The 60,948-nt window shown below is 43.4% G+C and overlaps 4 protein-coding genes across 4 annotated transcripts; all 4 read right to left on the reverse strand.

The window, feature by feature from the left end:
* Window positions 1–6,595: 6,595 nt before the first annotated feature.
* On the reverse strand, window positions 6,596–10,811 carry LOC136664101 (histamine N-methyltransferase-like). Its single transcript, XM_066641153.1, has 7 exons — window positions 10,738–10,811; window positions 10,078–10,229; window positions 9,513–9,565; window positions 8,163–8,270; window positions 7,846–7,970; window positions 7,408–7,501; window positions 6,596–7,172 (listed from the first exon to the last, which is right to left on the reverse strand). Exons 2-7 carry the CDS (start codon window positions 10,191–10,193, stop codon window positions 6,820–6,822), a joined length of 849 nt encoding a protein of 282 aa, XP_066497250.1. The 5' UTR covers window positions 10,194–10,229; window positions 10,738–10,811; the 3' UTR covers window positions 6,596–6,819.
* Window positions 10,812–16,595: 5,784 nt separating this feature from the next.
* On the reverse strand, window positions 16,596–21,738 carry LOC136710924 (histamine N-methyltransferase-like). The gene is made up of 7 exons (XM_066686833.1): window positions 21,628–21,738; window positions 21,012–21,151; window positions 19,882–19,934; window positions 19,353–19,460; window positions 19,069–19,199; window positions 18,522–18,615; window positions 16,596–17,956 (listed from the first exon to the last, which is right to left on the reverse strand). Exons 2-7 carry the CDS (start codon window positions 21,146–21,148, stop codon window positions 17,601–17,603), a joined length of 879 nt encoding a protein of 292 aa, XP_066542930.1. The 5' UTR covers window positions 21,149–21,151; window positions 21,628–21,738; the 3' UTR covers window positions 16,596–17,600.
* Window positions 21,739–29,624: 7,886 nt separating this feature from the next.
* On the reverse strand, window positions 29,625–42,052 carry LOC136710908 (histamine N-methyltransferase-like). Its single transcript, XM_066686798.1, has 7 exons — window positions 42,008–42,052; window positions 39,932–40,071; window positions 36,069–36,121; window positions 34,468–34,575; window positions 33,837–33,967; window positions 31,752–31,845; window positions 29,625–31,217 (listed from the first exon to the last, which is right to left on the reverse strand). The coding sequence occupies exons 2-7, from the start codon at window positions 40,066–40,068 to the stop codon at window positions 30,862–30,864; spliced, it is 879 nt and encodes a 292-aa protein (XP_066542895.1). The 5' UTR covers window positions 40,069–40,071; window positions 42,008–42,052; the 3' UTR covers window positions 29,625–30,861.
* Window positions 42,053–50,779: 8,727 nt separating this feature from the next.
* On the reverse strand, window positions 50,780–60,596 carry LOC136711043 (histamine N-methyltransferase-like). The gene is made up of 7 exons (XM_066687015.1): window positions 60,578–60,596; window positions 59,144–59,308; window positions 57,620–57,672; window positions 57,242–57,349; window positions 54,114–54,244; window positions 53,595–53,688; window positions 50,780–52,384 (listed from the first exon to the last, which is right to left on the reverse strand). Exons 2-7 carry the CDS (start codon window positions 59,281–59,283, stop codon window positions 52,032–52,034), a joined length of 879 nt encoding a protein of 292 aa, XP_066543112.1. The 5' UTR covers window positions 59,284–59,308; window positions 60,578–60,596; the 3' UTR covers window positions 50,780–52,031.
* Window positions 60,597–60,948: the final 352 nt, after the last annotated feature.

The raw sequence follows: 60,948 nt of genomic DNA on the forward strand, positions 1-60,948 counted from the left end.
TCAGCGCTGCAGTGACACTGACGTGGTGGTGGTGTGTTAGTGTGTGTTGTGCTGGTGTAGAGTGGATCAGACACAGCAGTGCTGCTGGAGTTTTTAAACCCCTCAGTGTCTGGACTGAGAACAGTCCACCGACCAAAAACATCCAGCCGACAGCGTCCTGTGTCACTGATGAAGGACTAGAGGACGAGCGACACACACTGTGCAGCGACAGATGAGCTACTGTCTCTGACTCTACATCTACAAGGTGGACCAACGAGGGAGGAGTGTCTAACAGAGTGGACAGAGAGTGGACAGAGGAGCTAAAGGAGTGAGGTGGTTGTAATGTTATGGGTCAAAGGTATTAAATAGAAATTGGAGGAAACAAATCCAAACTTGGAATCACAGCTAGAAGTGAAGTCACACACGGCATCAATCAAAGACCAGGAGCGGTGCACGGCTCTGGAGCAGAGGGGACATTTATTCCCCATCAGACACTCACTCACCACAATCAGACACAGCAGCGTCCACAGCAGACAAGGCCACGTCTCTGCAGCCCACCATCAAACACTCCAGAGTGATAGGGGAGTGATGGAGGGAGAGAGAGAGAGACTCACTCCCCCAGTCACTTACACACTCACCCACACATTCACCCAGTCACTCACCCAGTCACTCACACAATCAGCCAAACACTCACCCAGTCACTCATACACTCACCCAGTCACTTACACACTCACCCACACACTCACCCAGTCACTCACACAATCAGCCAAACACTCACCCAGTCACTCATACACTCACCCAGTCACTTACACACTCACCCACACATTCACCCAGTCACTCACACACTCACCCACACATTCACCCAGTCACTCACACACTAGCCCAGTCACTCATACACTCACCCAGTAACTTACACACTCACCCACACATTCACCCAGTCACTCACACACTCACCCACACATTCACCCAGTCACTCATACACTCACCCAGTCACTTACACACTCACCCACACATTCACCCAGTCACTCACACACTCACCCACACATTCACCCAGTCACTCACACATTCACCCAGTCACTCACACACTCATCCAGTCACCCACACATTCACCTAGTCACTCATACACTCATCCAGTCACTCACCCAGTCACTCACACAATCAGCCAAACATTCACCCAGTCACTCATACACTCACCCAGTCACTTACACACTCACCCACACATTCACCCAGTCACTCACACAATCAGCCAAACACTCACCCAGTCACTCATACACTCACCCAGTCACTTACACACTCACCCACACATTCACCCAGTCACTCACACACTCACCCACACATTCACCCAGTCACTCACACACTAGCCCAGTCACTCATACACTCACCCAGTAACTTACACACTCACCCACACATTCACCCAGTCACTCACACACTCACCCACACATTCACCCAGTCACTCATACACTCACCCAGTCACTTACACACTCACCCACACATTCACCCAGTCACTCACACACTCACCCACACATTCACCCAGTCACTCACACATTCACCCAGTCACTCACACACTCATCCAGTCACCCACACACTCACCCACACATTCACCCAGTCACTCATACACTCATCCAGTCACCCACACACTCACCCACACATTCACCCAGTCACTCATACACTCACCCAGTCACTCACACACTCACCCACACATTCACCCAGTCACTCACACACTCACCCACACATTCACCCAGTCACTCACACACTCACCCACACATTCACCCAGTCACTCATACACTAACCCACACATTCACCCAGTCACTCATACACTCACTCACACATTCACCCAGTCACTCACACACTCACCCACACATTCACCCAGTCACTCACACACTCACCCACACATTCACCCAGTCACTCATACACTCACCCAGTCATTCACACACTCACCCACACATTCACCCAGTCACTCACACATTCACCCAGTCACTCACACATTCACCCAGTCACTCACACACTCATCCAGTCACCCACACACTAACCCAGTCACTCATACACTTACCCAGTCACTCACACACCCACCCACACATTCACCCAGTCACTCACACACTCATTCAGTCACCCACACATTAACCCAGTCACTCATACACTCACTCAGTCACTTACACACTCACCCACACACTCACTCAGTCACACACACACTCACCCATTCACTCACACAATCAGCCAAGCATTCACCCAGTCACTCACACACCCAGTGACTCATATGCTCACTCAGTCACTCAGACACTCACCCATTCACTCACACAATCAGCCAAACATTCACCCAGTCACTCGCACATTCACTCAACTAATCATTACAGCATCTACTAGCATGGAAACACACACACACACACACACACACACACACACACACACACTTTCTTATTCTCTCTCTGAGAAAAGAACCCTGTCTTCCCGTCCTTCCCCACGTCTGTCTGTTTTCTGCAGTTCATTCCTGCCCACACACACACACACACACACACCCCACCACACTGAAACAGTGCCTGTTTCCAAGGGCAACTCCACCAAAATCTACAATTTCTGCCTAAACCCGTGTTTGTAAAGTGACTGAGAGAGTTCCACACTCCGACTCCAGAGGGAACTACAGTAACAGTCTGTATCCCACAAAAGAGAGCCAGCGACGTCACAAACCCCGTCTCTAACGGGAACCGCGGGCCTTGAAAACCACAACACAGCGGCAGTAAAGTCAGGCGCCGTTTACTCGCTGTGTGGAGATTTTCCTCAGCCACCGACCCAAGGAGCGTCTGCCCCTCTTCAGAAACCCCTCGGGGGAACGTCACGAGCTGCTGCTGAGAGTCGGATAAAAACTAATGTGAACGCTGCTGTAACTTCAGAGATTTTACGAGTGGTGAGTTTGTGCTGGAGCTCTGTGTTTCCTGGTGATTGACAGGTCTCTGGCCAATCAGAGCTCTGCAGGGTTTACACCATTTAGGACCTTTTTATCACAATTTTATCTCTCCATAATCCATCACTCCCCCTACTTATCTCTCTCTCTCTCTCTCTCTCTCTCTCTCTCTCTCTCTCTCTTTATAGCACAGTCATCTCTGATTGTTCGTATTAAAGAAGTGAAATTATTTTGTACGTAGTGTACATCCCTTTATCTGTGGTTTAAACTATGGTCCGACACCAGCCCTGTGTCCCCCACCGTCCACTGTCCTCACTTTCTGTGAGAGACTTTTAGAGGAGGACGTCTGGTTCCATTCACCTCCACTGTCCACTGTCCTCACTTTCTGTGAGGGGCTTTTAGAGGAGGACGTCTGCTTCTGTTCACCTCCACTCTCCACTGCTCTGTCTCCAGACGTTTCTGTAGAACACTTCACCCACTCTCAGTGCTCATCTTCACGCTGTAATCGCTGCAGAAATTCTGTAATTTCAGTGGACTTCTCCTCAGACTGCAGCCTGTTATTAGCAGAGGCAGCTTGTGGAAGTGAGAAAACGAAGCCATTGCAGCGTCTCGGTCCAATTTAGAAGGGTCTCAGGGTGCCTGTTGGTCTTGTTCATCTTCAGAGCCGTGGACTGGGGTCCGAACGGGCCGCTGACAGCTGCTGCTCTTATTGGAAATGACTGTGTAATTAGTGCGTAATTCCGTCTGATCTGCTCACTTTTCCAGCCCAGCAGTGAGAACCACATCAGACTGGAGTTTCAAACCCACGCAGCGGCGTAATTAAATCAGGACGGGGGCTGGGAACCACGTCTCTGCTCGTCTGTGGGACATTGTCTCTTATTGGACGCAGATTAAACACTTGAAACACAAGAATATAATTTATTTTAATCACTTGTATTTCTCCAGTGTGGAATTTGATCCAATGCAAGTTTCTCTCTGCATCCTGTTGGGATCAGCGTTCTCTATTCTGAGGACTACAGCGCCATCTGCTGGCCGTCTTCATATCTAACATTTCCTCTGAAACGGATAGAATTAATCAGGATTGTGTCTCTGAACTATAGAAAAGACATGTGGTTGTTTTTACTCACTGGCCACTTTATCAGAAACACCCCCCTCTACTGACACTCACTGGCCACTTTATCAGAAACACCCCCCCCCCTCTACTGACACTCACTGGCCACTTTATCAGAAACACCCCCCTCTACTGACACTCACTGGCCACTTTATCAGAAACACCCCCCTCTACTGACACTCACTGGCCACTTTATCAGAAACACCCCCCCTCTACTGACACTCACTGGCCACTTTATCAGAAACACCCCCCTCTACTGACACTCACTGGCCACTTTATTAGAAACACCCCCCTCTACTGACACTCACTGGCCACTTTATCAGAAACACCCCCCTCTACTGACACTCACTGGCCACTTTATTAGAAACACCCCCCTCTACTGACACTCACTGGCCACTTTATCAGAAACACCCCCCTCTACTGACACTCACTGGCCACTTTATCAGAAACACCCCCCCTCTACTGACACTCACTGGCCACTTTATCAGAAACACCCCCCCTCTACTGACACTCACTGGCCACTTTATCAGAAACACCCCCCTCTACTGACACTCACTGGCCACTTTATCAGAAACACCCCCCTCTACTGACACTCACTGGCCACTTTATTAGAAACACCCCCCTCTACTGACACTCACTGGCCACTTTATCAGAAACACCCCCCTCTACTGACACTCACTGGCCACTTTATTAGAAACACCCCCCTCTACTGACACTCACTGGCCACTTTATTAGAAACACCCCCCTCTACTGACACTCACTGGCCACTTTATCAGAAACACCCCCCTCTACTGACACTCACTGGCCACTTTATTAGAAACACCCCCCTCTACTGACACTCACTGGCCACTTTATCAGAAACACCCCCCTCTACTGACACTCACTGGCCACTTTATTAGAAACACCCCCCTCTACTGACACTCACTGGCCACTTTATTAGAAACACCCCCCTTCTACTGACACTCACTGGCCACTTTATCAGAAACGCTCCCCCTCTACTGACACACACTGGACACTTTATCAGAAACACCCCCCTCTCTACTGACACACACTGGACACTTTATTAGAAACACCCCCCTTCTACTGACACACACTGGACACTTTATTAGAAACACCCCCCTTCTACTGACACTCACTGGCCACTTTATTAGAAACACCCCCCTTCTACTGACACTCACTGGCCACTTTATCAGAAACGCTCCCCCTCTACTGACACACACTGGACACTTTATCAGAAACACCCCCCTCTACTGACACTCACTGGCCACTTTATTAGAAACACCCCCCTCTACTGACACTCACTGGCCACTTTATTAGAAACACCCCCCTTCTACTGACACTCACTGGCCACTTTATCAGAAACGCTCCCCCTCTACTGACACTCACTGGCCACTTTATCAGAAACACCCCCCTTCTACTGACACTCACTGGCCACTTTATCAGAAACACCCCCCCCCCCTCTACTGACACTCACTGGCCACTTTATCAGAAACACCCCCCCCCCCCCCCCTCATTCTTCTACCATTGTTAAGCAGTTGTACAGTATCAGTGTAAAGACACATTGGGAGGTGTTTCCAGTAAAGTGGCTGGGTGTGTGTCTGTTGTAGAGAGTGAGACAGTTCTGTAGACAGTAGAAACCTTCCTCCTGAAGTTTCTTTTCGTGAACCCAGTGTGTCTCTGAGTGTCCTCCGCTGTGTGAAGGCTCTTACGCCTGGTTTCATCATGGCTCTGTTGTTCATTTGTTTTTTTTTTTATAACACACTGATTCACAAAACGAACGGCTGGGGAAAGTGCAGCGGTGGTCATTTGGAGACGGCCGTTCATGATGAAATAAAAGGGAAACGAGGAAGGGGAGATGACCGCCGTGTCCCTGTAAACACCTCATCAGTGGAGTAATGGAGGAATGGATAAAGAAGAAGAAGAAGAAGAAGAAAATCATCTGAGGCACTGCAGCTGAAACTCACTCATTCTGATACTTTCACTTCCAGAATCCAGTGGAATTCTTACAGAACAGTTTTGACTGAACCCTGTGGACAGATGAAAGGAGACCTGTAATGAAACGTCTCCCACTGGAGAGAGACCAGACACAGACGACTAGAACCAGACCCTGAGGTAGACCCTGGACCCACTGAAGGGATTACGGTGGTCTGAAACAGACGTGAGCCCCAGGACATAGGTTAGTAATCTTCACTACTGCAGATCACCACACGAGGGCGTCAGAAACACAGCAACTGTCCTTCACTCTGTGTGAGAATCTCATGATGAATGGACTTTTAGAGGAGGATGACTGGCTCCATTTACTTCCACTTTCCACTGTCCCCCACCATCTACTGCCCTCACTTTCTGTGAGGGGCCTTAAAGGAGGACGTCTGCTTCTGTTCACGTCCACACGAGGGCGCCAGACTGGTTTTATAATCACATTTCATATATTCATCTTCACAGTTCCATACACTTACTCAGTCACACACACACTCACACGCTCCTCACAGACAGTGACCTGAGGTGGGATTCGAACCCTAAACTGTGGTCGCAATGTTTTTTGGAGAGAGTGTATTTCTCTCAGTGAACTCTGTGATGAGAAGAAAACGACAGTAAATCTCACTCTGACTTTGACTTTTTATTGATCTTTGTAGTTTTTACAGAAGCCACAGTCGGGACAAAGCTGATCACATGACCTCTGAACTGGAGACTTCAGAGGAGCAGGGACTAACCTTCAAACAAAACCAGAACTCATTACCACTCCCTTTATCAGCAAGTTTTAAAACATGGAGAGCCATGACCTCCATCCTGTAGAACACTGAGTCAGAATGGAGCTACAAGGTTTTTCTTAACGTTAAGCGTGAACAAGGAGGGCGCTGAGGCTGCAGTTAAACTTCACTCGTCCACCCTCGATGATGCTGCACTCGTTCTTCAGCAGCTGCAGGATTCCGGCTTGAACCTCGGGGGAGAAAGAGGAGTGGAAGCTCTCTCTGTCCGTCATGAAGTCCAGCAGCATCGCTCCGTCCCTGCTGCCCTCCACGAAGCACTCGCTGATGTCCAGGTAGTTTCTGAGCTCCAGCTCCTCGAACCTCAGCCCCAGAGCCTCCAGCAGCTTCTTAATGTCTCCGGCGGAGAGGTAGTCAGAGAGAGTGTTAGTGCACAGCTCTGTCTTAAAGGTCTTCCACATCTTCTCCCAGCCACTGTTAGCTGTGGGAGAGGGGTATGGGTTAAATACAGAGAGAGAGAGAGAGGGGGCAGAGAGAGGGAGAGTGGGGGAAGAGGGGGGGACAGAGGTGGGGGGGAGAGGGGAGAGAGAGAGACAGAGAGAGGGGGGGGATGGTGATTAAACACTCAGCTGCTGTTCTCGTTAATGTTTTTTTGTTATGATGTAAAAGTGATGAAGACATGACGCTCAGTAAAATCCCACTCTTATAATTCCCACCTGCTTCGTGGATGATGAGCATTTTCCCATTTTTCTTCAGCCGACTGTGGAAGAAGCTGAGAGTCGCTGAAGGATCGTCCACATAATACAACATCTACACACAGAAAAGTAGATTTATACACCTGTGCAATTCAGCGACTGATGAGTTACACTGTTATAACTATTTTATTACAGCCCTATAACTGATTATTACATCTGTATAACTGGGTAATACATGTGTTTGTATAAGGTGATCATATTACACTTGTACATCTGATTATCCCACCTCTGTTAAACACAAGTATTACTGAGTTATACAGGTGTAATGCAGTTTATTACATCTATGTAACTTATTAATATATGTGCTTAACAGTTGTGATTGTTATTACACCTGTGTTACAGATTATTACATATAGACAATGTGAGAGTGGGTGGTCAGAGGGAGGCTGAGACTGGGACCTGGATCATGTGAATGAGGTCGAACTTGTCGTCTTTAGTCTGGACCTGTTTCTCGTATTCAGCAGAAGTCACAGTGTTCCACTTAAAGGACACACCCTGGAGACTGGGGGATTTAGCTACGAGAGCTGCACACACACACACACACACACACACACACACACAGAGGTACACAGACAAAATAACAACTCATAAAGAGATTCACAAAAATTAAGACGAGAGAGTGTGTGTGTGTGGGGGGGGGGGGGGGTGAAAGTGGGGGGGTGAAAGTGTGTGGGTGTGAGTGAGAGTGTGTGTGAGTGAGTGAGTGTGTAAAAAACCTTTAAAATTCTGAGTGAGGTCAGCGCTGGGCTCCACGATGTCTACTCGGATCGGAGCGGAGGGAAGAACAGACTGAAGGAGTGATATCAGATACACATCCATCTCCCCTAATAAACACAAACAATACAGTATTAATAACAATAAAAATAAATATTTAATAACAATCAGAAACACTTTGTAATTGTTCATATGGAAAATAAACGGGACGTAGAGGCACCGTACAGAAGAGCAGATGCTCAGGCAATAGCCCTAAACAACACACACTCGCACAAGGAACACAGCCCTCGACACAGCCCTGGACACAGCTCTGAACACAGCCCTGGACACAGCCCTGGACACAGCTCTGAACACAGCCCTGGACACAGCTCTGAACACAGCCCTGGACACAGCTCTGAACACAGCCCTGGACACAGCTCTGAACACAGCCCTGGACATAGCTCTGAACACAGCCCTGAACACAGCCCTGGACACAGCTCTGAACACAGCCCTGGACACAGCCCTGGACACAGCTCTGAACACAGCCCTGGACACAGCTCTGAACACAGCCCTGGACACAGCTCTGAACACAGCCCTGGACACAGCTCTGAACACAGCCCTGGACATAGCTCTGAACACAGCCCTGAACACAGCCCTGAACACAGCCCTGAACACAGCCCTGGACACAGCCCTGGACACAGCCCTGGACACAGCCCTGGACACGGCCCTGAACACGGCCCTGGACACGACTCTGAACACGGCTCTGGACACGGTCCTGAACACGGCCCTGAACATGGCCCTGGACACAGCTCTGCAGCTGGGTTTGAATTTGAAACAAATCAGGAACACACTGTGGACCCTCACTTTACACAGACAGGACATTTTATACACCATCCACTAGATGGAGACAGTGCCTAACAGACTGTACATAAGAACCCCTTATGCGTTGGACTGACGGACACAGCCAGGGCGCTGCTGCCGAGATGTGGCTCTACTGCCCCAGTGTCAGTGCTGCTAACTGCATGTGAATGGGACACAACTGGGGGGAGCCTGCTAGAGCTGAGAACTGTCCAATAGGAACAGCTCTCGTTTTTTGGGAAAACAGGTTTGGCAGAGTGACCCCTCCTCTCTCTGTCTGTGGCCCCTCCCCCCTGCACTCCCCTCATCTCCTAACGCAGGTAAGTTATATTTATGCTTGAGTTTAACAGCTACCTTAATGTCTCTGGGGATGAGCTACTGGTTCACCACGTCACACTGAGAGCTCTGTGGAACACCCCCTGGCCCACTGTCCCCACTCTGACCATGGACTGACCACCCCACAGCCCACACCTCAACATCACTGAGTGTGTAAATATAGAAATATATCTACACACCTCCACCACTGCCAACACCCAGCACGTCAAAACTAGACTTCCCCTCCGCCATCCTAGAGAGAGATAGAGAGAGATATATAGAGAGAGAGGGAGAGAGAGAGAGATAGAGAGAGAGAGAGAGAGAGAGAGGGGAGAGAGAGAGAGGGGAGAGAAAGAGAGAGACAGAGAGAGAAAGAGAGGGAGAGAGACAGCAAGAGAGAGAGAGAGAGAGAGAGAGAGAGACAGACAGAGAAGGAGAGCGAGAGGGGAGAGAGAGGGAGGGGTGGGGTGGGGGGAGAGGACACACATGAACATAAATAAAATATAAACAGGTTTAAAGTTGCAGTCAGCCCATCGGTGCCTGGGGATCAGTTGGGGGTTAGGTGTCTTGTTCAAGGGCACTTCAGCTGTGGATGTTGAGGGAGGAGACTGCCTTGATTTACACTGACACCTAGTGGCTGGGTTGTGTCAGGGATTCTGTACTGATCCTGTTTAATCAAGATCGCCCCCATGTGGGGGACTGGGTCATTTAGGGAAGACAGAGCCACGATAAACACACTCTCACACACACACACCGAACTCTCACCTGCTCAGCTCCGGAGGGAGAACCGTGTCTATCAGCTTCTGAACGACCTTGTGTTCTCCGGAGCGTTCTAGATAATTCTGAAATCGCTGCACGTAACCGCCCTGATACCCCGCCATCGCTTCACACAGACCCTACTCCTGGAACAAAGAAAACTGCAGACACACCCACCCACACACACACACACACACACACACATGCACTTTATGTTCTGAAGATTCCAGAGACATGTGCAGCATCTGTGATAGTGTGTGTTTATGTTAATCTGAGTATTTTTACTTGTAAACTTCAGATTAATGAATACATTTTTTCTGGTCTAGTGCTTTTTTTATTGTTTTCACTTTTTTCACGTTTTTTTTATTAATTTTTGGTTCTGAAAACATTTGTGTTAAAATTAGTTTACACAGCTTTATTTTCCATTTTCCATTGTTTTTATAGCAGTTCACACTCGTTAATGTTTACAGAAGGACGCTTAGTGTTTAGACCCTGGTTTTGTAGAAATCTCAGATGCAGAGGAAAGGAGGAACTTCCTAAAGTTAAAGCTCAAAGTGCAAAGTGCATCAATGCAGTCACAGAATCACAGAAAGAGTAACTATTAACATAGATGCAGTTATAGAATTATATAATAACTAAAACATAGAAAATAAGTTTAGGAGCTTTTACCTCTGACCCTCGGGCGGTGAGTGTGTGCTCTCAGGCAGAGAGAGAGAGAGAGAGAGAGAGAGGGAGAGTGTGTGTGTGGGAGGGAGAGAGGGAGGGACAGAGGGAGGGAGGGAGTGGACTCTGGCACTGTAAAGGACACATGCTGCAGATTAACATGTCTGTATCATGACCTGAAAAATGATCTCAGACAGAGTTACATTATCACCATCAAACTCAAACGCTCTGCTGATTATTAATAACGTTAAACACTAAGTAAACCCTAAAAGATGTTATTAGAGTGCAGCACGTACTCAGACTGGGGCCTGACACTGTATCTTCTGGGTTCTGGACTTTGTCCAACCTTTAGTTTCAGTAATGAACTGTTGTGAAATGTTTATGGTGCTCTCTTTTCTCCTGAATCTGCACAGTGCTTTCTCACTGGTAGACGCCCCCCTCCCGTGCCCTTGAGTTGGTGTTTACTCAGTGTGTATTCACGTGTTGTGGTGATTACTCTGTGCATCTCTGTTCAAGTTGGTGCCGGTCGTCTGTGCTGCGTGGCGTAGAGTGACGACTCTCTCTGGACGATCAGCGCTCTGCAAGGTTTACACGCCACGGTTTAGTCCCTACTCGACTTGCTCTGATCCACGAGAGAACAGCCACTAAACAAGAACCCGCTTCCAGAACCAGGACCTGATTCACCTGGTGGAGTCTAGGGACACTGCAGTGGAAAAGCACCATAAGACTGCAGGGTCTTTGCGTGCCGCACTCTGGTGTCACATTTTAAGCCTAAGGCTGATCCTGAATTCACTGCCTTGAATTCTGCATCATGTCCATGGCTGTCCACCCCCACACAGTATTGTTCTCCACACATTAATGTGCATTTTCAAATCACTCGGGGTCTGTTTACACCTGGTTTATCATACGTTCTTTATACGTTATTTAGTACCTACACGGTATGGCTGGAACCCTCAGTGAGCAGGGACTGAAAAAGACAGTCACCTGGAGGAAACCCACACAGACACAGGGAGAACTCCTCATAGACTACTGAAGTCTACTGAAAGCTCTATCTCTCTTACCAAAGGGCGTTCCAGGCTCACGTTCTGCAGTGCAAGTGCAGCAGGTAAAAAGGCAATTTAAAGTCTTGTATTGAAGCGCAGAATGTTCTGTATCACAATCACCACATACGGATTACAGTGTATTATATCCATTTCAGATTACAGTGTTAGTTCACAGAAATGTGGTGTGAGTGATTCAATCTGCATTCAATCACATGACGAGTGAAATCTGAACATGATCCATTCGCCAAAATGTCTCTAAAAGACCAAGCCAGTACCACCAACCCCCACACCAGCAAACACACACACACACACACACACACACACACACACTGACACTCACACGTGTTTACACTCCTCATTAAACAGTTAACACAGAATAAAAACGTTAAAATGAACAGAACAGAGTGAGTACAGATGCAGCTGGATGCTTTCGTAACACACTAACATTCCTGCACAATCAGGGAGTACTGCATTTCATAAAAAAGGCTCACTCCACCCACTCCCCCAAACTCCACCACGTTTCTCAACATCTGTGACTCACTTTCAGGTTTTAAACTCTCTCTTGGCTTTCAGCCCATTTGTGAGCTCTGAAGAATCGACTCCTCGACTCTGATTCAGCTGGGGCTCGGGTTCATGGAAAACAGATGGATCACAGTTTAAAGGCAGTGTCCACTCAGTTTCATTCCGCTCTTCTCCCGTGGAAAACAAACCCTGCTGTTCGACTTTACAGAGGGAAGACCTTTGAGCTGAGATCTGAGGAGACCATGAGCAAACACACACACACAAGCGCACACTCTCACACACACACACACACACTGTAGTCAGTACCAGAATGAGCTAAAGTTTTTGTGTCAATGGTCAAACACATCGTCTCCTTCTCACACAGCAGAGCGGCTGAATGTGTTACAGCTCTTACCTGTGACAGTCAGATGAACCTGAAAGACACTGTGGTATGTTTATATTTATCTGAGGTATCAAGAGAGTTCAAAAAGTTAGAGTTCCCTCCCACACAGACTCAGGCTGTTGGTCTCCTGACAGCAGTAGAGTCAGGTCATCTACAGTTTACATACAGTGTAGCTCAGTTCTGTTCATCTACTCAGCCTGGCCTATTCTCCCAACATCCGAACTCTGGCCATGACCCTTGTGTCTGAAGGGTGATGAACTCAGAGACACCCACAGAATGAAGCTTGAGCTTGTCATTTCAGATATTAATTATTTATTTAATTTCTCCTGTTGGATTTTCTGTGGGCGGGACTAAATGTGGTTTAGGTGATGTTAGGTCTGACACAGAGCCAATCAGATTTAGTAATCCATGGCCTGCAGCTGATGTCACAGTGTAGAGGACAAATGTTTTCTTTAACGATACCAAGTAGCTGCATTAAAAGAATACCACCTTCCTCATGTATAGACTCAGTTCATGGACGTCATTAGACCTGTTTTTGGGGACGTAGACAGAACACACTGGTAGTCTGCGGATTGAAGGTGTAGTGAGTTTCCTGACGGCGAATGATTCTTCAAGAAAAAATTTAAAAAAAAGCTAATTGATGCATGTAATTAACCAAACCGAAAGCCACTGAGGCACTAGCTGAAATAACGTTATGTAGCAGAGGAAAGCTGAAGGTAAAGAAATCAGCTGGAAAACAGTTAGAATATTAAACACAAGGGGCAGCACGGTGGTGCAGCAAGTAGGTGTTGCAGTCACACAGCTCCAGGGGCCTGGAAGTTGTGGGTTCGATTCCCGCTCCGGGTGACTGTCTGTGAGGAGTGTGGTGTGTTCTCCCTGTGTCTGAGTGAGTTTCCTCCGGGTGACTGTCTGTGAGGAGTGTGGTGTGTTCTCTCTGTGTCTGCGGGGGTTTCCTCTGAGTGATTGTCTGTGAGGAGTGTGGTGTGTTCTCCCTGTGTCTGCGTGGGTTTCCTATGGGTGACTGTCTGTGAGGAGTGTGGTGTGTTCTCCCTGTGTCTGAGTGAGTTTCCTCCGGGTGATTGTCTGTGAGGAGTATGGTGTGTTCTCTCTGTGTCTGTGTGGGTTTTGTAGTGGAGTATGGATCAGATCGAGAAATGAAGAATTCTGAGTGAGGAACTCTCCACTCTAATTTGTAACAGAATCCCACATTCTTTTGTGTATGTGTGTGCACAGACCCGGTTTTAACACACACACACACACATACGCACACTCACCTAAAGTCTACATCAAAAGAACGCCTGGCTACGGCCCCAGATAACAAACCCAGTTGATTATGCTATTAGGCAAAAAGGAACTTCAAACAAAGTGAGGAATAACTATGAGTAAACATCCCGTTTTATGACGAGTGGCGCCTAAACGGCGGAACGTTATCTCCTGCCGACTAAACAGATGGCCCCAGAATTGACCTTGCACTGAACTCCTGGAAACTCATCCGCAAAGGACGAACAGCATGGACCAACAGCGACCCCAAGTGGACGTTTGCGAAATCACATCTCGCCTGAGGTCGCCTAGATACAGAACGGAAATCATTTTAATTATAATAAATATGTGTATACAATATGAATGAGTGTCACTCTTTGTTGTCCTCAGATGAATGTTTACCAACCAATGAAGTGATGTGTATTACTGTTTCAATCATGAAAGAAAGTTTCTGTCTCTAATTAAGAAAATGAAGTAATATCTTCTAACATGATATTGTAGTGGGACGTAATCATAACGTACCCAAGATATATATACGTAGATGTTTGATATTAATAATCTAGGACACTCATTGTGATATGTCACAAACATGTAAAAAAAATTTGTGTATACACAAATTGTTCCTCTCTCTCTCTCTCCCTTTCTCTCTCTGAAACGTGAAGCAAGTCACGTGAGCCTCGGACCCAGGATCCAATCAAAGGAAGGACACCTCCCAATAGGGCGTGACCGCGCTACCTTTGAAAAGAGGGTGCCGACTCATTTTCGCTCTCTCTGATACTCTCTTGACTTCTGCCTTGCACTCTCTCTGTTTTTCTTCTCTGCTTTACGCGCTCTTACACGTTCTCTTTGTTTTACACTCTCTCTCTAATTTTCAACCTCTCCAAGCGAGACGTTTTTCTCTTCTTTACGCCGACGAACAAAGACTTTAAAAGGACCTCACTCAGCTCCCCAGGAGACGTCTTGCGCCAGCTAGAGTGTAAAAGAAAATTTACCAATAACGTCGAGCGACTTGAATACCTTCTTTTCTTTTTTATTGTGTTTATGTTTTATCGCCCAATTTAAGTTTAATCTCACGACGGATCGAAGCGGGTGAACTTATTCGTGGCCAGAGTAAGAAACACCGCCGAGATAGAAGAAAGTCATAGAATAAGTATAAGCCTATTGAATTGATTTTCAGTTCTGGATCTGCAGGAACTAGCGAAACTTTTCGTCCAGAACGTCCATATGGTTGGACCCTCCTGCTCAGGACAGTGAGCCAAAGAGAGAAACCTGTCGTCTGCGTCACCACGCTCTGAGTACGCCAGAGGCGACTCGAACAGCGGAGGAACGGACTCCACGCTGACCCAGCCTGAAACTTCTACAAAGAACTGCGGGAACTAAGCGGGACTCTATCACTTCCAGGACCTCAAAGAGCCTCTGTACCCGACGAGTAGTTGAGAATCGACGAAAAAGTAAGCTAAACCTACGCACTTCCAGAGCTGAAAATTGAATTAAGTCTCTTGATAAATTTATACGTTAATTAAATCTCAGTTAGCAACACATCAGTCACAAGCCATATCGCCTAGCTTATTTTCCAATTCGAATCGGCTTCACCTGCGTTGATTATGTTTTAAGATTATGCTATGTTAAGTAAATATTCTTTTTCTTTTTAATAAATATTTCCATTATTTGAAATCACAGTGTGTGGAGTCTGTTCATTAAAAGTCTGAAGATCCTGAAGAACTCACTTATCTTGGCCATTATTCATTCTCAAACTAATTAGTAACGTTTTAATTACTTAAGCCAATTATCAAATTTTAATTATTATCATTAGTCAAATATCAGAAATCATAAGAGTTTGAATAAGGTCAACGCTACAAACACAATATATAAATATATATAATATATATATTTATATCACGGTGTATACACAACATACACTACAGTGTGTTTCCTCCGGGTGACTGTCTGTGAGGAGTATGGTGTGTTCTCCCTGTGTCTGTGTGGGTTTCCTCCGGGTGACTGTCTGTGAGGAGTGTGGTGTGTTCTCCCTGTGTCTGCGTGGGTTTCCTCCAGGTGCTCCCATTTCCTCCCATGCTCCAAAAACACATGTTGGTAGGTGGACTGGCGACTCAACAGTGTCCATAGGTGTGAGTGTGAATGAATGTATGAGTGTGTGTTGCCCTGTGAAGTACTGGCGCCCCCTCCAGGGTGTCCCGCCTTGCGCCCATTATTCCAGGCAGGCTCTAGACTCCCTGTGAGCCTGAACTGAATAAGCGGTTACAGATAATGAATGAATGAATGAATGAATGTTAAACACAGAGCAGACTGATGTTTATGTTCTTTCCTGACGTTACGGATGTGTACTTTACAGCCACCTGTAGATAATCAGTTAATAACTGTTCACTACTCAGTTTTGTGTTTCTACCTGTAGATGGATATTAGAAAGTTATTTTGTAAATGCAGCAGCTCCTTGTGGCTTTGCTTCATTTGTACTTCGTCAAAGAAATGTGCTGCTATGAGGCAGTCACCCCAGACCCCCTGGTTACAGCTTACCCCTAATTCATCTCTAGTGACGGCCCGGGGTTAGTTCATACCTGGGGCGGGTGCTGTCATTTTTTCCTTTTTCTTTTGGAATGACAAAGAAAACACTTTCCGTATGAATTATAAAGTGAGCTTTATTTTTATTCACATTATAAACAATTGTTGCTTTACTCATATAACAGTCACAAACCATCGCCCCTCTCAGGACTCTCTGTTGTACTGATGTCATCCACTTTCTGTCGGGCTGAACAATCAGAAGGTGTATGATTTTTTAAAACGCTAATAATACTGAATTTCAGAAATGGAACAAAGCACAACCAGTGTTACATAGTGAGCTTCTGCACTTAACTGCAATTACATATTTTCAGCAGAGGTGGAGCCAACTCCCCAAATAACAATCACTTCCTTACACTATTCTCTCAGGACTCTCTACCGTAGGTTTGTACTATCTCTCACAGATTTAGTGTTCTGTAGCGTTTAAAAATCAGAAGCTATTTCTTGTTTGATCAAATCTGACTAATACTGACCACTACATCATTCAGTAGAAGATTAAAGATAAACACTTCTGCTTTAACTAAGAACTGGAGTCATTGCGCAGATCATTTAGAAACTGATTTAGAACTATTTAGACATCTTAACAATGCGAAGTCTTGAAGGGCACGGAAAAAACTGGATCCCGATGCGGGTCATAAATGCTCGCTCCAGTGAATGAGGACAAACAGAAATAAATGGCACCATCCCATAAACCCTAGAAAACCGCTGGTGAGAGCTGTACGCTATGGGGACACTGTCTATACTGGATACTAGACTTGGATAAAGATACTAGCCAGTGACAATATATTATTTAAATTTGATCCAGCAAACGTTTTAAAGTAAAGCAGCCACCCATTTTATCTTAGATAAATCTAGGATTTGTTGTAGATACATGTTGAATATATTAAAGTTTGTTACTGGCTCATTCTAACCATGTGGTTAGTGCAGTACGTATTTTTGATAATTAACTACCTTAAAACGCCGTCTCTGGGTCAAAAGACATTACAGCTCAAGCTAAACTAACCTGCGATGTCTGACCTGAACAGTGCAAGTGCAGCTGTAAGTGGACACTATCATTGTCCAGTGAGTGCAGATATATGTCTGATCTACGGGTCGAGGACGAGAGCCTCCAGATTGTTGTTGAACATGACCCTGCCGTCCTCCTCCCTGCTGCACTCTGGGTGTTTGAGCAGCTGCAGAACTCCTGCCTTCAGCTCTGGAGAGGCGTTCTTACTGAAGTCCTTGGTCTCTGTGAGGAAGTCCAGCAGCAGTTCTCCTCGCTCGTCCCCTGGAGAGAAGCACTCGCTGATGTCCATCTGAGACGGAAGAGTGTATTTACTGTACGGGATTCCTTTGGCGTCCAGGAACTTTCTGATGTCTCCTGTGGTGACGCACTGGCTGATGTCTGTGTTACAGAGTTCCTGTTTGTACGTTCTCCACAGTCGAGACCAACCGCTGTCTCCTGTAGGGGGCACAATAATGGAGTTAAAGGCTTTGTACAGGATCTACACTACACAGATCACTTCTGTAATTCTGTTCCTCAGCGCTCAGGACCCCCACAGAGCAGGTGTGATGTGGTGGTGGATCATTCTCAGCGCTGCAGTGACACTGACGTGGTGGTGGTGTGTTAGTGTGTGTTGTGCTGGTGTAGAGTGGATCAGACACAGCAGTGCTGCTGGAGTTTTTAAACCCTGTGTCCACTCTCTGTCCACTCGGTGAGACACTCCTCCCTCGTTGGTCCACCTTGTAGATGTAGAGTCAGAGACAGTAGCTCATCTGTCGCTGCACAGTGTGTGTCGCTCGTCCTCTAGTCCTTCATCAGTGACACGGGACGCTGTCGGCTGGATGTTTTTGGTCGGTGGACTGTTCTCGGTCCAGACACTGAGGGGTTTAAAAACTCCAGCAGCACTGCTGTGTCTGATCCACTCTACACCAGCACAACACACACTAACACACCACCACCACGTCAGTGTCACTGCAGCGCTGATCTGCACGGATCCAGAGCTACACTCAATTTCCTGTTTTACCTGAGACCAGGAGGATGAGCAGTTTTCCGTCCTTGTTCAGCAAACTCCGGAAAAACGTAACTGTAGCTTCAGGATCATTCACATAGTACAGCATCTGGTCAGAGAGGAGACAACAACAGCAGTTCATTACATAACAGATATGACTGCCTGGGTCTGTCTAGAGCAGAGGGAAGAGTGGGGGCCATCCCTCCCTCCCAGAGAGAGAGAGAGGGGCTAGTCATGTTCTCCAGGACTCCCCAATGGATTTTAAATCTGATTAATCTTTTGTTAATGTGTACATTGCAGGCTACAAGTGTCTATACCTGATGTGTGTTGTTAGACTCTAGTTATAAGGCAGTTGCCAGTTGTTTGCTGTGGTATCTCTGGTGGTTACTAGATTATTGCTACGTAAGATAAACTCAGAGTGGGCTGGACAACACCAGTGGGAAGATCTGTTTCTAGTTTTTGATTCTATGCTGAAAAATCTGATTTTAAGACTCATATTTGTAAACGTTTATATAAAAAAACAACAACAACACACAACGCTGTCTGAACGCTGAGTACGAACCTGAATCATGTGAATGAAGTCCATCTTTTTGTCTGTGTTTCTCTGTTTCCAGTTCTCCTCGAACTCAGACGCTGTCATCGTATTAAACCTGAAGGTGATGTGGTCCAGGTCTGGAGTCTTGGACACTAACACTAAACACAGTGGAATACTGTTAAAATACAGTTGTTTTTTAAAATCTGTTTCATTCATTTCTCTCTGTTTCCATGGTTACATGTATTTTCCTGTTTAATCCACAGACTGAACACATCACCCGTGAAAACCTGGAATTTTCCAATCCTCTCTACCTTTATATCTGTAAACCATGTCTCCACTGGGCTCCACCACCTCGTTGTCCACTTTGGCGTCTGGATACAGCAGGTGCAGCTGGCCAAGCATTTCCAGGTCCATCTCCCCTGAGGATGGTATGAAACATGAGGGTGGACATTATTATGATGGTGTGCTTTTGTGAAGTGTAATATCAGGACAAAAGAACCGTGCAGAATAACAAAAACTTCTTACGAACAAACACCTGACACCATTCACAGCCAAAAAATGACAGATCTATTTCTTTGTGAGGCGTTTGGTGTGTGTGTGTGTGTGTGTGTGTGTGTGGACCTCTGCTTGCTGAACAGATAGAAGTTGTTAAGTTATAACATGTTGAAGACTACAGGCATTAGTCAAATCAGGTAACAGACGTTTTATTAAGAACCAGAAGTTTGCTCCTCTCTGTAGAAAAGGGAGAATGTTTCCCCTTTAACAGAAACAGCTGTAAAGTCAGATATCAGCAAATTAAACACCTGCCATTAATCACCCATCACAGTTATTAGGACCTACCTGCTCCACTTCCCACTCCCATCACATTTAAAGTGTCCTTTCCAGCTCCAATGCTGCAGAGAGAGAGAGAGAGAGAGAGAGAGAGAGACATTATTCAGAACCATTTCTGATCAACATTAACATCTATATAAGTACCGTCCGTTCCTGTCGTATTAGAATTCAGTGTCAAACCATTAAAAAATAATTGTGATTAATGGTGATTAATGACCGTTGTTCCTCAATGTTCCTCTTCAAAATGAACTTAATGAAGATTAATTTCTGTCAGTTTTAACCTCACAGTTCTGTTTCTTAATGAAAAGTCTGTGACCCGCTTTGGTCCAAACCCCACGAGCCCCACAGCAGTGTTCTCCCCCTGTGTAAACAGCCCCTGTTCAGAACGCCCGCTTTCAGCACCTGTTCCTTTAAATGATAATGAGCCGCTCGCTGTTCACCCCGACCCCGAGCGCACAGCAGTGAGGAGCGAGGAGCAGAAGCTCTGGTTTTTAGCCGTTTTCACTCTGTTCTCTTTCTTCTCCGTTTTTACTCAGTGCTCTTATTTCTCCGCGCTCGTTGTGTCTGTTTTGCTGAGTTTAACCTCGTCTTTGCGCTCTCACATAAACACGGGTCCGGCGCTGTGATTGGACAGACTCAGACGAGGGGGCGGGGTCATTCTAAAGTCTCTGCACTTGACATCAGAAGCGGAGCAGAATCAGAACGACTCGTTTTATCCTGTGTTTCTGACTCAGGCAGCGCACAGAACACTGACTGGGGTCTTGTTTCACAGTGTGTGGGTTGGTGGGTTACTGCATTTGTGCTTCTTTTCATAACTTCAGCTCAGTCTCATGAAGGGTGCCAGTAGATCTGGAGGTGTCTGGATTATGCCTGGATGTCTCAGAAGTTCTGAATAAAACCTGCTCTGGACATGGCGCCCCCATGAGGGAGTAAACAGGACCATTCTGAGACAGTGGTTTGATCCTTGATCTCACGCGGCTGTAAAAATGACAAATTCCACCTTTAACAGTGATTACCCCGACCATGGGTCGATCCACTGTGTGATGAGTTCACACTGTTAATGATTGTAAGACCCAGAGTCCAGAGGTGTGTGTGTGTGTGTGTGTGTGTGTGTACTCTGACCCCGAGGCTTGTCTTACCTGGACAGGATTTCTGGGAGAGTTTTCTGGATGAATTCTCTCATACACTGGTGCTCAGAGGAACGCTCCAGGAACAGCTGGAACGCCTGGAGGTATCTGGGGTAATCCTCCACCAGACTTCGTAAAGGAGCCGCCATCGTCTGGAACACACAGTGTGTGAAATCTCTGGACTCAAATCACACACACACACACACACACACACACACGAGTGGATCATCACAGAGGCTGTGGAGCAGTGGAACTGTGTTCTTCAGACTAAACGGGGATCCACCCAGTACCTTAATGGGAACTAATCACCACCCCACACCAGCACCTGACTCCTCTGGGAAGCCTCTGCTGTGTGAGGATTTGATGGCATTCAGCCATGAGAGAATTACTGAAGTTCATCTCTCCAGAGAACACTGTTCCACCGTTCCACAGCCCAGTGCTCAGGCGGACTGTTGCTATTGGGCATGGTGATGGTGTGATGAGGCGTGTGTAATATTTATATACACACACACGTGCGCGCGCGCGCGCCATATTCATGTGATCCACATTAAAACCAAACACAGATCCACAAACAAACATTAGCTACAGCAGATATTTTATACAAGCGGCAGAAAGAGAGAGTACACACCAGCTGCAGTCTTCAGTTCCGTGTGTGTGTGTGAGAGAGAGAGGGAGAGGGAGCGGGAGAGAGAGGAAGACAGATATAGGGAAGCCCCACCCACACCCTTAAAGGAACAATTCTCTTCCACAGTCCTCGGTCGGGTTACTGCGTGGTCCCCAGTGGCGACCCCTTGTGGGAGCGGGGGAGCCTCCATCTCCTCCACGAGGCTGACATAAACAGTCAGCTCTAGGACAATCAATTATTTATAGGTAAGTATTTCATCATCAATATGGCCATTAAATCATAGCCCCTTATTCTTTTCTCTCACAGGTTACCAGAAGAAGAATGGACACCCCCTCACATACTTATCTAGAGTCAGTGTGTCAGTCTGTGTTTGGTGATGGGACAGACCTCTCCTCACCACATCACAGCCTCAATCTATACTCAGTAATGAACACATACTAGTTTCAGCTGCAGCACTTTCATGATCAAATATAAATAACAGTAGATCAGAACATACACGGGGTGAACTGTGATATTAGAGTCATATGAACAGAAGGCTGTTATTATTACCACCAGCCACCAGATGTCACTGTTGCCCAATGTCGGATTTCAATGCCCCAAAGACTCTAATCTTCATCAGCGCAATCAGGAATGAGCTCCTAAAGTTTTAATGAGGCCTCGTCCACCCTTTTCCTACCGGTGAGTGTAATGTAACTCAGTTACACACCTGTAGACCTTCAGTTATGAACATTAATCTTACATAAATATTCATTTTTAATTTAAAATACGTCTTTAAAATATTATTATGAGCCACTGAAGTTTCTTAATAAATGACCAAGAAATAACGTATTTCACAACAGAACAAATCCTCTTTAATTCTGAGAGAATCAGCCAATTAGGTTTAAGTCCCTCCTACTGAACGGAGCATATGCTTTATGTGCTGGAGTCGGAGAGGGAATTACACTTTAAGAGCGTAAGTAACACTGCTAAGATAAACCATGAATCACTGTTCTATTCTCCAGGAGGAACCACAACTCCATGTCCTCTTTGTATTTGCCGTAGAAGAGCTTTGGTAAACAAAAACAATACTGGAGTTGAAAACCTAACGCCCTCATTACTGCCGCTCCGTTTAATGGAAAAGGAATGAGAGTCTGCTGAGTCCATTGAGTGTAAAGGTTTTTAAGGTACAATACAATAGTGTGTTTTAAGCATTTCATGTTGTACGTAGGAGTAAAGGTCATTTAGTTCGTTATGAACTGTTTTAAGTGAATTTCATATGAAAATGGAAATGGAGGATGGTGTAGATTGCTCATGCTCAAACATGGCTCTCCTCCAGTAATTCTACACTTTCAGTAAAAGCAGGATGTTGTTCTGGAGTGACAGAGGCCTTGGATCTCAGCGCAGACAGCTCTGCCTTCTCAGAAGAGGGAGGATGTTGTGTCTCTGAAGACGCTGGAGTCCTTGGCTGTTAGCTCTGATGTGTCTTCGCTAGTGGGAACAGAGAAGTTGCATGTGGAGAACATAAAGTCCTCTATCAGCAGTCTGACACCCATTTTGCTTGGTGTGGAGTCCCAACCACATCAACAGGCCACATTAATATGGATGTTGGGTTTAAGGTGCATTGCCCCCATTTAATTAGGACAAGTGGAGATGAGCAGACCCTGTGTTTGTGCTCGTTATCCCTGAGCTCTACTTTCAGCAGTGGAAACCTCCACAAGCACAAGCTTTAAGTTGCACTGCAGAGGTTTTAATGGGGCACCAAAAGGTAACTTATGGATACTTGGAAGCTCTAATGATTTGCTGAAATGTGTGTTGTACGCCTCTGAGTAAGATTCTATTTTATTTAACCCCTATTTCTAATAATCTGCACCTGTTTGATAAACAAAAAGAGGCTGAGGCACTTTGTACTGTTTCAATACCAGCACAATAAAACAGAAGTATGTTTATTTACGAGACATCAAACGTTTTTTAGGATAAAGCTAATTGTTCACGGTGTTTATTCACTGTTTGAATTCCCATAGAAACTCATGTGTAAGTCGAGGTGTTCAGTTTTGTAGCACTGTCGCTAATGCAGTTAGCCGTCTTCCGAGTTTGGAGACATTTCCACCTTAAGTGATCCGCAACAGCAAAAATAAGTCATTGTGACCACCCTATGTAGCAGGAATAGAGCAACATCCTGATCTCGGTTGGTGCTTTTCTGCGTTTGGAGTCTCTCCGTTGTCTAAAAACCTCCAGATGGCGTTTCTCTGCCGTGAGCAGAGAGAGAGAAAGCCTAGCACCGGACCCAGAAACTTTGTTTTTTTATCCATTTACAGACACTGAGGCTTCGTAAACACAGCAGCACATGGAGAGGAAACACACTCAAGAGTTTTATAGAAAGTAAATAATTTTGGATTAAAATCATGAACTACGCCTTTAAAAGGTTGAAGGTGTTTTACTTTATTTTACCTACAGAAACACTAGGAGAAATAAATATGATTGTATGTAAATATGACGTAACCCATTAGCACTTAATGGTTCCTAATAGTTTAACCTAGTTTAACCAAAGTTTTGCTAGCTTACTTCCGGGTTGCGAGAGATACGCTGGCGCATTTGGCTGCCGCTTCTCCCCCAGTGACAAAGTTTGTAATAGTTTTAAAGTTTGTATTCGGTTTTTCTGCACGCTGTGTGTAAAAGTGCTGCAGAACCCAACACACTGTATCAAACTTTGTACTGGATTTATTGTAATATGAGCCTTGGATTTCTCTTTGTGGCTCTGAGCTCTCTTAGAGTTTAGCGTCTGTGGCTGTGCTTAACATCTGCCGCGAGAGCACCTGTGTCGCCCGTGCTATGTGGATTATTTCGGGATTATTTCTCTGGCTTCTACTGGGCTGTTACGGCTGCAACTTCCATTGTGGCCTTATCATGACGACAAGGAGGATAAGGTATTCTTTTGGTGAACTTTTTACGCTCCGAAATGCACAGTGTAAAACTCCTGCTCCTCTATTGATCCATTGTCACTTTGGTATTTTACGACGACCTAAATATTGTCATCGGGGTCTTGGTCGGACTTAACTACTATCAGCACCCCAACAATATTCCCTCGCTGTGGTCATCGTGTCGCCGTAAATCTTCCCAGGCGACGGCAGGCTCAACTGATCATGCAAATAACCGGAACCTGTGTTACGTGTCTACAACATCTCTACACGCTCCGAGCACTGATCATAATCTTAAATGTGCTCTGTTTAATGTTCGTTCCTTAAATAATAAGGCAACGTTTGTCGCTGATATTATCCAGGAACATGACATTGACCTGCTCTGTCTCACGGAAACCTGGCAGCGGCCCAACGAGTATTTCACGCTCAATCAGACTGCCTCCATACTATCAATACGTGGATAAACCTTGTTTAAGCTATTGAGCCCTGTGAAAAGTTTCCCTATGGTTCCTTCAGCTGAATTCTGCTCTCGGTTCATGGACTTCTTCAATCATAAAATACTTACAATTTACTCTCAGTTCCAGCCCACTGCAACCAGGCTAAACATTCCACAACTATCTCCTCTGTTCAGCAGCAGCTATTTTTCCACCTTCAATACTGTAAACCAACAGCTTGTTTCACAGATTATTAATTTCTCAAGGGCAACTTCATGTCAATTAGGCCCTTTTCCTACGCAGCAGGTGAAAGCCTGTTCTCCATTTATCTGTCCTCTTATCACCAAGGTTATCAAAGCTTCACTTAGCTCAGGAATGGTCCCAGCTTCTTTGAAACTGGCAGCTATTACTCCAGTTCTCAAGAAGCCTGGCTTAGATCCTGAGAACCTCGCAAATTATAGGTCCATCTCTAATCTCCCTTTCCTTGCTAAACTGTTGGAGCAAACAGTAGCTGCTCAGTTAACAGAACACATTCAATCATGTGATCTGTTTGAGGTCTTCCAATCAGGTTTAAGGAGGAATCACAGCACTGAAACTGCTCTTGTTAGGGTTGTCAATGACTTGCTGATGTCAGCTGACCAAGGACTGCTGAGTCTTCTTGTACTGTTGGACCTTACTGCAGACTTTGATACAGTGTGTCATATACAGATACAGGTTGGCGTAACTGGTACTGCATTAGTTTGGTTTCAATCGTATCTTTCTGGTAGGCAGCAGTTTGTTTCAATGGGAAGTCTTCGATCTAACACATGCTCCTTGTCACATGGTGTCCCCCAGGGCTCTGATTTTGGGCCCCTGCTTTTTATTTTGTACATCCTTCCTCTTGGTGACATCATTAGACATCATGGGCTGCAGTTTCACTGTTTTGCTGATGATGTCCAGATATATATTTGTACAAAACCTTCCCACAGCTTGCCACCTAGTGCCTTGCTGAAATGCTTAACTGATGTGAGGGCTTGGATGTTGGAGAACTTCCTGAGCCTTAGTAATAAAAAATCTGAAGCCATGATAATTGCTTCTCCTGCAACAGTCAGGAGGCTTAGTGACACTACTGTTTGTATCCCTGGTTTTGTTGTCTCTACCTCAACACTAGTGAGAAATCTCTGAGTAATGTTTGATTCTACATTATCGTTTGACTCACGTATTAACGACACATGTAGGACAGCCTTCTACCATCTTAAAAATATCTCTATGATTCGCCCTTTTCTCTCTCTCACTGCTGCCGAGACCATAGTCCATGCATTTGTTACTTCCAGACTTGACTACTGCAATGCTCTGTTGTGTGGCCTCCCTGCTTGGGCTTTGAGCAGGTTGCAGTATGTGCAGAACTCTGCTGCTAGGGTGCTGACCCATACAAGATCTTGGGAGCATATTACTCCAGTCCTAAGTCTTCTTCATTGGCTTCCAGTGAAGTACCGAATACAAATTGCTTGTGTTGGTGTTTAAATCCTTGCATGACCTTGCCCCTTCTTACCTAAGTAGCCTACTGCAACCATACTCTCCAGTGCGTACTCTTCGGTCCTCAAGCCTCCATTTGCTTGAGGTCCCACATTTTAAGCTAAGCACCATTGGAAATAGAGCATTTTGTGTTGCGGGTCCAAAGCTGTGGAATAGTCTTCCTGACAAACTGCGAGCTTGTTCATCTGTAGATGTTTTTAAAACCAGACTAAAAACTCATTTTTTTAAACTAACATATGGATGATACTATGTATATGTCTCTATGGTCATTTTATGTTTGTATGTGCATTTACCTTTTATTGACTTTTTTTTTTACTTTTTATTTTCATTTTTTATTTTTATTTTTATTATCTATTGTACAGTGTTCTTGGGTCACTTGAAAGGCGCTTTCTAATAAAAATTTATTATTATTATTATTATTATTATTATGATGGTTTTGTCATTCTGCACGGTGCAGAGACTACTCAGCACAGTCCTTGGTGTTTGAACACTTGGGAAAACACATCATCATCGGTTGCTCTTGTTGACCATTATCCTCAGACTTTGAATCTCCACTAACAGGATCCCTTTTAGTTCTGCTATTTGACACACTACCAGTTTATTAATTTGTGTACCGGATGCATTAATCAGAGCAACAGAGAAAATTGTAGTGTTTTACATTTTTCCCTATTTCAGTATTTTAACCATGTGAAATGTACATACACTGAACAGAAACTAATATATATGGCAACAACCCATAGGAAACAGATGTTGGTAGGTGGATTGGTGACTCAAAAGTGTCCGTAGGTGTGAGTGTGTGAGAGAATGTGTGAGTGTGTGTCACCCTGTGAAGGACTGGCACCCCCCTCCAGGGTGTGTTACCGCCTTGCACTCAGTGATTCCGGGTAGGCTTGAGCCTTCTCTACATTAGCCCAAATTTGTTGCATTAGGTCCCGCTGTCGCTGGATAGTCTTATATGACATCTGCTCAGGGTCCGGTGGCCGACTCAAAAGCCTCTCTAAAGGACCTTTGAGCTTTCTGCCCATTGCTACCTCTGCAGGGGTGAAACCAGTGCTCTCCTGCCATGCACTGTTGATAGCAAAACGGAACTCAGAGAGCCACTGGTCCCACAGGTGATGCTTATCACATACGTACGTGGCAGTCATTGTATTGACTTTCCGATTAATGCGTTCGGTGAGGTTGGTCTGAGGATGTATGCGGTGGTAAGTTTCTGGATGACACCCAATTGCCGGCAGGTCTCATGGATCAGGTGGGAGGTGAATTGAGCACCACGATCGGATACAAGATAAGCCGGTGTACCCCACCGTGTGAAAATTTCTGTGACAAGAATATGGGCTATCTGGGGTGACCTAGCCGTCCGGAGAGGGAACATTTCTACCCACTTGCTGCAGTAATCCACCAATACAAGGTGGATTCTCTTCTACTACGTGGGCTCTTCGGCAGCAGACCCATGAGACCAATGCCCAACATATACCCAGGCTCCACAACAGGGGTAGACTGCAGCAGGCCAGACAGCTTAGTTATGCGTGGCTTATACTTTTGGCACATCTCACATCCCCTACAGTGTGCCCAAACATCCTTCCTGATAGAAGGCCAGTATGCCACTTCCAGCAACTTCAGCAAAGTCTTCATCTGCCCCAGATGCCTGCCAGTCCCTCATGTTGCCTGGGTACCTCCCTGAACAATACACCATTTCTGCAGACAAAATGAATCTGATCCTCCTTAGTCTTTAAATCTTAAGCCATTTGACGGAGTGGCTCTAGGGTATCGTCTTCCTTCTGTGCCTTAGCCAACTCAGACCACTCTATCGGGAGGTCATCCACCACGGTACCAGCCACCTTAAATGTAGCCATGACACCCTCTGCTTGCTGTGAGGATATGCGGGAGAGAGTGTCGGGCACAATGTTACACTTGCCTTTGCGATATCTGACAGAATATTCAAATCCATGTTGCCGAATAGCCCACCTGATTAACCTTGAAGAAGGCTTTGGGTGGTTGAAGACCCAGGTGAGTGCAGCATGGTCTTTAAACTCCAGGAAGTGTTGTCCCTCCAGACAGACTCGCCATTTCGCCACTGCCCAAACCACTGCTAGACACTCTTTCTCAGAGGTGGAATAGTTCTGCTCTGCCCCCCGCAGGAGTCTTGAGGCATGAGCGATGACATGCTCCTGTCCATTAATTTCTCACTGGCATCAGTCTGGAGCTGGAAAGGTTGACTGAAGTGAGCTGGAACCAGGACCGATGCAGTGATTAGAGCCTGTTTGATGTCATCAAAAGTGTTGTGGCACATTCTATATATTTATATATATATATATATATATATATATATAGAGAGAGAGAGAGAGAGAGAGAGAGAGAGAGAGAGAGAGAACACGCATGAACATAAATAAAATATAAACAGGTTTAAAGTTGCAGTCAGTCCCTCTGTGACTGGGGATGGAGTTGGGGGTTAGGCGTCTTGCTCAAGGGCACTTCAGCTGTGGATGTTGAGGGAGGAGACCGTACTGGCCACAGCTGCCCTGATTTACACTGACACCTAGTGGCTGGGTTGTGTCAGGGATTCTGTACCGATCCTGTTTAATCAAGATCGCCCCCATGTGGAGGACTGGGTCATTTAGGGATGACAGAGCCATGATAAACACACTCTCACACACACACACACTTCAAAAAGTTAGAGTCCCCTCACACACAGACTCAGGCTGTTGGTCTCCTGACAGCAGTAGAGTCAGGCCATCTACAGTTTACATACAGTGTAGCTCAGCTCTGTTCATCTACTCGGACTGGTCTACTCTCCCAACATCCGAACTCTGGCCATGACCCTTGTGTCTGAAGGGTGATGAACTCAGAGACACCCACAGAATGAAGCTTTAGTTTGCCATTTCAGATATTTATTACTTATTACTTTCTCCTGTTGGATGTTCTGTGGGCAGGGCTAAATGTGATTAATGTGATGTTAAGTCTGACACAGAGCCAATCAGATTTAGTAATCCATGGGTTGCAGCTGATGTCACAGTGTAGTGTACAAATGTTTTCTTTAACGATACCAAGTAGCTGCATTAAAAGAATACCACTTTCCTCATGTATAGACTCAGTATTTGGTTTTTCTTTTGGAATGAAAAAGAAAACACATTCCGTATGAATTATAAAGTGAGCTTTATTTTTATTCACATTATAAACAATTGTTGCTTTACTCATATAACAGTCACAAACCATCGCCCCTCTCAGGACTCTCTGTTGTACTGATGTCATTCACTTTCTGTCGGGCTGAACAATCAGAAGGTGTATGGTTTTTTAAAACGCTAATAATACTGAATTTCAGAAATGGAACAAAGCACAACCAGTGTTACATAGTGAGCTTCTGCACTAAACTGCAATTACATATTTTCAGCAGAGGTGGAGCCAACTCCCCAAATAACAATCACTTCCTTACACTATTCTCTCAGGACTCTCCACCGTAGGTTTATACTATCTCTCACAGATTTAGTGTTCTGTAGCGTTTAAAAATCAGAATCTATTTTTAATATTGACCACTACATCATTCAGTAGAAGATTAAAGATAAACACTTCTGCTTTAACTAAGAACTGGACTCATTACGCAGATCATTTAGAAACTGATTTAGAACTATTTAGACATCTTAACAATGTGAAGTCTTGATGGACCGATGCGGGTCATAAATGCTCGCTCCAGTGAATGAGGAAAAACAGAAATAAATGGCACCATCCCATAAACCCTAGAAAACCGCTGGTGAGAGCTGTACGCTGTGGGGTGAAGGACATTGCGCAGTTCATTAGATCAAACAAAGTGAAACTAAGCTGTGTGAGCTTCAGCTCCAGGATTTACTAAACGTTGCCGAATTACACAATTACAATATCGACACTGTCCAATTAAAAACACGTATCTCCAAAATAGTAATTTTACCAGAGAAAGGAAAAACCTTCTTAACGTTCAATGGAAGTGAATGCAAAAATATTTTATTGAGAGTAATTTTGGAGTGTTTCTATTGGTTCATTCATCATGACATTTAAAGAACAGCTGCTGTGTAAACTACACATCAACAAACACGGAGATAAAGACTTTTATTTGGACAGCAACGATACACTATTTAAATTTGATCCAGCAAAAGTTTTCAAGCAGCCACACATTTTATCTTAGATTTAATCTAGGATTTGTTGTAGATACATGTTGAATATATTAAAGTTTGTTACTGGCTCATTCTAACCATGTGGTTAGTGCAGTACGTATATTTGATTATTAACTACCTTAAAAAGCCATCTCTGGGTCAAAAGACATTACAGCTCAAGCTAAACTAACCTGCGATATCTGACCTGAACAGTGTGAGTGCAGCTCTAAGTGGACACTATCACTGTCCAGTGAGTGCAGGTATGTGTCTGATCTACGGGTCGAGGACGAGAGCCTCCAGATTGTTGTTGAACATGACCCTGCCGTCTTCCTCCCTGCTGCACTCCGGGTGTTTGAGCAGCTGCAGAACTCCTGCCTTCAGCTCTGGAGAGGCGTTCTTACTGAAGTCCCTGATCAATGTGAGGAAGTCCAGCAGCAGTTCTCCTCGCTCGTCCCCTGGAGAGAAGCACTCGCTGATGTCCATCTGAGACGGAAAGGTGTATTTAGTGTACGGGATTCCTCTGGCGTCCAGGAACTTTCTGATGTCTCCCGTGGTGACGCATTGGCTGATGTCTGTGTTACAGAGTTCCTGTTTGTATGTTCTCCACAGTCGAGACCAACCACTGTCTCCTGTAGGGGGCACAATAATGGAGTTAAAGGCTTTGTACAGGATCTACACTACACAGATCACTTCTGTAATTCTGTTCCTCAGCGCTCAGGACCCCCACAGAGCAGGTGTGATGTGGTGGTGGATCATTCTCAGCGCTGCAGTGACACTGACGTGGTGGTGGTGTGTTAGTGTGTGTTGTGCTGGTGCGAGTGGATCAGACACAGCAGTGCTGCTGGAGTTTTTAAACCCTGTGTCCACTCTCTGTCCACTCTGTGAGACACTCCTCCCTCGTTGGTCCACCTTGTAGATGTAAAGTCAGAAACAGTAGCTCATCTGTCGCTGCACAGTGTGTGTCACTCGTCCTCTAGTCCTTCATCAGTGATACAGGACGCTGTCGGCTGGATGTTTTTGGTCGGTGGACTATTCTAAGTCCAGCAGTGACACTGAGGGGTTTAAAAACTCCAGCAGCACTGCTGTGTCTGATCCATGTTAGTGTCACTGCAGTGCTGATCTACACAGATCCAGAGCTACACTCAGTTTCCTGCCAGTTTTACCTGAGACCAGAACGATGAGCATTTTTCCGTCCTTGTTCAGCAAACTCCGGAAAAACGTAACTGTAGCTTCAGGATCATTCACAAAGTACAGCATCTGGTCAGAGAGGAGACAACAGAAACAGTTCATTACATAACAGATATGACTGCCTGGGTCTGTCTAGAGCAGAGGAAGAGTGGGGGCCATCCCTCCCTCCCACAGAGAGAGAGAGAGAGAGAGAGAGAGACAGACAGACCAATCATGCCCTCTAGGACTGCCTTGGACACCTTGATCAATGTCTTCATTGCAGGCTACAAGTGTATATACCCAATGTTTGTTGTTAGACTCTAGTTATAAGGCAATTGCCAGTTGTTTGCTGTGGTATCTCTGGTGGTTGCTAGATTATTGCTACGTACAGGGGTTGGACAATGAAACTGAAACATCTGTCATTGTAGTGTGGGAGATTTCATGGCTAAATTGGAGCAGCCTGGTGGACAATCTTCATTAATTGCACATAAGACCATGTGCATCCAATGGTTCAAACATTGTGTCCTGAAGGCGGTGCCGTGTATCAGGACGACAATGCACCAATACACACAGCGAGACTGGTGAAAGATTGGTTTGATGAACATGAAAGTGAAGCTGAACATCTCCCATGGCCTGCACAGTCATCAGATCTAAATATTATTGAGCCACTTTGGGATGTTTTGGAGGAGCGAGTCAGGAAACGTTTTACTCCACCAGCATCACGTAGAGACCTGGCCACTATCCTGCAAGAAGAATGGCTTCAAATCCCTCTGACCACTGTGCAGGACTTGTGTATGTCATTCCCAAGACAAACTGACGCTGTATTGGCCGCAAAAGGAGGCCCTATACCGTACTAATAAATTATTGTGGTCTAAAACCAGGTGTTTCACTTTCATTGTCCAACCCCTGTATGATAAACTCAGAGTGGGTTGGACAACACCAGTGGGAACATTTGTTTCTAGTTTTTGACTCTGACTTTAAGATTCATTTGTATACACTTAAAATGAAAAACAGAACACTGCCTGGTCCAGAAACTGTGGTCATCACTTTGAGGCTCTGAGGCCTCCTTCATGCTCTGGGTGGGATTGAATTTTTGCTGGAGTTAAACTATAGCTTTTTTAGAACTATAGTTTCTACTAGAGATAAAATTAAAATAAAACTACTGTTCTGTCTGGACCCTGCTTGAGGGGCCCAAGACTGTTTAAGAAAACCATGAGAGTCTGACGCCTGCAGAGTCATTTCAAAACCCGAGTCATTTTCCTTTTTAGCCTTGAAAAAGGCTAAAAGAGAAAAAGTGTGAAGTGAAGCGAAGGTGTGTGAAAAGAGGAAGCCAAAAGTTTGAAGCCTTTCTCATTTGGCGCCACTGGCTTTTTAACCAGAATTTAGAAAACCTGCCTTGAAACCCTGATTGGAGCCTCTCTTGCTCCTGATTGGCTGTTTCCTGTATCTTGGTAGTGACATCACATAAAATTTATGTTCCTTGACAAGACAAAGACGATTCCTGTTGAATGACCATCCAAGATTTCTGAATCATACTTTTGCGATATAAAAGATTGAATGTCAACACAAAACAATATCATTCAGACAAACCATGTTTCATAATTCTTAACCAGATAACACACACAGTCATGTGCATAAGTTCATTTACAAATTTGACTTTAAACACATGTAAATTAAATCCCACGCATTTTGATTGTCCAAATGGAATTAATTTCAAACAGTTGAACACATATGTAACTTCAAATTGTTTTAAACCAATGGGAATCAAGGTTTAATTATATAGTTTGAGAAGTTCTTCATTAGGCAGTTTTATACAGAGCATAAACTGATCCTCAGGATTGTCTCCCAAAAGATTCTTCTCTTGACTCTGTGTGGCCTTGGGTCATAAAAAAGGACCCTGGAGAGTGGTTTTTATGACTCTGCTCTGTGTTATCTCAAATTCCATCTGCTGGTGCCAGGAGGGGATGTCTTTGAAACCAGCTAAAATTTACTTTTTTAAGGGTTTTAAAATCAAATCTTAGAAAGTCAAATTTCTTATTAGAAATTAATACACATTCATCATATCACACTACAGTATAAACCTGAATCAAGTGAATGAAATCCATCTTTTTATTCGTGTTCCTCTGTTTCCAGTTCTCCTCGAACTCAGACGCTGTCATCTTATTACACCTTAAGGCGATGTGATCCAGGTCTGGAGTCTTGGACACTAAATCTAAACACAGTGGAATACTGTTAAAATACAGTTTAAATACAGTTCAGATCATTTGAAATACAGGGTCATACAGTGAACTAAATTAAATAAAATGTACAGTGAACTACATTTTGTGCTGCATGTTGTTTTTATTTAAACATCTCATTCAGCCTCTAATATCAGAACCACCTTTCATTCATTCATTAATTATCTTTAACCCTTATCCAGTCCAGGGCGGCGATGGATCCAGAGCCTACCTGGAATCATTGGGCGTAAGGCAGGAACACTCCCTGGAGGAGGTGCCATTCCTTCACATGGCAACACACTCTATAAGAACCATCTGTACTATTGAAAGTTACATCACTACATTCTTGTTATAATATTACACTCTTTTGTATAGTTCTGTTTCACTCATTTCTCTAGTTTGTCTCTCTGTTTCCATGGTTACATGTATTTTCATGTATAATCCACAGACTGAACACATCACCTGTGAAAACCTGGAATTCTTCAATCCTCTCTACCTTTATATCTGTAAACCATGTCTCCACTGGGCTCCACCACCTCGTTGTCCACTTTGGCGCCTGGATACAGCAGGTGCAGCTGGCCAAGCATTTCCAGGTCCATCTCCCCTGAGGATGGTATGAAACATGAGGGTGGACATTATTATGATGGTGTGCTTTTGTGAAGTGTAATATGAGGACTAAAGAATCGTGCAGAATAACAAAATAAACTTCTTACGAACAAACACCTGACACCATTCACTTAATCAATTTGAACCAAATCAATATATTTCTGAGAACATTTGTTGTTTTTTTTATTTTTATTTTTTTTTTAACTTGGTTACATCCCCCACCAAAAATACTATCATAAGAGTTAAGGCATTAAATTATAAGAGTTTTAATAACAATCATTTTATAACACCGTTAGCGCCTGTGTTTGGTGTTTCCCTCTAACATCCAAAAAAAAAAAAAAAAATGATCTATCTCTTTTTGAGGCGTTTGGGTAGTGTGTGTGTGTGGGGGGCTCTGCTTGGTGAACAGACAGAAATTGTACTATACCATATTGAAAACTACAGGCATTAGTAAAAGCAGGTCACAGATGTTTTATTAAGAACCAGAAGTGTGTTCCACTGTGGAGAAAAGAGAGAGTGTTTCCCCTTTAATAGAAACAACTGGACTGTAATGTCAGATATCAGCAAATTAAACACCTGCCATTAATCACCCATCACTCCACAAACTGAGGAGATTAATGGTGATTCATGTTTTAATCACTGAGTAAAATAATGTGTATAAAGCCCTGCTCTGGTGGCATTGGTTTTCCCTGTGGAAGTGGGGTAATGTAATAGTTGCTGGAGTATCTCTGTGATTTTAGTCCTGTCTGAAAAGAGGTGTTCAAATCCAGACTTAGATCCATTTTTACAAAACCCAACCTGTATGACTATACCTGGCCTGTCAGGTGCATTAGCAGGTGCAGCTAGTGTCACACCACTGGTTGTTTTAAAAACCCTGCCTGGACCTAGACCAAAGATCCAGATTCGAAGACCTCTGGCCAATTTCAGAGCCGTTGAGGTACGTGGAGAAACTCAGATGCTGTACGACTCCACAACCAAATCCACACAAGATCACTGAGAGGAGGGCACTTCTGGCAGCTGTAGGGTAGTTTAGTGCCCAACCATAGAATATGAATTATTAAGGAGTTTCCTACTCATTAATTCACTGCCATTATGCGGTTTATAACAGCAGTTATAATAACTGTGACGGATCCCTCCCTGTGACGGAGGGAGGGAGTGAAATTTTCTGTCCATCTTCTGTTATGAAGGACTAGAACATAACATCATTAAAGGCTGGTTATTTCCAGTTGGTGGGCTGTTCTCAGAACACTAGTGACAGTCTAAAAACTCCAGTAGCACTGCTGTGTCTGATCCACACTGTGTTACTTCAATGCAATGGAGTAGCGGCTCTCATCTGTTATTTACACTGAGATTTCTAATATATTATTAATCAGAAATATTACAAACGTCCTGTTGTAAAATGTCATTATCCCCACCTCACCACAGAAAACTGGGGCTCATCACACTTCTAACAGTTGTTATTAAGGACTAATGAGAGTTACTGGGACCTACCTGCTCCACTTCCCACTCCCATCACATTTAAAGTGTCCTTTTCAGCTCCAATGCTGCAGAGAGAGAGAGAGACATTATTCAGAACCATTTCTGATCAACATTAACATCTATATAAGTACCGTCTGATCTTCTGTCGTATTATAATTCAGCATCAAACTATTAAAATAATAATTGTGATTAATGGCATCATTTCCTGTAGTTAATGGTGATTAATGAAGGTGGTTGTTTCTGCTGATGTCTGATCCTAAAGTCTCAATGTTCCTCTTTAAAATCGGATTAATCAGGATTAATTACTGTCACTTTCAACCTGACAATTCTGTTTCTTAATGAAACGTCTGTGACACTTTCTCTGTTTAGGTCTCTGTTCAGTTCTCTCTGTCTAGGTTTGTCTTTCTATCTCTATCTCTAGGTTTCATCTGTTTAAGCTCTCTCTGTTTAAATCTCTGTTTAGCTCTATCTGTCTAGGTTTGTCTGTCCAGTTCCCTGTCAGTCGAGTTCCCTCTCTATCTGTCTAAGCCCCTCTATCCAGATAATCCTGTCCAAGTCTCTCTGTCAGTCTTTCTTTGTTTATATATTCTGTCTGTTATGTTAGTCTCTCTGTTTTGTTATCTTTTGTTTAAATAAAGTCACTGTGTTATAGCAAATGCGTCTGCCTCTGTCAGTCTGCCTCGGTCCTGACAGAATGTCCAACCCTAAAATGCTATTTTGCAATCCTTCATGGGAGTACCCATTGAATTTGAATCCCAACTGTGAGGGTTTTTTTATTGCAGTGCAGACATCCATCCATCGATCCATTATCCACCGCTTATCCGGGTCTGGGTCGTGGGGGAAGCAGTCAGAGCAAAATAACCCAGACCTCCTTCTCCCCAGCCACTGCCTCCAGCTCCTCCGGGGGTATACCGAGGCGTTCCCTCGAGACATGTAGTCTCTCCAGCGTGTTCTTGGTCTGCCCCGGGGCCTCCTCCCCATTGGACATGCCCGGAACACCTCACCAGGAAGGCGTCCAGGAGGCATCCGGACCAGATGCCTGAACCACCTCAACTGGCTCCTCTCGACGTGGAGGAGCAGCGGCTCCACTCCGAGTCCCTCTCGGATGTCCGAGCTCCTAACCCTGTCTCTAAGGGAGAGTTCAAATACCCTGCGGAGAAAACTCCTCCTTGGATCACTACCTTAACATGGTGGAGGGGTTTGCGTGCCTGCATGAGCCTAGGAGCAATAGCCCCTAGTAAGGTCTCCCAAGGCAAATTGGTCCTAGGTGATAGGCCAGACAAAGAGTGATCCATAAAGACAAGGATGAATAACACAACAACACGGACACAGCCTCCCTTACCCGGAGTAGGGTTACCGGGGCCTAACCTTGGAGCCAGGCCTGGGGGAGGGGCTCCTTGGCGAGTGCCTGGTGGCCGGACTTTCACTCATGGGGTCCGGCCGGGCTTAGCCCGAAGGAGTTACATGGGTCCACTCTCCCATGGGCCCACCACCTGTGGGAGAGGTAGTAATCCAGGTCTGGTGCATTGTGAATCGGGTGGCGGTCGGGGTCGGGGGCCCTGGCGTTCTGAACCTCGGTTACTGAAACTGGCTTTTGCAGTGCAGACTCTATTTTCAATTTTTAACCTGTCCTGCTCCTCCTGATATTATCCAGGTCATGTTTGTTATATCTCTCCTCAGAGGAGAGGCGTTTCAGTGGGCAGAGTAATTACTGAACGAAAAGGTCCTGGATCTTACTGTGGAGACATTATGTGAACTTTTAAAAGCAAGATTCTCCCTGGCTGCTCCAGAGGACGTTTCTGCAGGAACCCCTGCTCCTGAGGAATACACCCTCAGGTCCGGGGACATTTTTGGTGGGGTGTTGAGGGCTGGTGCAGTTAGCCTCAAACCTCAAGGAGGTGAGGTTAACAGGGGCGACTTCAGGAAGTTCCACAAGAGGGCGCCCACCAGACCTCCTAAGCCCTCTACAGCTTCAGCACATGCCCTGTGAGAAGCACAAGCCCCTGTCAACCCTGTTGACATCGTTGCAGGGTCCCCTGTCTCCGGGGATATCTCTGCAGGGCCTCCTGTCTCAGAGGGTATCTCCACAGGGTCTCCTCTTCCTGTGAAGGTGGCCAACCAGGCTGCTCCTGTCCCTGTGAAGGCGGCACCCTTCGCTCCTGTCTATTTGAAGGCGGCGAATCCAGCCGCTTCTGTTCCCCTGATGGCAGCGACCTCTGCTGCTTCTGTTCCCGTGATGGCAGCTTCCTCAGCCGCTTCTGTTCCTGAGATGGCGGCTTCCTTAGCCGCTCCTGTCCCTGAGATGGTGGCTTCCTCAGCCGCTTCTGTCCCTGAGATGGTGGCATCCTCAGCTGATCCTGTTCCTGCGATGATGGCATCCTCAGTCACTCCTGTTCCTGCGATGGTGGCTTCCTCAGCCGCTCCTGTTCCTGCACCGGTGGCTTCCTCAGATGTATATGTTCCTGCACCGGTGGCTTCCTCAGATGTATATGTTCCTGCACTGGCGGCTTCTGTTCCTGTGACTGTGGCTTCAGCCGCTTCTGTTCTTGTGACTGTGGCTTTGGCCGCTTCTGCCCCTGTGACTGTGGCCTCGGCCATTTCAGTTCGTGTGTGTAGGTTGGCCCCAAAGACTTCGGGGCCAATCCCTAGAGCTGTGCCCAAGCTGGCTTCTCTGACATCCCCACAGATGTTTGCCAGTCCTGGGCACCCTCAGTTGTTTTGGTTCCCCTGTCATTCCCCGCCCTGGTTCCTGTTTCTGTCCATTTCCCAGTACCTGTATCTGCCTTTTTCTCTTTCCCAGTCGCTATCACCGTGTTTGTGTCAGTTCCTGTGAACGTCCTGGTCCCTGTTCCCATGCCAATTCCTGTCCAGTGTCTTGTCTCCAGTCCAGTCCCCATTTCGACCCTCTGTCCTGTCTCGAGTCCAGTCCCAGTACCCAGCCTCAGTTTCGTCACCTGTCCTGTCTCAAATCCAGTCCCCTGTCCATTCCCAATACTTAGTCCCATCACCTGCCTTGTCTTCATTCCAGTCCTGTTTATAATCATGTCCAGTCTAAGTCCCCATCCAGTGTCCCGTCCAATGTCCAGCACCCTGTCCCGTCCCCTGTCCAGTCACATGCTCCTGTCCAGTCTTCTGTCTCTAATCCTGTTCAGTCCAATGTCCAGCAACCTATATTGTCCTCTGTCCAGTCACGTGTGCCTACTCCTGCCCTGTCTCCAGTCCAGTCTCTGGTTCTGTCCTCTGTCTAGTTTCAGTCTGTTTAGCTTTCTCTGTCTAGGTTTGTCTTTCTATCTCTATCCCTAGGTTTAGTCTGTTTAATCTCTCTCTGTTAAGATGTCTGTTTAGCTCTATCTGTCTAGGTGTTTCTGTCCAGTTCCCTCTCTATCTGTCTAAGCACCTCTTTCCAGGTCATCCTGTCCAAGTCTCTCTGTGTCAGTCTTTCTTTGTTTATGTATTCTGTCTGTCTCTTTCTGTTTTGTTATCTTGAGTTTAAATAAAGTCACTGTGTTACAGCAAGTGCGTCCGCCTCTGTCAGTCTGCCTAGGTCCTGACAGGTCCAAACCCCACGAGCCCCACAGCAGTGTTCTCCCCCTGTGTAAACAGCCCTGTTCAGAACACCCGCTTTCAGCACCTGTTCCTTTAAATGATAATGAGCCGCGCGCTGTTCACCCCGACCTGAGGGAGTAAACAAGACCATTTGGGGACAGTGGTTTGATCCTTGATCTCATGCGGCTGTAAAAATGACAGATTCCACCTTTAACAGTGATTACCCCGACCATGTGTTGATCCACTGTGTGATCAGTTCACATGGTTAACAATTGTAAGACCCAGAGTCCAGAAGTGCGTGTGTCCTCTGACCCCGAGGCTTGTCTTACCTGGACAGGATTTCTGGGAGAGTTTTCTGGATGAATTCTCTCATACACTGGTGCTCAGACGAACACTCCAGGAACAGTTGGAAAGCCTGGAGGTATCTGGGGTAATCCTCCACCAGACATCGTAAAGGAGCCGCCATCGTCTGGAACACAACATTTGGACTCAAATCACACACACGAGTGGACCATCACAGAGGCTGTGGAGCAGTGGAACTGTGTTCTTCAGACTAAACGGGGACCCACCCAGTACCGTAATGGGAACTAATCACCATCCCACACCAGCCCCTGACTCTGCTGGGAACTCCGGTAAAGTTGGTTTCATATTCAGATTTCTTTCTTCAATAGCTCTCAAACAGTGCATGCAAATGAGTTAATACTTGCAAAGTATTGTTTTTAGGGTCCAAGAAAAACAGCGACAACAAGTTTATGTCAGAAATGTTTACCATTTAAAAAACACAAAATATATTGTTTTCTATGGGCTGCTGCCATCTCCGTGACAGCTAAGGGACAGTTTACAAACTACACTACACAGTAAAGACGAAGGTGACGAACCACGAACATGACACACACTACATCTCTTACGTTGATAAATTTAACCATTGCTGGCCCATAGTGATGAGTTTTTGAGAATACATTTCAGTAGTATTTGATCCTTTGATGATATTGTTTCTAAACAAGTTGTATTTAATCAAGTGCCCACTTGACCCACATAACATACAACAAGGAGGGGGAGGGGGGCATTTATATGGATACACCTTAATAAGCATACCATTCTTTTTCTTATGAAGTTCCATTTTGGATCCAACTTTTGTTTTTTAATGGGAAGAGGGTCATGTGACACATCAAACTTATTGGGCTGACTTCAAAATGGCCGCCATGTTGTAAAGTATTTATATGGATACACCGCCAAAGTGTATCCATATAAATGGCCCACCCTGTACACCTCTTATATTGGTCAACTTAACAATTACTGGCCCATGGTGATGAGTCTTTGAGGAAAAAAAATTTCAGTAGTATTTTATCATTTGATGATATTGTTTCTAAACAAGTTGAATTTAATTAAGTACAACCCTCATGACATACTACAGATCTAATTTTGGTCAATTTAACCATTACTTACCTGTGGTGAAACATTTTTCTTTAAAAATGTCAACAGTTTTTGAATTTTTGAAGACATTGTTTCTAAACAAGTTGTATTTGATCAAGTGTAACCCACATGACATACTACAGATCTTATTTTGGTCAATTTAACCATTACTAGCCCACGGTGATGCATTTTTGAGAATAACCTTCAACTGATTTTGAATGTCTAATGAAATTGCTCCAAAAGAACATGTAGCTGTTTGAATGAAGTTGAACAAAAGGTTGGTGTATCAACAGGAAAGCAGATGCTACCTTATTTAATGCATAAGATCAGACGTGTTGCCACTTGTTTTGGACAGTGTCCTAGGTCCACGATGGCCCTTTACAGACACAGTTGCTTTATGCTCACACTTTGTTATTTTGAAATCCAAAAACAAGACAGGTATTCTTCCAGAGTATTCCTCTGCAGTCTCAGCCTTGTTTATGACACAGCACACAAAACCAATGGACATATTTTGCAGGGATGATAATATTAAGGCAATTCAAATGAAACCAGCGCTGACATCTTTCAGTTGACACTGTAATTGGTTATTGCTCATTTTTCCTAGGCATTTGTAAAGGCATGGCATGTAGTTGCTAAAGCTTTAGAAGGTGGCTGCTATGGTGTATCAGCAAACATATGGCCAAAAACATATTGTATGTGTTTTAACATTGTACCTAATAAACAAACACAGCAAATGCTTGTGAGAATATATTTAGTTTAGTTCTTGTACTTTAAAACACACACACACACACACACTGTTCCACAGCCCAGTGCTCAGGTGGAATGTTGGTATTGGGCATGGTGATGGTGTGCTGAGGCATGTGTAATATTTATATACACACACAGACACACGCCATATTCCTGTAATCCACATTAAAACCAAACACAGATCCACAAAGAAACATTAGTACAGCAGACATTTTATACAAGCGGCAGAAAGAGAGAGTACACACCAGCTGCAGTCTTCGGTTCTGTGTGTGTGTGAGTGTGAGTGTGTGTGTGTGTGTGAGAGAGAGAGAGAGAGAGAGAGAGAGGAAGACAGATATAGAGAAGACCCACCCACACCCTTAAAGGAACAATTCCCTTCCACAGTCCTCGGTCGGGTTACTGCGTGGTCCTCAGTGGCGACCCCTTGTGGGAGCGGTCGAAATTGCACAATCAACTTTGTTATAGAGCAGTAGTTTCTCAAACCTTTTAGACCAAGCACCACCCATGAGTCTCACCACAGAAACATGAGGCCCCTGGTTCCTCCTCTGCTCCGGGGGAGTCTTGGTTGCATTTCTAATTTTAGATTTAATACAATTATAAGAGAGAATACAAGTAACTACAGGCCTACACTGAATGTTTTAAACACATTTAGACATTTATGAGAATAATAACATTTATGGGAAATAAATGACATATAATTAATATTTAGTTTAATGCCTGTTTAAATGGTCACTGTTTATTTGTAAAAGAGGACAGTCAATGTCTAAGAAATCAATGTCTGGCTCAAGAAATCAATATAAGAAAGTTGCTGAATGCAGTGAGAATAAAGAAAACACCATTGATGGAATTAACCAGAATATAATTAATGATTTAAACTATAGTTTACATTATTAGACCCAGGTCCTCAAAAAAACTACAAGGAGCTAGTGTTATCTGGTAAAAAGAGTTGTGGGGGGGGGGGGGGGCTTCTACAGAAGCCCATTTCCACCACATCAAATAATACAAAAAAGGCACCAATTTTTATTTTTCATTAAATGCAAGATACTATCTCAATATTTTGAGATACTAAGTCAATATATTGAGATATTCTCATTATTTTGTGACAATATCTCATTATTTTAGATAATATCTCAATATATTGACTTAGTATTAAACTTAGTATTAGACTTAGTATTATTTTAGGTGGCGGAAACAGGCTTCCATACACAACAGTCAGCTCTAGGACAATCAATTATTTATAGGTAAGTATTTCATCATCAATATGGCCATTAAATCATAACCCCTTATTCTTTTCTCTCACAGGTTACCAGAAGAAGAATGGACACCCCCTCACATATTTATCTAGAGTCTGTGTGTCAGTCTGTGTTTGGTGATGGGACAGACCTCTCCTCACCACATCACAGCCTCAATCTATAATCAGTAATGAACACATACTAGTTTCAGCTGCAGCACTTTCATGATCAAATATAAATAACAGTAGATCAGAACATACACGGGGTGAACTGTGATATTAGAGTCATATGAACAGAAGGCTGCAATTATTACCACCAGCCACCAGATGTCACTGTTGCCCAATGTCGGATTTCAATGCCCCAAAGACTCTAATCTTCATCAGCGCAATCAGGAATGAGCTCCTAAAGTTTTAATGAGGCCTCGTCCACCCTTTTCCTACCGGTGAGTGTAATGTAACTCAGTTACACACCTGTAGACCTTCAGTTATGAACATTAATCTTACATAAATATTCATTTTTAATTTAAAATACATCTTTAAAATATTATTATGAGCCACTGAAGTTTGTTAATAAATGACCAAGAAATAACGTATTTCACAACAGAACAAATCCTCTTTAATTCTGAGAGAATCAGCCAATTAGGTTTAAGTCCCTCCTACTGAACGGAGCATATGCTTTATGTGCTGGAGTCGGAGAGGGAATTACACTTTAAAAGCGTAAGTAACACTGCTAAGATAAACCATGCATCACTGTTCTATTCTCCAGGAGGAACCACAACTCCATGTCCTCTTTGTATTTGCCGTAGAAGAGCTTTGGCAAACAAAAACAATACTGGAGTTGAAAACCTAACGCCCTCATTACTGCCGCTCCGTTTAATGGAAAAGGAATGAGAGTCTGCTGAGTCCATTGAGTGTAAAGGTTTTTAAGGTACAATACGATAGTGTGTTTTAAGCATTTCATGTTGTACGTAGGAGTAAAGGTAATTATTAATTACTTTAAGTGAATTTCATATGAAAATGGCGGCACGGTGTCGTTAATCCCTGTGCTGAGTGGAAATTCTAAAATGGCGGAAGCTGTTGCTCCTTATGTCCTACCCGGAATCACTGGACGCAAGGCAGAAACATGCACTGGAGGAGGCGCCTGTCCTTCGCAGGGGGGTTGTGTTGGGAGATTGTGTCTCTAAGCATCTTTGCTGTAGTCCCAAGACCTGTTTTCAGACCTGTTTTCAGACCAGATTGCTGAGGGATTGTGATAAAAGACACATCAACACACCCACTCTCATCTACCTGTTCGACAGCATATGCCTTCAAACACATCAGACACTCAGGTCTAAGCATGTACAGTACATACACAGGACAAATGGATGGTTAATGTGCACACACACACAGTGGATTTAAAGCTTGAGAGCACAAACAGCCGTCAAAAGCCTTAAGTCTTAAGCCCTGTAATAGATAACACTATTAAATTGTTATTTAATATATATTTTTTTTTTTACAGGAAGTGGGAGTGTATAATTGGACTTAATCCTTGTAGAGCTTACAGTGAGGGCTAGTGAGGTTAAAAAGTTTGGGCCTGGCCAGTACTTGGATAAGAGACCTCCAAGGAAAGCTGCTGGAGGGGGTGTTGATGGAGCCAAAAGGGGGTGCTCCCTCTGTGGTCTGTTTGAATTCCGATGCCCGAGTGCAGTGCCGGGAAAGCTGTACTGTACAAATGATGCTGTTCTTTGGTTGTGATGTAAAACTGACATCATAAATGACCCCTTTGGGCTGGAAATTGGACTCCAAACACCACAAATCCTTGCAACAGGAAAGGGTGGGGTTAAGAGTTTAAAAGGGGTACAGGCAAAACATTTCTGCCATTGCCATGTGGTTTCTTGGATGTGTAATTATATCAAACCATCCTTGGCCATATCCTCATTCTCCACATCGTCATCCTCATTATGCACCGTCTCAGTCCAAGGCTGTACCTTTCGTCTTAGTTCAGCTTTAGTACAGAACACCTGCCTATACCTATCTGTCTGTATCTGTCCTCCTGTGTTTTAATGGATACACCATCACCATAGCTATCTTCCCTTCTTAATCCTGCACTCCCACAACTACACAATTATTTCACACTGATCATTTATAGAAAAGAGTAGCGGTGAGACCCCAGATATCTGGCAAAATCTGACACGGTGGTCACAGCCGATCTCCTCCTCCATCCCCATTCTCGGTTGGGCTGATAATTCACTCCTCACCTCTTTACTGAACGTAGCTGATGAGTGGTGTTTGGGGCAACTCTCTAATGTCCCCAAGAATGTACAGTAATTTGAGTGTTTAGAAAAGTGCTACATGAGTAGCCCATAAATAATATCATTTTCAATTATTATAAAACTACAGCAATTACTTACAGTGTGGTTTTAACCTAAAAGAGTATATCAGAGACTCACAATTTCCATGGGTACGAGTGAATGTGTGAGTGTGTGTCACCCTGTGAAGGACTGACGCCCCCTCCAGAGTGTGTTCCCACCTTGCACCCAGTGATTCCAGGTAGACTCCGGACCCACCGCTGCCCTGAACTGGGTAAGGGATACACACAATGAATGAACCAATAAAATTACAAAAAAAAAAATTGCCAGAGTTTTCACGGATCAACTTGACTGTGTTTTGTTAGTTGGGAGAGAGGCATATTAACCACGGTGTTACATTACATTGCCTTTTAATTAAACTTCTTAATTATTTGGGAACTGAGGAAACTACGTGTTGACGTTGTGCAATTGGACTTTTTGACCATTCTTTCTTGAAACAAGACTTCAGCTGCTCACCACTGAATAATTCTCCTCTTCGCACCATAGGAGTGTACCATAGGAGACAAATCTGGACTAGAGGCGGGCCAGTCATGCTCTCTTTGAAATATACCAATATACACATCCACATAGTTACTATCTTCATATATGAGACACCCAAGCAGTTAGAACCAAGGCAACTCCATTTCACAGTGTGATGTACAGAGAATGTGGATAAACTACATTTTTAAGTGACACAAAGAAACCTCTTATTATCTCACGGCCACTGTCTCAACTCGTCACTGCATGTTAATAAGAACTAACACAGATAATCACAGATGCTTGTTTTTTATTTCATTTTAAAACATGTTTTTCAACTTTTTCCAGAAATGGAGTTGATAACTTTATGGAAGTTACTGAACAATATTTTGTATTACAGTGAATCATTAAACAATATTGTATTTTAAATTTTAAAATTACTAACTGGGCAAAAATATTAATACGTTATATAACTGAAAAATGACTGTCCTTGTAAGGGTTGCTGAAAAACTATCACGCATTTCACTTCAGGCCTGTTTTAAAGCTTTCCTTGATCTTACTGTGAAAACACCAAAATCTCTTGCTAAAGTGCAGCTCTGTGTAATGATATCAGTGGCAGGCTTTTACAAACATGGGCTAGATACCATCCTATCAGTGTACTGGACAAAATAACATCACTAACAACAACAACATGAAAACAAGTCGTGTAAAATGTCTGGTCTGAAAGCAATTCTCCTCCACTACCATGGCTACTGTAAACTGAAATGAAAAGCCCAAACTCCAGAGGCGTCTCTCAGTGTAAACTGTTGAAAGAATCTGTTTGAAGACTCCCCTTTTTCACACATCTTCAACAGTCTCTAGTTTTGTCAGGGAATTTTGGAGAAATATTTCTCTGTGTTGGGTACTGAGTTTTACAAATGAGTTTGTGAGTGACACTGTGGCGAAGCAGATTCTGAGTTAAAATGGCAGTCATACTGTGTTTCTAGTGAGCGTTCCAAACACCCCATTTTGTTAAAAAGGATCTTGAAACACTTGTGTAGTTATAACAGCAGATTTAGTATGTGTTCGTCGTAAGGTGCTACATTTGTTAAGATGCCATTGTTAGAAAAAATGTAAAAACTTTAAGTACTTTTATATTAATGTTGTACATGTAAGAGTTAAAAGTTGTTTAGTTTGATATTTCTCAGGCACCTTTCCTGTCTGGTCTCATCTTATGTATTAGATACACCTGTATATAGTTATACTACATGAGCTTTAGTGTTTTTGCATTGCTGGGGAAAAGATACATGTTGTATGTGTTTACTATTAACCTGAACTTGGAAATGTGTCTGGTGCAGAGTGCATATGGGACTGAAATTACATTGATTTATCTCTGCCCAGAAGAACACACTGAGGATTTAAAATAGAAGCAGTGTCAAACTGGGCACATTGGTATTTCAGACCATGATATTTGATGGAATACTGTAACAGGAAATTGTACCTCTGTATTATACCTAGTCGTATGTGCCGTGCAAAATAAGTAAGCATGGAGACATTTGTATGTGTTTTGTTTAAAAACGAGCTGAGAGGCATTTGTGAAAGACAGCCACATTTTTCTGCCTCTTCATTCTACCCTGTATTTATAGGTTGTTTAGACCCGTGACATAGAGATGGAGGTGGTGGACTCTACAGTGTGTGGTTCAGTCATGAGAACAGTAAAATAGTGTCTCCTTTTAATGTTGAAGCAGGGGACGAGCTGCTAGAGAGCTCCACTGACCCTGTGGATGCAGCGGTCAGTGAGCCCCTGCAGACTGAGGAGGACTGTGCTGTCCTGACCGGTCAGCAGACTCTGGATCAGTGCAACACCTGAAAACTCACACAACACAAAAGACCCTGCTGGACGGCTGATGATATTTATTCATGTTAAAGAGGAGTGAACAGAGCACCCTCTGGAGCTCAGGAGGACACCGTCTGAAGGCTCCTGGACCTCACAGTGCAATCACAGGGATCACAGACCCGACAGGTGTGGAGTGACATGGAGCAGATGGAGGGCAGATAGCTGTTTTAAAGCAGGTGAGCTGAGGATAACGACAGTCAATCTATCATCACAGTGGTTCTGGACAAGAGGGCAGTCATTAACTCAGAACAGAGAGGAGAGGTGGCATTCAGTTTAGGTTTTTTTACTATAGAGAACATGAATATGTTCAGAGTGTGGTGAGTGACTTGGTGGCAGATCTCAGTACCACATCTGAATCAGAAGGAGAGAATCAGAAATAAGGATAGGAGAGTCCCCTAAAACACTAGCATCCCCCTATACTCTACCATCATCAAAACTGAGTGACCTCATTAGCAAAGAGATGGGAGCACCAATAACTCAGTGTACCACAATTCCCTCTGTCCATGTGTCACGCTGAACTAAAAACTTATAAAATACACAAGTGCAACTGAGCTTGATAGAAATAATCTTAACAAAAACCAAGAAATCCAAACACTATAGAGCATAATAAAAGCACAGAGATAAGGACAGATTGAGAGAACAAAGAAACATTAACAAATTTAAAGCACAAACCGCTGGATCTACTACCTTCATCTAATGGGAAAGGTTAATTACTACAAGCAAGTTTCAGCCAAAACTTAAAGATTGAGACAGCGCCTGAGTTCAAAACATTAACTGGAAGATAATCTGAGAGTTGAGGGCTTTATATAAACAAGTCCTTGCCCCACTAAAACCTCTTAAAACCTGGAGCTGCTGTAGAAAGCAAGTGTCCTCTGATCTAAGAGGACAGGATGGGTCATAACAGACAATGAGGTCCTGCAGGTATTCAGGGGTGAGATCATGCAGGGCTTTTTAAATTTCAATAAAATTACATTATAATCAATGTTAAATATAACTGGAAGCCAGTGCAGGGCTGAAATGACCAGACTTTCTAGTTTTAGTGAGGACCCTGTCTGCAGCGTCTGAACTAGCTGAAGGTTACCAAAGTTTCTCCTGGAATGCCCTGACAGCTGTATATATAATAATCTAACCTTGAAGTAATAAAGGCGTGCAGTAATTTTCCTGTGTCATGTAGGAATAAGACAGTTCTTAACATTGCAATATTTGGAAGATGAAGAAAAGCTGTCCTAGTGAATGTTACCTGTGTGTTTCTCAAATGATGGATATGGATTGACTGTGACCTGCTGACCCAGGTGGTACACAGTAATTAGTCAGAGTATAGAAAAAGGAAATGACAAACATCCCGTATTTTACATCTTTTACTCAGTCATGAATCTTTTTCAATCTCTGTTTATCACCTGATTTGACTGAAATATACAACAGCTTATCATCAGTCGAACAGTGGAAACTGATGCTGTTTAATTTACAACAGGGCCCAGTGTCAGCAAGTGTAATGTGAATAATATCAGGTCCTAAAACAGAACCTTGTGGAACTTTATATTTCACTTTAATATGATTGGATGGTACATTGTTTACCTTTTCGAACAGATATCAGTGGGTTAGTTAAGAAGTGTTTAAGCCAGGACAGAGTTGTTTCTGTGATTCCAGCCATGCTTTCTTTCTTTTTTTTCTAAGAGGAGTGTGTGGTCTGTGGTATCAGGAGACACTCTTAGATAGAGTAGATCCAACAAAGATACACAGCCTTGATCAGAAGGAAGAAAAACATCATTTGTTACTTTAACAAGTGCTGTCACTGTGCTATGAAGGGTTCTGGATCCATATTGGAATTTTTCATAAGTTTGATTTAATACGTAGATATCAGCAGAGCTTTTGGGACACACTTTTTTTTTTTTTTTTCTAAAACCTTGGATGTAAAGGACAGGTAAAAAATTTTCTTAATCAAATTATTTTATAATTATTTAATCATAAAACTTTGGGTATGTGACCCAGGTGAAGTGAACTTTTTACTGTTGTTTAGAGGTGTGATTATAACTGGTAGGACTGATTAAGTTGAGTAAGTTTGCTTGGATTGTGTTGAGTACGCAGGTTGTAAAACTGAATTAAGTTTTTTTTTTTTTTCTTCCTGCTGTATCTGTTGAAGCACAGAGAATGCCTCTAGTCTTTCTTCCATAACTATGTTTTGTGCTGTATCAGCCACATCAGGTTGAAGTCAGAAATACTGAATATTTTATCTAATATTTAAACATTTTTATGGAAAAAATAATAAAACCATCACTGTTGTAGATATCTGGGCTTCTGTACCCACCTGATTCTTAGTAAGTTATAAGATAATGCTAAATAAAAATGTAGGTTTATTTTGGTGGTTCTTAATCAGTGAGGCATTTTGGAGAATTTTAGACAATAAAGGGACCACCAAATGTTGAAAAACATGAACCAAGATGAGGATGTTGCTCTATTCCTGCTCCACAGGGGGTTAAAATGGGCTAATTTTTGGTGTAGATGGAACTGACTCTAAATTCGTGAGAGCGTTTACTGCATTGAGTTACAAATGTGTTTCTGTGTGAATTCAAACCGTGAATAAAATATTAAAAAGAAGTTAAACTTTAGCAAAAGTCTTTTTCCACAGACATATCGTTCCTCCTTAAACAATGCAGAGCTTCTGAATCTAAACAAACCAAGGAATCCTGTATCCCCACAATCGTAGACATCCCCATTAAAGTACACATTTGTTAAATCTGACACTTAGTGTTTCTATCTGTGTTTTTGAAAATAAATATAGCAGAACCATGTCTGTTCATTGTAGATGTTTAAAAATGACATTCTTCTCAGAAATAAGCAATGTAATTCTCCATTATTATTTGATATTTTACTGTTTGTAGATGGTTCTACTGTGTTAAAAATAGTGTTTATGTCACAACTCAGCCAGATTGTCTTGCATAAAAAGAAAATAATAAAAAAATATAAAAATAAATGTGTTCATGTAATTCCTCCTCGTGGCGAACTAGTTTTTCCTGTAAATCTGACTGTACTGTTCTAACTACGTCATTTATACACCTGTAGGTTAACACAGTTAAACAGACAGCCAAACTCTATTTCAAAAGCCAGGAAGTGAGCGCCTTGCTCCTTTATTGAGAATTTTGTGCATGTAACATGAAAGTTAGAGTAAAACTGTGACAGAATGTAACAGAAATGTCTCAGTGTTACTATTAACTAAACAAAACAAATTACGAAATTTTTACAACACAGCTGGCTCATAAATATTAATTGTAGCCATCAACAGAATTACAAGTACATAAGATACTAACAGTCATACTTAAATAAATAATGTTATTGAAGATTAGCTTGGATGCAAACCAGAATAAGCACATCGTTATCATCAATTTGAACATTAATAAACCACCATTGGCATGAAGGCAGGTCTGTGTTACTTATACTTTATATGTGTTTTAAACAGCAAAGGAACTTACAGCCACTGTGTAAGTGCATAAGAGGTGTAAAATACAGGAGCAGCTTTTGCTACATGTACATCTGTGCTTTGTGTGATTGGTCAGGAACTCCTCCCCCCATATGATTGTGATGATAATAAAAGTCACTCATGAGTACTCTCATAAATTATATATAATCATTTACCACAATCAATGTACATTGGGCTTCTTTTTTTGATCTAAATCAGAGGGCAGAACACACCAACACCTCTTTAATGCAGCATAAATCAAGGGTATAATAGCAATAATTTGTAGGCTATGTTTTGTTTTGGGTAAAGCTGACAGGGTCTAGGATTGATGAAAATGCCTTTTGTAGTGGATCATTAACATTTTCAAAATTAATAGTATCATTTTTTAAAACTTTGCTATAAATAATTCTTGCATAAATTGTGATTAGTGGACTGTAAATATTCAGTGAAACCGAGCTCTTGTTTGTGAGAGGTTTGAATAGGTTAACAGAAGGGATTTCATAAAAAAGTATATGTGCAACATGTTCTGATTACATTTTAAGCCATATTACACCTACACCCATTGTTTTGCTTGATAACCTGTACATAATTATGACCTACATGGGTGGCTTCATTTAATATGAAATATTCATCAGGTCTTATCCAAGATTCAGTGATACATAAAACACCATTTGTCTTTTGATTGTTTATAATTTAATTAACAAAGGTTTGTAACATCCTAATATAATGGCATTGTAACTGTAACTGTAATTAACCCAAATGAGAACAATGTAGAACAAATAAATCTATGGTTCATAGGGTTAAAGTAACCTGCGATGTTTAACAGTACATAATCCCTGGACAGTCTGAGTGCGGCGGTAAGTGAACTCTGTCACTGCCCAGTGAGTGCAGGTATGTTTCTAATCTATGCGCCAAGGATGATAGCCTCCAGACTGGTGTCTAACATGATCCTGCCGTTCTCCTCCCTGCTACATTCCGGTTGTTTGAGCAGCTGCACAACTCCAGCCCTCAGCTCTGGAGAGACGTTCTTACTGAAGTCCTCAACCTCAGTGATGAAGTCCAGCAGCAGTTCTCCTTGCTCGTCCCCTGGAGTGAAGCACTCTGTGATGTCCAACTCAGTCGGAAGCTTGTATTTACTGTATGGGATTCCTCTGGCGTCCAGGAATTCTCGGATATGGTCTGTGGTGATGCACTGACTGAGGTCATTGTCACAGAGCTGTTCATGGTACATGTCCAGTAGAGCCCAACCACTGTCTCCTGCAGGGGAAAAAAAAGAAGATATAGGATATAGATGCCACATTAATTTTTATAAACTCATTAACAAGTTGATCAGCTCCAATTAACATACAAAAGCACTGTCTGGTTTTAGAATTACAGATTGTAGTCTGTTTGTTGTCCTTTCCCCCTGTTCTTCAGCGCTCAGGACCCCCACAGAGCAGGTGTGATGTGGTGGTGGATCATTCTCAGCGCTGCAGTGACACTGACGTGGTGGTGGTGTGTTAGTGTGTGTTGTGCTGGTGCGAGTGGATCAGACACAGCAGTGCTGCTGGAGTTTTTAAACCCTGTGTCCACTCTCTGTCCACTCTGTGAGACACTCCTCCCTCGTTGGTCCACCTTGTACAACCCATGGCAAAGATTATGGAATCATCACTTAGTTGTTTAATTTTGTAGAGAAAAAAATAAAAATAAAAACACTATTTTTACAGCACTAATTTTGTAATTACTAAAACTTTCCTTCAAGAAAGAAAATGGCAAAGACAATGTCAATGGCATGGCCTGTGAATAGTCCGGAGCTCAAGCCAGATGAAAATCTCTGGTGGAAATTGAAGAAAATCATCAATCGACAAAGCTCCAACCTGCAAAGTTGATCTGGCAACAGCAATAAGAGACAGATGGGGCTGGATTGATTAGGAATACTATTTTTCACTAGGTAAGTTCATGCCTCAGAGAAGTCAAGCTGTTATAAAAGCCAGAATTGGAAGTATTAACGGTGCAGAGTTTTTCTCATGATTCCATAATGTTTTCCTCAGAATTAAGTGATTCCATGTTTTTATGGAATTTTATTCTCTATATGATCTAAGGAAAAAAAAAACAATTGTGACTGATTAATTTTTACAAGATTAAACTATTGAAAGAACATCCTCCAAGAACGGTGATTCCATAATTTTTGCGAGGGGTTGTAGATGTAAAATCAGAGACAGTAGCTCATCTGTCGCTGCACACTTTGGTCATACTGTAGTCCTTCATCAGGGAACACAGGACTCTACCCACAGGATACTGTCCAGAGGATGCTGTCGGCTGGATGTTTTTGGCCATGGACTATTCTCAGTCCAGCAGTGACACTGAGGGGTTTAAAAACTCCAGCAGCACTGCTGTGTCCGATCCATTCATAGCAGCAAAACACACACCACCGCCACGTCACTGCCTTTGCAGTGCTGATCTACACTCAGTTACTCATCAGTTTTACCTGCCCCCACAATGATCAGCAGTTTTCCATCCTTATTCAGCAAACTCCGGAAAAACTCAATCGTAGCTTCAGGATCCTTGACATAATACAGCATCTGGACAGGAGAGAGATGACAGAAGCAGTTTTTCTAGATAACAATTAGGCTTTGTTTACAGGGAGGACATAGTTCTCCAATCATACAAGCTACCACCATCACTGGAGTGGTTAGGATGAGCACATGCTTCCTCCGAGACTCATGATGTCAGCCAACTGCAGCTAAAGCTTCACCACTAGGCAGCTCCACGTGCCGGAGTAGATTACTGAACACCCAGTTTTTGTTTTTTTTTTTGTTTTGTTTTGTTCTTTTTTCCCTCTTGTGGCCAGGTTGTAGCTATAGGGCAGTTGCCATTTCTTGGCTAGTAGTAAACACACATTGATATGAACATCACCACTGCTAGTTCCATTTTTGATTCTGTGCTGAAGAATCTGATTTTAAAGCCAAAAAAGAAACACAACACAGCTAAAACCCTGAGAACAAACCTGAATCAAGTGAATGAAGTCCATCTTTTTGTCTGTGTTACTCTGTTTCCAGTTCTCCTCGAACTCAGACGATGTCATCTTATTAAACCTGAAGGTGATGTGGTCCAGGTCTGGAGTCTTTGACACTAACTCTGAACAGTGAAACACAGTAAATTAAAACAGTTAAAATATAGTGAAATGCTGTTAAAATGTAGTAAAAAAAAGTGAAATAGAGTTCACGCTGCTGTAAAATCTATGGGTGCTTTAGAGACAAATCCAGTACGTTTTTGGAAGTAGCTGGTGAGCCACACAAGAAAATGGACTGACTCTTATGAGGGTTCCTAGAAATCCATTGTGAACTACCTACTGAATGTGTGGTAGGGTTGAAAGACTGTTACAGTTTTTCTCAATTGCTAAAACACAAAAATCTGTTGTCTGAATCAAATTATCAGCGTCCTAAACCCATTTCTTGAAATTGTCAACCATTTGGCAGAACCATAAGCACATTTCACCTAGTTAGTCACAACAGGTTAACCCTTTTGTCAGAACCTTAAGCACTTTTCACCTATTAAGACACAATTTGCAAACATATTTTCACCCACTAAAATACATTTTGCACTGTGATGCAGTTGGGTTGCATAATGGTAAGCGCAGGTAGCAAAAGTGAAACTCACCGGTATCACAACTTAAACACAGCCACTCTAAATTGATCACACATGTGACAAATGATGTGAAGAAACCAATATAAGCCAGTACAAGGGTCCCGGTTGTAGAAGTTTCACTATGGATAGAAACAGAGAGGCAGAGTAAGGGGAAGAAGTGGAAGAGGTGAAAGAAGAGGAGGGACGAGACCAAGAATGATAATTTCAGATGAAATACGGACAACCATCATTGACCACGTTCTTGTCCATGGATTGACTATGAGGGAAGCACGACCTCAAATTCACCCCAACCTGAGTAGATTCACAGTGTCCACCATAATTTGACCATTCAGCGAGGAAAACAGGTAATTGTTTTATTCATTTCGTGTATGTTTACAGTATGACTCAGTACAGATCTGTAAAAAGGTTTTTCATTACATGATTTCCCTAAAACATTTGTAGTCTTAGTGCTGCATGCAATATTTTGTAACGGCATGTTCTTTTGTAGAAGAAGACTGCCACATCACGGGGGAGGATGTCTATGTTGAACTCACACCAAGAGACCCTCATTGTTGACATGATCCCTCAAAGACAAGTGTAATCATACTGTGTGAAATACAGCAGAGAATGTTTCAACTGGATTCCTTAGTTCAATCTCGCCAAAAGGAGGAGACCAGTCCCTGGCCAGCGTGGTGGCAATGTCATGTTATGTGCTTCCATCAGCGAACATGGGGTTCGCCACAATCATGCCACATCGGGGCCATACAACACTCAACATCTTTTGGCTTTTAAAAGTGATCTTCGAGATATTGTGTTATGGTGTTGGAAAGTTTATGACTGGCAACCCTCTTGCAGCAAAATCTCTTGCAGGCCATGGAACTGGCCTGTAATGACATAGGGGTGGATACATGCCAAGCATGGATCTGGCATACTAGGAGTTATTTCCCATGCTGTTTGGCCAGGGAGAACGTGGCCTGTGATGTAGATGAAGTCCTATGGCCTGACCCAGCACATCAACATAATGCTGCACTAGAGTAGATACTGTATGCACTTCTGTTATAATGTATTTCTTTGTATATATATATATATATATATTTTGTAGCATAGTAACAGTATTTGAATTAGTTATGTTTATTGGTGATTATCACTTATAATTATTATGATTATTATGATTATCATTATTATTATTATTATTACTGAATTTAGATAAAAACAATATTAATAATTTATCAGAGATTGAAATACTGTCAACACTAGGGGTGTGTTTCAGGATTTTCAGACTCTTAGGAATAGACTCCACACACCATAATTTTTCAAATCAAAAATACTTTATTAAGAGGAATGATAATAATCTGATAAACATAGCATAATCATCGAAATCTCAACGGAATCAACGCAGGTGAAACCATCCCGATTTTAATAATTGGCTAGGCTATATGACTTGTGACTAATATGTGTTGCTAAATGAGATTTAATTAATGTGTAAATTCATCAAGAGACTTAATTAGGCATCAGCTTCTGAAAATGAGGAATGTATGCTTGCTTACTATTGTTGCTGTTATAACCAAGTTTACGGGTCCAGCAGGTTTAATCTCCGTTCTCCAGTTCTTGGCTTTCTGTCCTCCCCGTGTCATGGCTGAAGGTAGGCTTGCTTGGGAGGAGATTCCCTCCAGGATGAGTCAGGCACTTTTTGCGTCCTTAAGTTTGACGGTTTGACGTCAGTCAGGGATTCCCTTCATAGAGAACTGCTGGCCTGGCTGGATAGTCCCCGGAGTGAGGGGGGGCGTCAAAAGGAAGCTTGCTCTTTCCTCAAATTCTCAGACGTGACGCCCTCAGAAGTCAGAGTGTAACGCTAACAAATCAGCTATCAACTAATGGTGGTTAGTTGGCCAAAATAAGTTTCACCTGCTTGATCAGTTATAAAATTAAACTTTGATTGGGCTATGGGTGGGCTGGAATGCATTAATTGCTTTTCCATTATTTTAAATGGGGAAAATTGACTTGAGAAACAAACTTACGAGTCAGGTCACGGAACGGATCAAGTTCGTAGGTAGAGATTCCACTGTATATATATCAGAGGTTTTGTGAATTTAGTGTGTGAATTGGGTTTTGTGTTTACAGTTTGGAGAAATGGATGCATGGTTTCAGGAAATGTGTCTTGGCAATTGAGAAAAACTGTAAAACACATTTTTTTTCCATTTTACCTTTTTTTCACTTTTTACAGATTTACTATAGCATAATATTTTGATGCAATGTAGAAGATTCTGTTCTCAAAGGAAAACCACCACCCAGCTTTTTTTTTATTAAGAGGTTCATCATCTTGTATAGTGGAACGGTATATTTAAGTCAAAAGCAAGCTGTATCTTGTTGGTGTCTGAAGTGTAAATTGTCTGTAAGTGTTTATTCATTGTTTGAATTTCCACAGAAACTTGTGTGTAACTCGAGCTGTTTAGTTTTGTAGCACTTTCACTATGTGTTTACTTTCATGCAGTTAGCAGTCGCCCGTACCTTTATATCTGTGAAGCATGTCTCCACTGGGCTCCACCACCTCGTTGTCCACTTTGGCGTCTGGGTGCTTCAGACGCAGCTGGTGCAGCATGTCCAGGTCCATCTCACCTGTAGATGGTGTGAAATATGATTTTGTGCTTTGCTGCTGGGTAATGTCAGGACTTGAAGAGTGTAGAGTTAGTTCTTAGTAACATATAGCTGATTGAATGGTGGCATATGATGACATCTTTATTAATTTGCGTATGATTTTTTTGATTATGCAAATAAAATCAATACAGTCGTAGACATTTTTAAAACAATGTTAGTCTGTTTTGACCAGTACTTTCAAAAGACAGAAAAAACAGGTGTCAGAGTTAAGGCATTAATATAATAACTGACCTGTTCCACTTCCTACTCCCAACACATTTATAGTGTCCTTTCCATTTCCAATGCTGCAAAGAGAGAGACAGAGGGAGAGAGAGAGGAAGAGACAGAGAGAGACAGAGGGAGAGAGATACAGAGAGAGACAAAGACAGAGACAGATTGAGAGGTGACACTACAATGGCCCGACACTTTGGTCTTTGTTGCTACGGTGTAAGTTTGTTGAGAAAGCGTAAGAAATCTGCTCAGTTTAGATTATGAGGCGGTAAAGTCTGCTGTGCTGTGTGTGTATGTGACTTGTTCCTGAAGCTTACTGACAGAAAATTCTGAAACATGTCAAAGCAGCCAGCCACAATTGTGTTATTTGTCCAAGAAAAAGCCACCACATTGTGTATCATTTGTAAAACTGTGACTAAAGACAGTTTAAGGACTGAGTTTTGTTACATGAACAAAGACCTGCATATCTTACAGGATTATGGGATATTTCAATGAGCAAAGGGTCTTGTTGCTGGTTGATGCTACAGTTTTGGCTGAAGATTTTGTGCTCACATGTAGTATTTCCTTTGTGCTTTGTGACTGTAGTGACAGTCCTAATGTTCGTGAAAATGCATGTTTCCTCTTAAAGCCATGGGTGTGGTCCTATGATGCTGCATTTGAACCATTTGTTTGGATGGGTTTGTGTCACTTCTAATCAATAGATAATACATTTAATGGACACCGGTGCAGCACAGTTTTTTATCCTTGGTAACCGTGGCCTTGAGGTTAAAGACGTGAGCTTGAGGCCAGAGGATCTCCGGCTCAAATCCTGGGACCAGCAACAGAAAATGAATTCACGGATGAAGGGTCACAGCCCTTTGATCCAAATTTGGCCTTGATCCAATATGGTGGCTTTCAAGATGGTGGCCATGTTCCCCACCCATCACCCTCACCCAATACTCACTGGGGTATACAGATATGTCCTTTGACATATCTGACTTTTGACGAGTTGGTCAATTGTGTAAATGCACTACAAATGTCATTAATTAAGAGTGTCATGGAAATAATAAGAACTTTTGTTATGGGCTGGCCTTGTGCCATGGCAACAGAATGTCATTTCAATATGTTTATTTTTATTAGTAAAATTTATAAATCCTTGTCCATTTTTAAGCACAAGATATCCATAAAAATCTGTTGAAACCGTTTGCTCATTCTGACGCATTCTGAGAAAAGTAGACTTCTCTGGCCAGTGAGAGTTTGAGATGTGTTTGAATCACTTTGCAAACTACACTGTGGGCATCAGCATTACCCTAATCAATATAACCCTAAATCTAATGATACTCTTACTCTTAATGTACCTTAACAAGTAATGGTTTATGTCATGGGGTATTTATGTTATGGGGGTTTTGCTCCTATAAAGAAAACAAGTCCCCACAACATGAGTTTGTAAAGAGATATTAATCCCCACAATGTGATAAATATATAGATGATGTGCTTATCTTTGCACTCACACACAAACATGGGTCCACCAGTGTGTGTGTACTCTGACACAGAGGCTTGTCTTACCTGGACAGGATTTCTGGGAGACTTTTCTGGATGAATTCTCTCATACACTGGTGCTCAGAGGAACGCTCCAGAAACAGTTGGAACGCCTGGAGGTATCTGGTGTAATCCTTCGATATAGCTTTCAAAGGAGCTGCCATCATCTCAAACAAAACGTGTGTGATATATCTGTGGATAAACATAATATGAGTCACTTTGGACCAGTGGAACTGTGTTCTTCCGACTAAACCAGGTCCCACCCAGTAAACAGAAAATCCAAATAATGTGAAGGGATAGATGGTCAAGTTGATGGTCTATCTAAGCATGGGTCACCAATCTTATCCACAATGGGCTGGTGTGGCCCTTCAATTAATCTGAATTCAGTTAATCAGGAGCACACCTGATTCTACTTGTTGAATTGACTAGTCTCAGTCTAGTCCACAATAAATACTGAGCACTGTGGGGATTGTACACAACATGGATAGGTATTTTGTGAGAGAAACTCTTAAGAAAATGACAGACGGGACGTCAGGGTGTCAGATCTCCTTTGCCTTTCATAAAAGAAAATGTGAAGACGCAGTCAGAGCTACAGAACTGAAATGATGAAGGATGGACACTGGCATCTCTGTAACCACCATCAAATGAAGGAATCCTTCATAAATCCATATATTTGAGATGGACTTTTCTGAAACTTAGTGGGGCTTTTAGAGCCCCTCAGAAATATTTTCTAACTGAAAGGTCTGTCCTCAGTGAAACTGTATAACGGTCCTCACCTCTACAGGCCTGACCCCAGCGACAGCCATATGAGGTCTTGTACAAACCCAGAGCTCCTTTTCGCTGACCACATAATAGTCCTGCATTTCCAGAGCCTCTAGGGAGAATCTGGTGCCTTTTTACCACTTAACGTGGACAAAAACCACCTATCACTACAGGAAAAGAACTGTCAAAGACCTGCGCCATGACCAATCACAGGTCGGCTATTTTGATATCACGCCTACAAGGACGCAATTCCAGTCGGACCAGTACCAGAGCCAGTACAAAACCATACACGGAAGTCAGAATGCAGCTGGCAGGATCCAGACAGTGAGGCCAGGTTAGTGCACTGAAATTATCAGGCTCTCCATCTACTTGTGGGCGGAGCGTCTGAGTCCCAAGACCAAACCACAACAAAAGCCTGAGGGAATTAATATTTCCAGTGCTTCCAGATGCCTACCCCTCCAAACTCATTAGTAAATATTAATGATCTTTTTATCATAACTGTGTTAATTCATAATTAGGCCAACTATAAACCAGACCTGGAATCTGCAGATTTAATTCTAAAGTTAAACATGTGTATAGACAGTAAATAGACAGTAAATGATTTACTAAACTAACAAATACTTAACAGAGATGAATGTTAGAGACATGTCAATTATACAGCTACAGAGAGAGAGAGAGAGAGAGAGAGAGAATACAGACCTGTTGCAGCCTTCTGTTTCATGAGGGTGTGTCTGTATCTGTACGCTGGATTGAGAGAGAATTTATACTCTGATCTACTGCAGGTTCCGGTACCATGTAAGTAAGAGAGAAGCCCCACCCACATTTTAAATGCCCTGTGCCATAGTCCTGCCTCTGTTAGTGCACCTGAACACTTGCTTTTAAAGTTGCAGTCAGTCAGTTTTACTGCCCAAACCTAGCAAACAATGACCTTGAACACGATTAATAATATTTTGCATTTTGTCACCGAAGTCCAACTCATGAGATGAAGAGCCTGAAGGGGGAGTTTATTCTCCACAAACAGATCCGGAGCCTGAGTGAAACCCTCAGCCAGGTGGGGGCTGGTCCCCAGG

The sequence above is a fragment of the Hoplias malabaricus genome, chromosome 12 (assembly GCF_029633855.1).
Source record: "Hoplias malabaricus isolate fHopMal1 chromosome 12, fHopMal1.hap1, whole genome shotgun sequence".
In the NCBI taxonomy this organism is placed as follows: Eukaryota; Metazoa; Chordata; class Actinopteri; order Characiformes; family Erythrinidae; genus Hoplias; species Hoplias malabaricus.

Bases quoted from the DNA above. Each gene is read 5' to 3' on its own strand.
- LOC136711043 (XM_066687015.1), bottom strand. From the start codon at position 59,283: ATGATGGCAGCTCCTTTGAAAGCTATATCGAAGGATTACACCAGATAC. The intron at 57,673-59,143 runs GTAAGACAAGCC...CTCTCTTTGCAG, and splicing joins CTCCCAGAAATCCTGTCCAG to CATTGGAAATGGAAAGGACA. The intron at 52,385-53,594 runs GTAAAACTGATG...TTTCCCCTGCAG, and splicing joins GCTGATCATTGTGGGGGCAG to GAGACAGTGGTTGGGCTCTA.
- LOC136710924 (XM_066686833.1), bottom strand. From the start codon at position 21,148: ATGGCGGCTCCTTTACGAAGTCTGGTGGAGGATTACCCCAGATACCTC. The intron at 19,935-21,011 runs GTAAGACAAGCC...CTCTCTCTGCAG, and splicing joins CTCCCAGAAATCCTGTCCAG to CATTGGAGCTGGAAAGGACA. The intron at 19,200-19,352 runs GTAGAGAGGATT...CACTGTGTTTAG, and splicing joins CATGGTTTACAGATATAAAG to TGTTAGTGTCCAAGACTCCA.
- LOC136710908 (XM_066686798.1), bottom strand. From the start codon at position 40,068: ATGGCGGCTCCTTTACGATGTCTGGTGGAGGATTACCCCAGATACCTC. The intron at 36,122-39,931 runs GTAAGACAAGCC...CTCTCTCTGCAG, and splicing joins CTCCCAGAAATCCTGTCCAG to CATTGGAGCTGAAAAGGACA. The intron at 31,218-31,751 runs GTAAAACTGGCA...TGCCCCCTACAG, and splicing joins GCTCATCGTTCTGGTCTCAG to GAGACAGTGGTTGGTCTCGA.
- LOC136664101 (XM_066641153.1), bottom strand. From the start codon at position 10,193: ATGGCGGGGTATCAGGGCGGTTACGTGCAGCGATTTCAGAATTATCTA. The intron at 9,566-10,077 runs GTGAGAGTTCGG...ATCTCTCTCTAG, and splicing joins CTCCCTCCGGAGCTGAGCAG to GATGGCGGAGGGGAAGTCTA. The intron at 7,502-7,845 runs GTCCCAGTCTCA...TTCTGTGTGTAG, and splicing joins ACCTCATTCACATGATCCAG to ATGTTGTATTATGTGGACGA.